The sequence below is a fragment of the Tachypleus tridentatus genome, chromosome 10 (assembly GCF_004210375.1).
Source record: "Tachypleus tridentatus isolate NWPU-2018 chromosome 10, ASM421037v1, whole genome shotgun sequence".
Lineage (NCBI taxonomy): Eukaryota > Metazoa > Arthropoda > Merostomata > Xiphosura > Limulidae > Tachypleus > Tachypleus tridentatus.
Genome location: NC_134834.1, coordinates 104,802,173 through 104,865,135, shown reverse-complemented (window position 1 = coordinate 104,865,135; position 62,963 = coordinate 104,802,173). Strand labels below are relative to the sequence as shown.

Here is a 62,963-nt window from a genome sequence, read left to right as displayed (position 1 = left end):
TATATTTGAATGATATAACTAAAAGAAGTGACTTGTTTGACATAATGTTTAGTATGTAAAAATAACATAAAATGTAAGACTATAGAAAAGTAACTAAAGTGCATTATGTTTTGAAAGCAATGTCTAGTATCTAGTCTAAATGGATCTAGAAAAGTATTGATGATTGGTGTGTTTTTTTTTGTAAGTTTGGTAAGCTAACAAGGAATGCAATTATCCAAAAACCTTCTTTTCAAATGACAAGCCTTTTCCAATGAGATAATTAAATTAATGATAAGTGAAAATAATTTTTAGCTTGGAGGAATGTGAAATTTCATTGTGAAGTGAAGGATAATGTTTAGTAATAAACACAAAATGGTTAAAATTATCTTTAAGGCTAACATATTAGTTATTAAAATATTTTGGATCAAAACTATGAATTTTTATGCTTAGATTAAAAAGGGAGATTTAATGCATTATATTAAAATGAGTTTTAATGTGCATGCCAACAAATTACATGGCAACCATAGCCAGTATAAAAATGTAGTTGAACAGAATGTATCATAAGTACATTTTAGCATTTCATATAATTTTATAGGTAGTGAAATGTCACTGAAAACTCATTGCTTTTGGAAGTGTGTATAACAGCTCTTTCAAAAATAAAATATTTGTACTTTTGTAAGCATTATATTTTCCATGTCATAATTTATTTGTTAGATAAAGGTCATATTACTAGAAGGTTTTAATTTAACCTAACAAATAGGTTTAGGTTGAAGAGACAGGCTACTATAGACTGGTTTTGAACATAGATTATAAATATATTCTGTGAAATAAAAAAGTAGTTTATTTAAAAATTAGAAGTGGTAGAAGAGTATCATATAACTTTGTACAAAGGATTGATTATATGTTAATCATACTATTATTGTTAAGGGGGTTTAATGTCATTTGTAAACATATGCCTTCCACAAATTACAGAGTGTAAAATCTATAAAGAAGTGTTAAGAAAAATTATAAACAGACTTTTTCTTCTAAAGTAAACTAGACATTGAATTATTTTAACCAGGTAATTCAAAATAACTAATGTTACAACAATATACTAAGGTCATAAAGGTGAATCTAGATTGTAGATTTAGCATTTCCAAGATTGTGATATCCCTTGTACTTAATAGAATTTGAAAATAAGGGATATACAGGTGAACTTATGAAACCATAACCTTTCGGAAAGAGGTATGCAAAAAGTTATAGCCAAGTCAAGGTAAGTAAAGTGTGGCATCTATTAACAGATGAGAATTTGCAAACGTGAAAATCTGTGGGAAAAGTCATCCATGTTTTCTTGGCAACAGTAATCAACATAATCAAGAAGGATCTCCATCTGTAAAAGTGACACAAGTTACTTTATTGATATATCCAGGAAAGGAAGAAAACTGTATGAACAGTATTTAGCAGGGATAAAAAGACAGCACGTGGTAGCACTTAATAAAATGTCTGTGTACCTTAATAACTGTAATGAGTTTCATGCAATTTTCTTATTGTCAAGGGATTACAATAATTTCAAAAACTAGTGCAAAACATGTTACAAAACATTTTTGAAGTGATTCATGATTATCTCTGGGATCAGAAAAGCTTATAAAAAATGTAAATTCTGCTTGTTACCAAGCCAACGTTTGGGCTCCCTTGTACCATGTAGAAATACCAGCTATGGAGAAAAGTAAGGTTATATCCTATTTCATCAAGATAAGCCTTCCAGTCGTACCTCTAATTCAACCACTCCATACCCAAGAAGCTAGAGAATGAAATCAGTGTTCTTGCTATACTATACAAAGGTATAACAGTTAAGCTACAAGGTGCAGTGACAATGGAATTCTCTACAGTAAGACTTTTGCAGGGAAACTTTTTTCTCATGCACTAGATGGTTTATGGAAAGATAGCAAGGAAGAAAAACCATCAGAGAAAACATGATTGGATATGGAAACATGGATTGTAATGAAATGGTTAGGCTGTAAAATCATTTTAATATAATGTACTCAACCCTCTGTACAGAAAAAGAGTTAAGGACTGTGGCCCTGCGAGATATTTTAAAAGGAGTTTTATGATAACTAAATTACTAAAAAATATTTTAGTTTTTGGATAATATTTTTTGTAAATTTCCAAGTGGTGTTATGGTATAGAAAGATAGCATAGTATTAAGATGAACATTTGGAGTATGGAGATAAAAAACGACTTTAACATTTTTGTGTGAAAAAAAAGCAAATTTAAATATAGCTACCTGATCAGCTGTGGTGAAAAAAGCAAATAGGAACTTTGAATTTAAGACTACTTTTATATATTAGAATTATGTAAGACTAGTTGACTTCTTTGATGTTGCTACAGAAACAAAACCATAATGTTGAATAGGTTAAAGAGACAGACCATTATAGACTGGTTTCAGGGATTTTGAACTAGGAGGAAAGAGATCTAAAGTTTTGAATTTGTTTTCGTTATAGTGCAGACGAATTACAGAAAGTAAAATGCAGTTTAGTATGGATGCTGATGTGATATATGAATATAATACCATGCATTTCTATCATGTAATATTATAGTATTTACTAGCCATGATCTGCAAAACGTTTGCAGTAGTTTTCATGTCTTTTGCTTGAATTTTCCTTATTCTATCATTTTCATGCATGCCATTTAAGCTACACTTTCTTGCAGGCATTGTGTTAGATCAATAAATCCAGGTCTATTGGAAAAACATTTTTCAAAGTTAGACAAACAAACTCACCAAAACAATGAATAAAACCTATAGTAAAGAAAAAGTAGCCCAAAAGTGTTTATAGCAGTCCATGAAATGAACCAAAACTAAATTATTGCAACGTAAAATAAATGTAAATTTGTAATGAAGGCAAACTTAATGTGCAGAAACATCTGAATGTCTATTTACAAAGTGATAAATATGCATTGAGTTTTGAACAAACTGCACATGCATATTTTAGACTTAAATAAGTTAAGAAAGCCCATAGAAATTATATTTAGTGTAATGTTAATTTTTTGAGGAAGTTAAATGTGGGTTAAATATTGTTCCTATGAATTACTTTGCAAATAAAAAACTAAAGTTGAAATTGAGGCCAGTCTTCACATGAGAAGAATGGCATTGTGCTATTGTGCATCATAATCATTGCATTGAAAACTTTGACAAAGCAAAACATTGGCTAGGTGATTCTGAATTATAAAGTCATCATACAGTGTGGGTCCTTTGAATAAAGGCTTTTCTAACATTATGAGATTTGTAGTATGTGAGAAATTTATAAGAACAGTTATACAGACAAACTCAAGTATATTGTTTACATAATTTTGAATTTACCATTGCTTTTATATGTGTGCAAATTTCCCATAACGTGATCAAGGAAACCATTAAGTTAATTTCATTCTAGTTACCTTTATTTCTGTCGTTTTCTCAAGATGATACCTCTTCTTGTCCATGGGTAGTATCCTTAGTGTAAGTAGCGTACAGAGGACATTAAAATGGCAGGAACTTGCAGAAAAAACATCTTTAAGCATAATATAATAAGCATTTTTATAGGGTAAGGGGTGAGATGGTAGAGAAAATAATAGGAACAGTGATTTTATATGCAAGGTAAAAACTATAAGAAGCAAACAGATTTTTGTTTATCTTCATTTAGTTTTTCCTATAACCACTTTTATTATCTCAAGCTAAACATGAAATTCTTATGTGCTAACACTTAAGAGCATATCACAATTTTTTTTACTTTATAGTTCTACAAGTTGTTACATTTATCTGGAATCTGAAATTTTTTCGTTCTTCTAATTCACAGCAAGCAAAATGTGGATCAAATGTATCTTTCTGCAGATGGTAATAGTTTTTATGTCACAGAAAGGGGTCACTTTGGGAGCATAATAGCAGAAAGGCATGGGCTTGAGTCCATCTGCCCACTGTGTGTGCATTGCTGGATAGTAATGTTGTATCATTGCACGTTAGCAAGAATGTTCTTTAGAGGTAGGTTAGGTGACATTTCAAGGTTATGACCTCTCTTATGTTTCAATGGGATTGACCAACTATGACATAGTGTTATAGATATTGGGTATGTATCACTATAATTTCAGAGTTAAATCTCTCTCTCTATCTTTAAGTTCAAGCTATCAATTTTGTAAGTGAAGTATGAGATTTGTAACATTTGAGAAATTTACAAGAACAGTTTAATCTGTAAGTGTAACTTTAACTAGTTGTTATTAAACATCTTTATAAGATGTATAGAATTAACTGCTTAGCAAAGTTCCTGTCTGTGCAAGTATATTTTATTTTGACTGAGTGTTTAAATAAAAATAGACTGTTTTCACTATGTTTTTATTGTTTCCAATTTCTTTCTCAAATTCAGCTAAAATCAAAGAACTTAGAATTACTTTGCAGTAGATATATTCTTGAATATATAGCTATTAGTTGGACCTATCCCAGTTTTCTTAAGTAAATTCAGTTTTACTTGGACATACAACATTGATACCAAGAACTGTACTCAGTTTGAGTTGGTTAATATTTCAGGATATTTGAATTGGTAAAAGAGTAGTCTTAAGTCAAATGACCTTTCACCATCCTACTTATTCCTATATCTTTATATTGAAGAGTGTATGCAAATGAAATAATAGTGCTACTTTTATAACAGTGTTAGAGCTCAATCCATTGTTAATTTGAATACAAAGCTTATATTTTTCATGAAATTCTATAGCTCCATATATACACTTAACTATTTCATAGTTATAACATGACATATATTTTGTTCAATTATAGTGTTAAAAATAAATGAACTACTTTCAGGTTATCTTATGTTTTTTATTATGTTGTGACTGAGAAATACAGTAATATACAATTAATATAAACTAGTAAAGTAGGTAATATTGGTAACAAATATACTGTTTAAAAACATTTTTTGGTACTTTATATTCATTTTATATTTGAATGTATATTTACAGATAGAACAAATTAAATGAAGCGTTAAGTGTGCTATGCATATCTTGAACTGTTACAAAAACAAGATATTGAAAGGGTTGACACTAATCTTTATTTTCAATAACAAAGTTTGATTAACATTTTTATTGATTGCATTATTACACTTTTGTAGATTTTCATATCAGTTAATTTGGGGAGTAACTTATGCGTACTGATGATGTATTGTTTACGATATTGTGAGGAAAATTTTATTATAATTAAGTAGTAAAACACAATATTATAGGATTTTGTATGTTTGTTGGGTTTTCTAGCCAAGAATTGTTACACTTATCATCAACGTTGATGTCTTCAAAGCAAATGAAGAAAAGGGTTATCGATACAGTTGGATTTTAGCCAATAACAGGAAAAGTAGTTTTTTAAAACAGTTTCAAGTAAGTATTTAAACAAGGGTGGAAGTACAAGAAAGTAGCAGTGACTGAAAGTACAAACTGTCAAGTAGAGTGAGTCAACAATGTTTAAAAATTTATTTTAACAGTTGCACTACAAATACAAAATAACTAAACATATCTGATCTAAAAGCAAACACATACTATTGTACAAAAGACACAAACATAAATTTAAGAAATATTCCAAATTAACAAAATGGGCTATATGCAAGAGCCTTCTGTTCCTACTGCCTAAAAAACAAAACTAGATAGTTCCTGTTGAGGCTACTTTGAAATTAAGTACAGTCTGCAGGTACATTTAGAACCAATAATAAGAGGGATTTGTGCAAGCAAGCTTAGGCTTTGAGATCCTTAAAGAAATAGCTTGATATTCATGGATTATAAAACCAAATGAGCAAAATGGGCTGAATGATCTCCTCTTATTTGTGACATTTTTATGTTTCTATTTGGCAGTCTTAATACCCTCCATAATTGACGTTATTCTTGGTCTTTAGGAGTCCACTGAACTGGCTGCATGGTATCTTCTTAGAACTTGATAAAGCTGCTTTTCCCAGACTTCTTACTTGCACTCCTTTAAGTGGTATTTGACAAACTCGTAGAGGACTCTTCTGTAAAGATACTTTTCTCTTGCATCTTTCTGTGTAATTTACATAGCAGGTGCAAACTATATGAAAACATTGTCTAAGAATGTTAGTTTTCCATACTTGCTATCTGTGTAGCCTACAAAAACTGAATCTTTCTTCTTATCACTCCCAGTGGCATTTGTGTTTAACACAATTATTAACGTAACTAATGAAATCAAAATTTTCATCTCATAGAGAACCACAAGTCATACTTACAAAACAAGGAAGTTATTCTTCTATCATCTTATAGATTGTTTTAGTAGATTAATTAATTTTGATGGGTAGGATTGTCTTCATTCACTTTGATTTTTTAGTTGCACTATAATATTATATTTTCCTATTTCTAATTATAAAGATCTGTTTATGTTTCAACATAGTGCAGACTTGAAAACTGCTTGTACAGAAAACCAACCATAAATCATCATGAGGCAAGTAAAACAAAACAATTAACAGTCCAAGAGACAACCTATCTTTCATAGTGCATACTCACAATATGTGGCTTATTACCATGTTGAAAATGTGTTCAGTGTAATAATTGGAGCACTTGTTACAATTTGTTTCTGGCTTATTGGTCAACTCTTTGGGTTAAGTAGTGGGGGGAGATTATTAAGTTTTGGTATGGCTTGTCTGCAGACAGAAATGTACTTATGTCAAACATCTGTGGGTTATTATTTTCAGTTTTGCTGATAGATGGTCAGTTACATTCAGTCAAGAATGTGGAAGATTATAATTTACTGCCTATCCTCACCTTAGGCATTTTCAATTTGCATTTCCCACCCAAAGTTTGTGAGAAAGCTATTTTTGGAGCTACTTATCACATTAAAACTAATTAATCACATGTTGCTTAAGGTCCATGAGAGATAATTTAATTAGAACATTGCTAAAAAATAAACTTTGAGTAGCTAATAAATATTATAAAACACATTTTCAGAAAATAGCATATATATATATATATATAAGCAATCACAATAAAATAGTACCTGTAAAAAATTAAAACTATATGTGTATTTTAGGAAAATATTCATACTTCATCTTTTGTGTAGAACTATTTGTAAAGTCTAGTGGTAGTTTGTCTGTAAATTCAAATAAAATTTCTCTTTGTAGTAAATAATTGATAGGAAAAATATGTTGCACGATACTTCTTTTAGCAGAACATTCCCCTGAAGTGCAGTATCAGTTACCATTTATCAAGTGTTTCTGCACTGAGTTCTTCACAAGTGGAGTGGTTTCAGTTCCAGTTAGTAAGAATCCATTTAACAAGAAGATTTTGTACAAAATATCACAGGTAACTGGAACTGATCTAAATAATGACTAAAAATTTGTTTGTAATTTACTCTGTTTCAGTACAAACATCAAGTGTAAAAAAATTACCTTATTACTGTCAGTTTGTTTCAGACACTGGTTTGTACTGTTACTACGACCACATATATCCAGGGGCAATCTTAGTCATGCTGGAGCTCTGGGCAGAATTTAGTAAATAGGGTTCCATGATGATAGCAAAATTCATAAGTAGATTAAAAGTATCAGGGGCCCTTTCATGCCCAGTTTACCAAATAGGTAAGACAACCTATGCATATATGCATGTCAGAAGTGTTTATGAATTTTTTTTTATAGAGAACACTTGTAGATTTTTGTGTAGTTAGGTGAAATGTAACAAAATATTATTATAAATTAATTTTACAATAATTGACAAATAATTTATTTCAACTATAGGAAGCAGTGTTACTTATACATTCCTGAAATTCATTTTTGGTTTTTTTAAAATTTGTCAGTTGCAAGGAAAAGGTGTATTGTGAATGTAGTTTTGGTACTTTCATAATGTTATTTTCTGTCTTGTAGGAGCCAGGAGATGTTATCATTGTCTAAATCATTTAACCACTACTTTTGTTGAATTTGTGTGAATTATCCTTAGTTTACCTTTAATCATGGTATATTTTCATTTGTCTTTTTACTTAAATTCAGTTTCCATTCAATTACCTCTTATTTTGATAGCTTATTTTCTTCAGTAATGTAAATCACAAAGGGACAGCCCACTAGATAGCTAGTCCTATGTTTAATCATTAATAACATCCTTTATTTTAACTTCAACTCTGAATTTTCTCTCTCTGTTTAACCCACTAAAAATCACTACATATGTTCTTCTACATACTAGAGCCTCAAATATTTAATTATTGTGGAAATTAGATAACTGAATATTCAGTTTATTTTTGAGTTACTTTATTAAAAAACTCGCCAGTGTATTTGAATATCAGAGTAAGTTATATAATTTTTAAATTCACTATTTTCATGCCCTGAGTCAATATAACAAAAGTGTAGTGGGTAAGCAATAACAAATCCTACCTTCATGTAAATATTTATGGCTTATTTGATTTGGTAAGTTATTAGAATACTGTATTGTTTATAGTTAAATAAAGATGTTTTGTTTTTCCATTTTCTACAGGCTAATACTCTACCTGACAGTTTATGTTCAAGTGTGAAGGTGAATTGTTTAACTTGATGAAGACATTCTCTAACTGAGGATAAAAGGCTATACTTTTTTAAGTACAAATTTAAGTAATTATACATGAATGTAAATAGACAAATTGATCTCATTTACTGGTATTTAGTAAGTATATCTGGCTGGTTTACATTATATAGCCTACTTTCAATAAACCTCTTAAAGTAAGCTTTAACACAGTCTTAAATTTATTTTTTTAGTGTTTGTTACATCTGATAAGTCTACATAAAAGTATACTTTATTTCCTGTTCATTGCACAACTTGTTTGAGCTCAAAGGCTATTTATAATTTTAAAGCTATCTTACATTTACGATATTCCTATTGTTTATGCATTTTTAAAACAACTATCAAAACTCAATTTCTGTTAGTTTTGATACTTGAAGGTTAGAATGTATATAATTTTCACTTTAAAATGATACCTTTTATATTTTTGTATAAATAAATGGTATAGTTTTACATTGTTTTGTTATCGTTGTGATGGTCTGTTCATGTATTCATTGATGGCTGCATCTATGATAGAAACGTATTTTCAACTAATTATTTTGTTAGGGCTGTGCAGTGCTGAGTAATCATTTTCATATCATTGGCATAATACAAATAACTGTGAAATTTATTGACACACACATGTTTTGTTTTTATAATTTCAACAAGATTGATGCGATAGTGAAAACAAACATCAATTTAAAATATTTTTATTCATATGTATTGTGTCTACAGTACCTTTGTGTGAAAAATTACTATTTAATTAAATTTTAAGTTTAGTATAACAAATTGAAAAATATAAATATAATATAAAAATTGGTGTCTGAATGAAAGCTGTATTTCCACTATAAATTCTATATGGATCCACAATTTGTACTCACTAAGAAAATATTGGCCATCACTTTGGAGAATTTCAAAATTCTAAATTCAGACAGAGCTGATAAAAAATTTTAAATGAAAAAGACACTGATTATAGAAAGGGTATAATTCCTCTTAGTCAGGCAGCCAACGCCTATAAATTAAAATTGTTTTACTCAGAAATTCTATTCACATCTTTGTGCAACAAATGGTTATTATCTCATGCACTGCCATAAAGATTTTTTGTGCATGCCACAAGCTTTAAATGAAGTTCCCACACCTACATGTGTTAATGTTTATTGCACCATCCTATAATGTAATCATCATTAGGCTATGGCCTAATCCCAATAAACACTAACGTTTGAACAAAGGTTCATTCTTTCCTCAACACTGCTTGTCTTCAGAAGTGTATCTTGTCATAAGAATTGCCAAAATATTTGTGCTTATTATTTTTAACCTTTGCTACTGCTTATCATGTAGTCTTTTTTACCTCAGTTTTCTGAGTTATAAAAAATAAGTATAATTTTAAATTTATCAGTTAGACCTTTCTCTAACTATTTTTAAATAAATTAACACCATAATACCAGTTTCATGAATCAACTAGATTTTGTATTAATGTACTTTTCATTTTTACACTTCATGAGAGTCATTCAATATTGTAGTGGTAACTGGAGACATTGTGACAGTCAGTGATACCACAACCATGCTCCACATAGAAGTTTTTGTTCTTGTTTGGGTTTCTGATTTTCTTACCTTCTTATTCTCTTATTTCAGTCAAATCTGCCCAATTATGTAAGTGTTTCACAGCTGTTTTTTCTATGTCTCTGTTTGCTTCTTGTTCACCTGTTCCTTATGAGGATCAGGTAGAACTACTTTGGTTTTTAACTTCTTGGATTTCACAGGTATTTTTGCTGATCCTCTGACTCCCTTATTTAGTAAACTATTTTTCCTTTTCTTCCTCTTGTCCTTCTACTTGCCTTACTTTTTTATTACCTCTGCCAGCAAAGGTGGATAGAGGTCATGTTTACACCACCCTTGTATGCATACATGTTTTTGTCAGCAAGATTTCCTAAATGGCTGAATGGAGTTAGACAAAAGTTGGTATGCATTTGGACTTCAATCCAAATTAGAAGTAATTAGTTTTTAGAGGGTCAATATTACAAAAATTCTGGTTATTTTTGCTATATAACTCAGTCAAAAGTGATTGGATTTTATTGAAATGTGGAGAACATATGTATAATGCATTTCCTCATTCTTCTACCAGAAATTGTCCTTAGCCTTTCATAATGACAGACGTAGACACATTTTTTATTTTTTGAAAGCCGAATATGATCAATACTGTGTGGTAAAGGGATGTACATTACTGAATGCCCCTCTAGTTCAACTTCTTTGTTTATTTTCTTGCTTCATCTTTCTTTAGAAGCTTTTACATCACAACTCTATCAGTTTTACCAATGTAACTTACATTTACCTGATTTTCACCTTGCTCTTGATGTTTTCCATTTTGCCCCAGTTCTCTTTATCGAATGTTACTTTATCAAGTTGCCTTACTTTCTGACATCACCTCACTTAATATTCTTTCTAGAACCCCTGTCTTCACTCTTTCTTTGTGATGCAGTTCTTTGAGTGCATGATTTATACATTGGCATCTGTAGCTGATGTAACTCATATACACTCACTTCTACTCAATTTAATTTCTTGCTTTTAGGACCAGAAAGTCCTACCAGGATTCTTCTAGTATATGGCCTCTTCCCTGTTCTTTGTCTTCTTGTTGTTATCCACAGCCATTCTTATTTGAGGGCTACCATTGTGGGTCTTAGAAACTATTTGTTTCTGGAACTACCATTCCTGTGGGAACACTTTTTCCCTATTTGTATATTCCTGAACCTCCTTAGCTATAACCTATTGAGCTCTTCAGGGGATTTTCATGTCTCACCAGTTTTAAATGCCAATTTCTTAACCACACTTTGTAGTTTTACTCCTTTTTAATGTTATTTCCGTGATATTAAGAGGTTTACAGTCAATCATTGTTCTGTCACATTTGACTTTGGTTTTCCTCATTTTCTAATGAATGGTTTTCTCCCAGTGTTGGGTGACCTAATTTAAGGTCTCAGACACTTTCTACATATACTGACTTGTCTTGTTGCCTTTCATTTCCTGGAACCCATCCATAGTGGTCAAACATTCAGTTCTTAGCCATTCCCTTCAGGTTGACTCTATCCCTGCCATATTTCTTCAGGTCCAATGGGCCTTAATTTGCTCAAAGTTTAAATAATCAAGGCCTATTCTTCCACTAGTCTATGACCATTTGTCTACTTGTTCCCTATCAACAGGATTTTCTATGTTATGGCTTTCTTTCTCTTTCATGATCATCTTGTTTGGGGTGGCTGGTACACTCTCCAGTTCAGTTTCAACTTCCACCTTATAGCTTTTTAAGCGTGTTTTTTTTTTTTTCATATGTAGAGAAAGCCCAACCATGTATCTTTAAAACATGGCACTTTTGCTACCAAGCCTCTCAAGTCTTTTTTATTTTTAGCATGAGAGGATTTGTTTCTTTGGAGCAAATTTTCTTCTCTTGAGTCTTTTGTTCTTTTTAGAAGTACCCATATGTGTCCCCTTCAGTGGTTTCTAGCTTGTTAAAATACAGGTATACCCATAGATCCACTGTCATCTTTCCTTTTCCTACAGTTGCAATGGCTTATTAAATTTTACACTTTTTTTCCCATGTTATCCAGACTTACATCTGTTTGGAGCTCTCCAGGACTCAAAAGTAAGACTTTGAGCTCTTTTTACTTACATGAGTGGAATTCCGTATCTGGTGTGAATACAATACAAATCATACATTGAGTTACTCTGTTTTTTTTTACAACAAGCAAGCCTTTCCACTGATGTCTTTGTTCAAGTGATGTGTAATTGGAAATATCTGATCCACTTTTGGCATTTGGTCTCCTGAGAAAAGGTTTCTCTATCTCTATTATGCCCTCAAGAAGGTGCTGTTTTAATGGTTTGATATCATATTTTGCCTAATATGTCTCTGGTCTTCTTAGAAATGAAGTAAAAATCTTATAACCAGAGTAATTTCAAAAGGTGGATTTTCTTCTTCAGGGGCAAACCAGGGGTGGTGGTGAAATCGAATGAGTGATATGTATAGTGGGAGTTTAGTGACGTCATGAAGGTTATCCAGTTTTTCAGGAAGTGTTCATTTGTCCATGTACTATTGTAAGCATTTTATTTCTGGTACAATGTAGCCAATGTGTACACAAAAAGGTGTTAGGGATATTTTAATTTAAAAATGTATAAATATACGTATATTTAAAACTATGCTTAGATGTTTCAGTAGAATAAAGGTGACACCTGGAGACTAATTGAAAAATATATGTTTACTAATCAATTTATAAAAACAGGTACGAAAAATTATCTTAAAGAAATAGTAAGTTTTAGGAAATTCAGATTTTATATTACATGAAAAAACCAGCAAGGAATAAAGGTATTTTTCTTTTTCTGACAGAGATGAAACCAATGAATGGAGATCGCTGATTCCAGGATCTATGTTAATTCTGAAAGATTGAACAATGTTTAGAATAGCAATCCAATAAGCTTCTTTTATTTCTCCATCTGCTTTAGTGTTAAATCGTGTTTCAGTGTCAATGAGAGTAACACCATCATCAATAGAATGACCAGGTTGGTTAAAGTGTTGAGCAACAGGAAGATTTTTATTTAGTGTTAACAGAAGATATATGGTTGTTGAAATGTTCTCTAAGAGTTCTTTCTGTATGTCCTACATACACTGCTGGCCAAAACCTTAAGGCCAATGAACATAAAGAAAAAATATGCATTTTGCATTGTTAGAGTCAACCACTTATTTGAGTAGAGCTTCAAAAGATGAAAATAAGAAAAGGGAAAATAAAAATAAAAAACAATAGTGAGTTGCACAGCCATCATTGCAATAACTTCAAACATTTACTTTGGCATGGTTGATATAAGAGTTTGTAGAAGGCTAGCTGGACTGTTATTCCAAGCGGTGAAGATGGTTTCACAAAGATCATGCACTGTTTGAAATTGACATCCATTTCTATAGACTACCCTTGCCATCCACCTCCAAACATTTTCAATGGGGTTCAGTTCGGGCAAACATGCTGGATGGTTCAAAAGAATCACGTTATTTGCCATGAAAAAGTCCTTTGTCCTGTGGGTATTGTGGATTGCAGCATTGTCCTGCTTAAAGATCCAGTCATTTCCACACAAGCGAGGGCCTTCAGTCAATAAGGATGCTTTATCCAACATACCAATGTAGCCAGCTGCTGTTTGACCACTTGTATAACCTGAAGCTCCATTGTTCCATGGAAGGTGAAAGCACCCCAGATCATGATGGAACCTCCTCCACTGAGTTGTGTAGAAAATGTCTCTGGTGGGATATCATTATCGTGCCAGTAATGTTGGAAGACATCTGGACCATCCATGTTAAAAAATTTTTCTCATCAGAAAATAAAACCTTATTCCACTTTTTTACATCCCATGTTTGGTGCTTCTCAGCAAAGTTTAACTGAGCTGTTTTGTTGTGTGGCCTTTGAAGATATTTACAGTTTTTAAAGCCTTTCTCTTGTAGATGCCATCTTATTGTTTTCGAACTGCATTATGCATCCGTAAAAGCCTTAATCTGGTTTGACGATCGGCTGGTGTATGCTTTGGATGGAAATAAATTTAAAAGTATCGTACATGAAAGAAAATGATCTGGGTGCAATGGTTGATTAGCCTCTTAAGTCATCTAAGCACTGTGCTGTTGCTAGTGGTAAGGCAAATAGGATTTTAGGTTGTATCTACAGAAATATTGAATATAAGCCTAAAGATGTTATAACTTCATTGTTGATCATTGGTTAGGTCACATTTGGAGTATTGTGTTCAACCTTGGACTCCTTGGAGTGTTACCGAAATGGGGCTTGGAATGGAGGGGTTGTCATATGATAAAACATTAAGATTCTTAAAATTGTTTTCTTTTTGAAAAAAAAGAATTAGAGAGGATTTTATTGATGTGTTCAAGATTGTAAAAGGAGTTAAATGTTGATGTATCAACATTTTTTATATTTAACAGCAAGAATTATAGAACTAGGACACATAAATAAAGACTTAATCAAGGTGGAATCCATCTGCACCTAAGACAGATTTATATTTCAAATAGAACGGTTGGCCTATGGAAAGAGTTGCATTTAGATGTTGTGGACACAGTAAAATTGAATAAGTGTAAAAGAAAACTTGTAGATATATGAATAATAAGGGCTAACTTTAATTTTTTTTTAATACTTTTAGTTTGGCTTAGAGGATGGGACTGCTGCAATAGATCAACAGGACTTTTGTTGCCCCTAAACATTATATTGTGGAACCACTAACTGGCCAGTATTGCCTCACAAGGAAAATTTATTTTTAAAACATAGTGCTGTGATTTCCTTCCTTTGCTCATGTAAGTAATGGTCTGAATGTTTCATGCTTTCTCTCATCTTCTACTCAGAAGATAGCTCTCTATGGCTTTGTTATAATGAAAAACACAAACATAAAAGTTATCCCTTCAACTTTAATCAGAAGACTCAGAATTACCATGTCAAAGCAATGATGAGTTAGGATCATTGTTAGCATGTAAACTGATTCAATTGTCAACTTCTGCATTCATCTCTGTTGTTGTTAGTGGTGAAACTTTCCTCAGCTTATACAGAAGGTCATAATTTAGCCCCTGTTTGAGGATCCCAACTCCCATCATCAGCCCCTTGGCCCATTGGTACACATAATATATTATGTCCATATCCACAGGATTTCTTTGCTTGGTCATAATGCCACCAGTGGTTTCTAGTCATCACCATCTATCTTTCTCATCGATATCACTTCCCAGATTCTCCAAGGTGCACAAAAGAGTCATCCCACACTCTCTACTGGCATTCTTTAATGAGATTGAAAATGTACAAGTTCAATGTCACCAACTCTTACCACCAAATTTTCATAGCAGTGGCATCAGGTTAGCATTGGTGTCATATTTGTTTGTTCTGCTGAATCATGTCATGTTTTCTCATCAACTCCTTTCCGTAGGCCTGTACACACATTATTCCACAGAAAACTAGTTACTACTGGCACAATACCATCAGTTGCCAGAACATCACACCCAAATTCAACCTTCAAATGCAACCAATGCAGACTTCATTATCACAGCTGAGAATTCTGTTCTCACCCCAACATAATATACTGTCAGTCTTTGGTATCTCTCTTAATAGTTATCTCAGTCATGTTCAGCCAATTCCCATTCAGCTCCAAGAAATGGAACAGGCAGTATGACTTACTCACATTACCTTCTTCCACTGTCTTTATTCAGGATCATTATCTTCAATCTTGAGTAGTGGTTAGATCAAAGCAATACTGTGATAAGTGTTCTTCTGCCACCACCTTGCCCATAGATCCATCTCTTCAGATATCTTTACTTCAGGGATAGGGTGTGTATCACATTGGTCCAGAATTTCATGGTCTATGTATGGACAAGGAGATTTCCCTGCACAATGTTTAAGAACTTCTTGCTGTTCAATATGTGATGTTTCATGGTCCAGGCCTCTTGAGGGGAAAGTTGTCAGGCTTTACTTCAACAATTCAATAATGCTGTTTCACATTCCCCATCAAGGAGGACACTTTATCCATGGCTCTTTGTTTTCAAACTTTGGATATTCATTCTTGGGATCACTCCTATTATACCACTTTACTAGCTTTCCATGTCACAGGGGTGATAAATTCAGTGGAAGATCAATTGTCTTGACCCAAATGAATTTTTCTGACAGAATTGTTACAGCATTGTGAGGTTTCCTGTTAAATTTTCTGTCACTTCACTGATGATTGATGTGTTGGCCACTCATTGGAACAACCAGCTATCACCATTCTGGTGTCTGGCACCTCACACTTTGGCATTGGCAATAAATGCATTCCATCGAGATGGGATAGGACTACACTACTAGGCCTTCCCACTGACTCATATGGTATTCAAGGTTCTAACTATGATTCTTTCCAATCCTTGCTAGGTTTTGTTGATATCACTGGATTAGTGGCTAAAACTGTTGTTTACTTCTGCAGTACTTTCAAGTGCCCACCTCTTCCACTTCCTATTTGGCCATCTCTGTTGAGGCACCCAAGATTCTCCATCATACATCTAGCCATCCTGAAGCTGAAGCTTCAGGTATAAAGGTTATGTAGTCCTTTGCAGGGGATTGAGGTTTAACTTCTAATGTTGACATGTATCTGTCTCAGTCTTTGCTTAATACCATAATGGACATTTATCAACAACATTGGAATGTGTATTGACAATGATGTATCAAAAGTAAGTTAAATCCACTCTAATCTAAAGAGCCAATCATGACTTGTTTTTGACCTGGCACTTTGACAAAGGTTTTGTATGTTCCATAATCTCCTTATATAAGGTGGCATTGTTTACTCCTTTCAGATACTTAAGGCAACAATTATTTAAACCCTCACTGTCCTCTGACCTCATCAAGGCAATTTGGATCTTTCTTCCCAAACAAACTTCTATTACTTAACTGGTATATTAAAATTGATATAACATGCTTTTTCTTTCTCAACACCCATTTGAGACATTAGCCTCATGTAACAGGTAACACCTTTTCCTAAAGATTTAATTTTTATTGCTACTGGTCTGCAGGTGTTACTAATTACAGTTATTTGCTTTTATTGTGCACAGGACATGTTATAATTCTACCTACATTCTCCTATACTCACACAGGTACTTCTTCTCTAAGATACTGGCAGTTAGGGAATGGAATAAATCTTTTTCACTGTTTCATCTGACCACTATTTCTCACTTCTGTGAGTGATTGGGTCTCAGACATTTCTTATGTATAGTGAGGGTCTTGACAATTACTTTTTATTTATTGGGACCTTTAAGTTTCTCAGGATTTCTCTCTGGTGACTTTGTCAGGGAAATATGGAAATTGATCCATATTACTTGTTCTGGACTCTCTTTGGAAGTGAGGAGTCTCTTGTGAATCATGTCTCTTCAGATTCATCACATTTTTATATCCTTAGCGGCTCAGTTGAATTGCCCACTGGAGGAGATTGTGTGGGCTGGTATGTTGTCCTCTTTCAGAACTTTTATTTCGCATTATTTACATGATCTGCCAGCATCTTTTTTTGAACGTTTTTGATTGCTACCAGTATTTATCTTAACCACATCCTCTGGATTATAAGAAGGTGTGAATATCTTCATTACTAATATTGTCTCTTCATTACTTTACAGGGTCTTTTATCTTTTTTTTCATAGTATTTCACTCTGTGACAAGTGCTACTCAGGTACATGTGATTTTATCAAACCAATTCCACACTAACAACCACTAACATAATATTCCTCATCTAGATTACAACAGGGGTTGTAATTTTAGAAATGGGGTGTTTTGTAAGATCACTTGGAGGTACACTGGATGGTATTACTTTACAAATCTGGGTTTCTACTTATGGACTGTCATGAGTAAGGCATAAGGGGATCCTGCTCGTCCCTGCTGATCATTGGATTGAATAAATCAGGGGTCAGTTTACATTTTAAATTTTAGAAAACTTAGTTCACTTATTGCACTGTTTATAGAGCATTGTTCCCTGGGACTCCCCAGCATACATTACTCCCCTCATTTCCTAATAATGGAGCTAGGGATTACTATCCCAGAGGATGGTTTCCAGTCACTGGGTTAATGATCATATGCTATCCCTCCAGAGTGATGAGTGATTGAGTGACTGTCTTCCCCTCATCTATTGACGTGACTCCCTGGATGTTTCTTCCCAGGTGTCAGTAAGAGTGGCACCCACCTACACATGAGCCTGCTTGTAACACTGGTTTCAGATTGAAAGCTTTGCTATCCAGTTTAGTTTAGTGTGGTATTTCTTTTTCATCAGTATCAATTCAGTACATTGTTCATGGAAGAGTGTTTCTAGTTTCCTCATGATTCCAAATGAGGAGCTGTTGAGCACAGTACGTTTCACATCCAACCCCAAAGTTGCAATTGAATTTACCTTGCCCACATGGTTGGATAGTATGAATGAGTGTTCATAATTTGAGACTGGATGAATCTTGTTTCCTTTGGTTGAATAGGGCATACAGGATCACATCATTCCACGTTTGGAGTGTTGCCTTTTGGACTTCTTCAGGTTGAGGAGAGGGTTTCTTCACTTCAGTGTTGCTTATCTTCTTGTCCATTGGCTTGGAATGCATTACTCTATAGCTGCAAGTTGAGGTCCAACCACAGATATATATATATATTTCATTCCAAATTCCCTAGGCACTAATGTCGGACTTGGGAACCATGAACCTATAATTCCAACTCCAAGCAGTAAGACTTCAGCTACCTTGTTGGGGTCTGGCTTATACTGATGATGGATCATGTCATATCTCTCCCAGGTGGCATGATTTATGTTCTAGGTGAAGAACATTCCTGTTCTGGATGTAGTGTGGCTCTACTACTAAAGTACTATGCTTCTATTGTCACACCCATGATATATACTGATGCATTTTGTATAGATAATGCTCTCACAAGCCCCTCCACCTTATGAGTGTGATGTTTTAGTTGTAGTGTGAGCAGAAGTATATGTGTTTTGGAAGTTAACACTTTCTTAAACCAAAAATGTATTTCCAATAATAGTTACCTTTTTTCACACTCTCCTACCCTTTCTCCCCAGTTGTAGCTTATTTTAGAAACTGTGAGTTGAGTCATTCTAGTAAAAGTAGTGATATTATTAGAATAAAGTGTTTATACATAGTACCAGGATAGATGGTACATTGATGTAGACAAAGAGTGTCATGTGACAGATATCATCAAAGGTACTAAAGTGGAGAATAGAAAACTAGAGCAAGCAAGAAAAATTCAGACCAATGCTTAGAGTCAAGTTACAGCTGTACTATCAATAGAGATAAGTATTATTGGAAATACAGTTTGAAATTAAGCAAATGTTAAAGCCCTGTCTTAAGCCCACTGTTGAGGTGCAGTTCTTTATTTCCAGGCTGTTCTAGCCTAGGGGAAAAAAATTAAAAAGAAATAAATGTGTGTCTGCCTGCACATCTGGCTAGCACCTGCTGTCTTTGGTGGTGGTAACCCATTGCACTGTCTATCATTGTGGGAACTAGGTGAGTGTAAGAATTTCTGTATTAATTCCAGCAACTCTCCAGTATTCTCTTCAATGTGAATTCCTTCCATTATCACCAGGAAGATCAAAGGGAGAACATTTCTTTCCCAGTCTCAAGCAGCTGGGGAAGTCAATATGAAGAGTTCCCCATCAGGAAAGTACAACTGATATAAGACATATTATACCCATCCCTTGACTGGAAGTAGGGCTGGGATATTCCTGCTAGTGTAGTAAGGGCCACCAAATTATGTTATGTCAATCACAGTGGTTAGTGCAACAGGATGGATTTTGTATTCTTTTTTGGGAAACAGTTATAGGATATGTCTCCCTGACTTGCTTTTGGTGATAAGTATCTCACGTAAGTATTTCTTCACTATTGTGCTAACTTATAGGTCCTATCGACAATACATACTTGTGCCTGGCTGACCACTTGTGACATAAGGGATTGTTGACCGATGTTACATTCTGTTCATACTCTGGCAACACTTTTAACATCAACAAAAGATTCTTTTGACAATATATTTTGCTTTACCACATCTTTTGGGCAAAGAGTTTTTCCATGCTTTTAGTAGATGCAGCCTTTTGCCAGGAGAAACATTATTAGGTTAATCTCCATAGTGAGTGACATGCTGTATTGACTTTCCCTTTTTTCATGCTGTGTTTTCAGTGAAGAGCTTATATGTGTAATTTCTTTATATGCAACAGCTTCTCACCATATTCAGTGTTTGATTCTAGCTGTTTTTTGTGGAGAAAAAAAGTAAGGAACATTTCTTAAGCCATCTTATTTTCTTACCTAAAATATGTTTCAGATAGGTAGTTACCTCTCTACACAACCTCCAGACCTTCTTAACTATTTATGGTGCATTTAGTTTACCTCATCAAGAATGAGCTTTTGTTCAAACGCTAGTGCTTATGGGTGATTATTGCATATGGAGGATGTGTTGTCTTCCTATTGATAAAGGGCTATAGTCTAATGATAATTACATGCTGGTGATATGTGCGTTAACATAAGCACAGATGAGAGCTTTATGGAAGGGTTTTTGCAAGAATAGAAAATAATTAGGGCAGTGCATAAGATAATAGCTGTTTGTTGTGTTTAAGAGTGAGCATGTATCCAAAATATATTTTATGGTAAGGAAAATTTTAATATTATTAATTTCTCTTTATTTTCCACCTAATTATTAACTTGCTTTTTCCACTGTTATATGTGAATGTACATTAACTCATATTTTTAGATTTTAATATGTTATATTAAACTTAAAACATAATTATTTTTAAAGAAAACTGCTGAAGATGGATTATATTTTAGAACCTGCAGTACCTGTTCTTTGTTAAGGTTTTGAACTGAAAAAAAATGTTGAGTGGATGTATGATAAATAACACAGAAATCCTAACTTTCACACAATTTATCTATATCATGACATATTGTTAGAGTATTCATTATAATGTCACCGAGGGTTTTGTATAAGCTTTAAGAACATAATATGTACATACTTAAAACCTGGTATATATTGTACAATGATGAGGTTGACTTTGTAGGAAGAGGTAACAGAAAACGTAGTGAAGGTAGATGTGCTTTTTGTTACTTGCTTTTAGCACCCAGGTCTTAATGCCCTTTCACAATGATTCGTGTGATTAATTAATTGATGGTCACTGGCTATAGAAGTGTCTTACAGGTAAAAGTAGCACATGGGTATAACTTAAGAAAAGGCTCTCCATGCTAGCCTTATTGAGGCTGTTGGTGTTGAAACTTCAGCTGAGTTTAAGTATTATTATGTCAGTTGTAACCCCTTTTTGATTACATTCCTCAATATAGAGTGGTGCTAGTGAACTCCGAAATAAATAATACATTTGTGAGCCATCATTGTATATTGTGTTGTAGAAAATGTATTTATTTTTTGCAGTAAGAATGTGGTGCCATCTATGAATGTAACTGACGTTAGCTTACATCCAAAACAATAAATGCTCAACAACAGTAATATTGAGTGTGGAGAGAGTGTGCACCTCCATTAACTTGCTTCTTGATATAAACTAACATTTCACAACATAAGGTTTGGTTGAGATTGACCTATGAGCCTAGGAGAAGTTAGATAATGGACGAATGAGACAGGCACACAGATATTTGTGCTTTGTGTATACGAGGTCTGTTAAAAAAATACGTGGACTGACGTCATAAAACAAAATGTACTTTATTTAGAAGTTACAGGTCTGGGACCTCTTCAAAGTACTCTCCTCCCCAACGCACACACTTATCCCAACGGTGTTTCCACTTGTTGAAACAATCCTGGTACGCTTCTTTTGTAATGTCCTCCAGCTCCTTCGTCGCATTTGCCTTAATCTCGGGAATCGTCTCAAATCGTCTTCCTTTCAAGGGTCTTTTGAGTTTGGGGAACAAGAAAAAATCGCAAGGAGCAAGGTCAGGTGAGTAGGGGGGTGGGGAAGAACAGGGATCGAGTGTTTGGCCAAAAACTCACGAGTTCTGAGGGCTGAATTTCGCAGCAACGCGGTGTATCTTCAATTTTTCGGTCAAAATCTCGTAACAAGATCCAACTGATATCTCACACTCTTCAGCAAGCTCCCTGACAATCAGACGTCGATTTGCCCGCACCAGGGTGTCGATTTTGTCGACGTGTGGGTCGTCAGTTGACGTGGAAGGACGTCCAGGACGCTCATCATCTTCAATGGACTGTCGACCATCTTTAAAACGTTCATGCCACTTGAAACATGCCGTACGCTTCATAGCAACATCACCGTAAGCCGTGTTAAGCATAGCAAAAGTTTCAGTCGCAGATTTTCCAAGTTTAACACAAAATTTCACAGCAAGTCGTTGCTCCTTCAGGTCATTCATTCTGAAATCCGCCAAACGAAAAAATCGCACTTCACTTAAAACCGCGTAGCTAATACACAAATGAAGATATCTGCAATCGTGAAATGGCGTCGCAATCAGCTGATCTGTGCGAACCTAGCGACACCAAACGGATTCCCCTGGAACCAACAGGAGCCGCGCAATTCAAACAGTCCGCGTATTTTTTGAACAGACCTCGTATATACAGAAAGAAAAGAATAAAACTGTTTTCCTTTACTGTTTTCTTTATTTTCTTAAATTTTTTGTAGTTTTGCAACTATTCCTATATTCATAAGTACAAAATAAATTTAGAGAATTATGAAAAAAAAATTTACATTTAACAAAATTATGATTTTGTTTGTTTGTTTTTGGAATTTCGCACAAAGCTACTCGAGGGTTATCTGTGCTAGCCGTCCCTAATTTAGCAGTGTAAGACTAGAGGGAAGGCAGCTCGTCATCACCACCCACCGTCAACTCTTGGGCTACTCTTTTACCAACGAATAGTGGGATTGACCGTAACATTATACGCCCCCACGGCTGGGAGGGCGAGCATGTTTAGCGCGAACCCACGACCTTCGGATTAAGAGTCGCACGCCTTACGCGCTTGGCCATGCCAGGCCCCAAATTATGAGAAGAAGTTAGCAATAGGTATTTACACAGTACAATTATAAAACTCTCAGAATAAAAAGTATGTCTTATGATTTATTATTGGATTAATTTCTTAAATTAAAAGTAAGAGCAAGTTTTGAAAATTTTTTATCAAATATATTCAAAACAATTTTATAATAATAATATACAACTTTCCACATTATTTTAGTTTTCTAGTTATTGTTCAACCTTAATATATTAATATTTTCTGCTCAAAATTTGTGAATGTTATGAATAATTGTGTTTCATTGTGGACCACTTTTTCTTTCAAAGTGAAAATTAATCTGTTGTCAACTGTACCTGAAAAGATTGACTTTGAGATACAGTACATACAATTTGAAATTTACTTTCATTTCCTGACTGCAATACTTTGTTTGAAAAATGATGGAAAATTTTTGTAGCTTGAACTTACCATTTATGATGAATTTATAGATTTATCAAGAATAATGTGATTTGCAAAGGCTCTCAAGTGTGTTTTGTTACTTGCCTTGAAACTATGAATTTCAAAATATAATACTTTACTTTTTACAGTGAAGATGTCATCATCATCCCAAGATTTATTGTCAGTTGGTCCTAGATCATGTGAGAGTGAAGATGTTATGATATTAGGACAGAAACTGCAGTTAACTGTTGAGGACTATCAAGGAAGTAAACTTCCAGAAACCTCCACTGAGGGATGTGCCAGAGATTTAGAGAAACCTGACTTTGAACTTATTATATATAGGTAATACATGAAATTAAAATAAATATGTTTGATAATCTCTTGCACGTGTTGCTATTTTATACATTATATTATATGTAATTTTGTTTTTTTTTTGTTTTTTTTTACCTATATGAACACCAAAATAACAAAACAGTTTTACTGTATTTTAAAAGTATTGTTGTTCTTAGTAGTTGGAAACAGTGATTATTTCTTAATTACATATGATATTTTGCTGTTTATAAAAAAAACATATTTTGAACAGATGAAATAAGAATTATGTACTGTAAATTGGGCTGCTTAATTACTTGGAGATACTGATCAAATGTGAAAATAATTTTGAAAATAATTTCTTAAATATTCAATATAGGTATATTTCTTATAAAAAAAGTTGCTGAAAGTAAAAAAAAAATCGGTTGTCTCACAAAGTGTATAAAGGATAAAATATACTCTTCAAAACAAGAAACGCAAAAGAGATATTTTTGTTATTTTAAAGAGAAATATATGTAATAACGTTACAAGCTCAGAGTATGTGATGTTACACGTGTTAAGGCACTGATTGTCAGACCAAAATGACAATAAAAGTTGTGTACTTTGAAAACGGAGGAAAACATCGGATTTTTCGCTAAAACGCATTCGTGTCCAATAAATTTGTTTGAGAGATCTACATGTTCTGCAGTAGTGCAACATGTGCAAAATCCCTATAAAAGTGACGGGTTCTCGGTTTCCATAGCTCAGTGTTAAGCCACCGACACGCAATAGAGTTACGCCAAGACTGACTGAAGCACAATGCAACAACGCCATTGGTTGCTTGGAAGCAGGCGAATCTCGATCAGATGTTGCCAGAGCTGTGAATGTCCACCCAAGCACCATCACAAGGCTATGGAATCGTCACCAACAACATGGATCAACTCGTGACCGTCCACAATCTGGCAGACCTCGTGTGACCACGCCCACACAAGATCGCTACATCCGGTTACGTCACCTTCGGGATAGGACCACCACTGCGACGTCTACTGCCTCAACCATACCAGGGCTGCGTAGGATTTCCGATCAGAACATACGCAACTGTCTATGAGATGCAGGAATCCCACCTCGACGTCCAGTTAAAGGCGTCATCCTCACCCAGCAACATCGTCAAGCACGGCTGCAGTGGACTCGGGCACATCGGGTATGGCCTCATCGACGATGGAGGCATGTTTGGTTCAGCGATGAATCACATTTTATGCTTCGTAGGCAGGATGGAAGGACCCGTGTTTACCGTCGCCTAGGTGAATGTTTTGCAGCAAACTGTGTGCAGGAAATTGACAGATTTGGTGGTGGCAGCGTCATGATGTGGGCTGCCATCGCCTACAGTGCCAGAACAGACCTTTTGCACATTCGAGGGAATCTTACGGCTCAACGATACGTCAACGAGATTCTTAGGCCCCATGTGCAACCCATCATGGTGAACGTCAACAACGTTTTTCAACATGACAACGCCCGTCCTCACACAGCCCGACTCACCACGTTTTTCTTGAGACACCACAACATCAACGTTCTTCCCTGGCCCTCCAGATCACCAGATTTAAACCCCATCGAACATTTTTGGGACGAGTTGGGCCGACGTCTGCGACGGCGACAACCTCAAACGCAGACTCTACCTCAGCTTGCAGCAGCTTTGCAGGCTGAGTGGACAGCCATTCCACAGGATGTGATTCGTCATCTCATCGCTTCCATGGGCAGGAGATGCCAAGCAGTTATTGATGCTCACGGGGGGCATACTCGTTATTGACGTTGAGTGACGTTAAACTTCAACTAGTGAGCGTGGACTTCGCCTTTGCAGACTTTGGATGTTCAGCAGTGAATGTGCAAAGTTTTACACATGTTATACAGAACTACCTGCAATAAACTTGTTAACAATTTGTCTCAAATTTTGCCTTTTGCGTTTCTTTTTTTGAAGAGTATAAATAAAAACATCATAGGTATATGAAGTTTAAATTAACAATTATGATAAAAGACTTAGAAGGTTATAGAACATCAAGAGAGTTTGTCAAATGGGAAGTTAGGAAGTCAAAATCTATATGATAAGTTTTACTTTTTCAGTCAACCTTTAATATCAAAGATTTCTCCAAATTAAGTAAGGATAAATAAAATGTCAGGTTGAATTTGTTTAAAATTAAGCACAAAGCTACACAATGGGCTGTCTTTGCTCTAACCACCATGTGTATTGAAACCTGGTTTCTAGATTTATAAGTCAGCAGAAATTCTGCTGTACCATTGGGGTGCATTTGGATGGGAATAGGGCTTATGAGGGATGATATGGGAGTGCTTATGTCTTATGGTTATGGGATGGCTGGGTTATTCAATTCTACTGTTTTTTCTTCAGTTTTTACAAATTAAAATTAAAGAAACACTCCTCATCCTGAACAGTTGCTTGATGAAAACAAGATAGAACAAAATAATCATATTAATTCTGAACTTGTTAAGAAAAAAAAACTGAAAAATTTAAATAACAATAAAGCTATTGAACCCAATGATATTTATCTACATGTTTTTAAAGAGGTTAAATATTAGATATGTGAGTTACTTGCTTCTATTTTTCTAAGTTCTAGAATAGTGGACAGGTGCCAAAAAATTAGAAGTTGGTCTTTTTTTTTTTTTTTCAAAGGAGGTGATAAAAATTACAACAACAATTATTGGCCTGTTAGTTTTACATCAGTTGTGAGAAACATTTTGAATGTCTGATAAAAGATGCTTTGTATAGTAATTTAAGAAAATTTAAAATTTTGTTTGAAAATTAGAATGGTTTTGCTATGGGAAAATCTTGCCTTACTAATCATTTTGACAATCTTTGAAGAGGTTGCTGTAATGTAGATGAGAGTACATGTGTGTATTTGTTCTATTTGGATTTTCAGAAAACATTTAACAAGGTACAATATAAAATAATCCTTTAAAAAGTTATCTTTGTAGATGTGTTGGAATAACTGGCTCATTGAGTAAGTGGAAGAAAGCCAAGTGTTGTTATAAATTGAGCTCAGTCAAACTGGATTAATGTCATAAGTGGGATATCTATGAACCATTTATCTTTTTTATTTACTTCAGTGACATAGATGAAGGAATGGTCAACAGATTATTTAAATTTGCTGATAGCATTAAAGTTTTTCAGGTGTTGCTGAATATGAGGAGGGTGTTAATGTTTTATAAAATTATTTGAATTATGTGATGAATTAGGTAAATTAATGGCAAATGACTTTTAATTATAACCATTTGAATTATGAGTATAATTTTGATAGGAATAACCTTAACAGTGTTGTGGGAAAAAAAATGTTGGTGTTCTGGTTGATTAGTTTCTCAAACTATTCAAGCAAAGTGCTGTTGCTAGTGGCAAGGCAAGTTGAACTTTAGGTTGAACGTATCTAAATACTGAATACAAGGCTAAAAAGGTTATAATATCATTGTATATATCATTGGTTAGGTCATATTTTGAGCATTATGTTCAGTCTTGGGCTCCCTACTTCAGAAAAACAGTGGTTATTGGAAAAGGATCAGAGGAAGGTTATGAGGATGATGCCTGGAATGGAAAAGTTGTTACAAGAGGATAATTTTTAATATTTTGAACTCCTTTTCTCTTGAAAAGAGTTAGGTTGTAAGTTATTGGTGTGTTAAGGGAAATGATAGTGTTGTCATATCATCTTTCTTCATATTTATCAATGAATATGGTAAGATTAGAGGACAAAACTATAAATGTTGCCAGGTAGTAATCATATTCAGCTAAGACAGCTTTATTTTTCTTAACAGATCATTGGCCCTTGGAATGGGTTACCTTCAGGTATGGTTAATTTATAGGAGTTTAATGGAAAGCTTGATAAACATTTGAATGATAAGACCTGGTTTTAAGTTTTTAACATTTAGTTTAATTTTGTGAATGGAATGGCTATAATGGAACAAAAGGCCCTCCTATTTTCTTTCAATGTTATGTTAAACAGTAAAATTAGGTATTTCTTCAAGGAATCTAAAAGGTAATACAAATCAAAGAATTGTACATTTACTTTAATCAATATATTGCAATATATATATATTCAATCAAAACTGATATTAATTTGTCTGTTAACATTCTACTACACTGTGCTTGCGCTATCACATAGGATGATATAAATGTCATCCTTACTATATTGTTATCATTGTTCTTGAAGGATTGGTATTAACCATCCCTACATTTACTTCCGTTTTTGAAAAACTGTTCACTTTGTTTTATTAATGCAGCATTTCAATAATAGAACATATTACACTTGGAACCTCACTGTACTTAGGACTAAGTTATAAGTACAACATTTCTATGTCTTAAGTACTGGGTGAAACAGGAATTAAGTTTTTGAAAGAAACACCAAGTTTTGTAAGAAACCTAACTTCAAGGAGCAATGATAGCATTGCCTGCACTAAAATTACAATTTTAAAAAAAAATCAAACAACTGGTTATTAATAATACTTAAAATTAGATACTCCATTTTAAATTATATTCACATCAGTCAAATTGGTTGACATTATTACTTCATTTTTGAGTTATTATGTAATAAGAAAAAATCAGAAGAAATAATAAGAATAAGAAATTCAATCTTTTTGTTATAATTTTTACGGACATTCCCAGAACTGGTGACTCGGTCATTATGTACATATTGTTATAAAAGTAAGCACTGTATAGTATAGTAAAGTTCTTATGATCTATTGAGGATATGTTTAGAATACCATTTCAATGACCAATCTAAACCATGTCTGGTGGCACTGCCTGTTCGATATCAGTGTTAATTTAAATTATGGCTTAGTAAGGTAGATTATCAGTCATAAAGTACCTAATTCACCTAATTCTTTAAATCACAATTTAAAGTTAACTTTAAAAATAATGGAAATATTTGTATACATCAAACGGATTCAAAGTTCAAGATGTTGCTGGCCAGTACAAAATAAAATGAAAACCTTGCATGATAACAATACATGTACATTAATTCATCAGTTGGATATATACACTTACTGTAGAAAATACCTTCAGGTGGAAATCTATTAATATCTCATAATGATCAAACAGGAAGTTTAGGTTAGCCTAATAGTTTAACAGTATACAATAAAGTTGTAAGTGACAAAAATAAGAATAGTAGTATCAAAAATTATTTTAAACATAACTAATAATATTAAAACTAAAATATAATATGTCTTTACGTACAAACATACAAGAATCAGTTGTTTGATCCTATGATCTGTTGCTGGCTCCCTAAAAAATGAGATGACCTCCTTTACACAAAATAGAAGCGACCAGCAAAAACTAATTCTTGACCTTGGTGATGTGGCTTAATTAATTCGATGAGTCAAAGATAAATGTAAATGGGTTTCAGTACAGATTACTATTTAGTTAAAAGTTGATAATAAAATATATTTTGGGTCAGTAGTTAACGTATTGGTCCATGTTGGCTGTTCCATCCTCTAAACTAAACTAAAACTATTAATAAATAAATTTTAAAAAACCTTAAAGCCACCCCTTACCATTCGTATACTTAATAAGCTTTCTCTTAAACTTACTTAAATTTACTGCTTCTACAACATCTGAAGGCAATCCACTTCCAAAGGCCAACCACCCTCTTAGAAAAATAAAACTGTCTTAGCTGAAGATGATGTTTACTCTGTCCAAATTTATATTTGTTTCTCCTACTCCTACTATTCTCCTTGTTAAATATGAAAAAAGATGATGCATCAACACTGTCAGTTCCCTTTAAAATCTTAAACACCTCAATCAGATCTTCCTTTACTTTCTTTTTTCAAGAAGAAATATTACAATCTCTTCTCATATGACAACCCCTCCATCCCAGGCACCATCCATTCTAGTAACCCTTCTCTGAACTCTTTTCAACAATTCAATGTCTTTCCTAAGGTAATGAACACATCCTAATGTTTTGTTTACCCTTAACATATTTAAAGAAATCCTTACATTCTCAGCAAGCCTTCTCTTATACATCTTTTTTCATAATCTAATGTTTTATTTATCCTTAACGTATTTAAAGAAATCCTTACATTCTCAGCAAGCCTTCTCTTATACATCTTTTTTCATAATCTAATGTTTTGTTTACCCTTGACATATTTAAAGAAATCCTTACATTCTCAGCAAGCCTTCTCTTATACATCTTTTTTCATAATCTAATGTTTTGTTTACCCTTAACGTATTTAAAGAAATCCTTACATTCTCAGCAAGCCTTCTCTTATACATCTTTTTTCATAATCTAATGTTTTGTTTACCCTTGACATATTTAAAGAAATCCTTACATTCTCAGCAAGCCTTCTCTTATACATCTTTTTTCATAATCTAATGTTTTGTTTACCCTTAACGTATTTAAAGAAATCCTTACATTCTCAGCAAGCCTTCTCTTATACATCTTTTTTCATAATCTAATGTTTTGTTTACCCTTGGCATATTTAAAGAAATCCTTACATTCTCAGCAAGCCTTCTCTTATACATCTTTTTCATAATCTAATGTTTTGTTTACCCTTAACGTATTTAAAGAAATCCTTACATTCTCAGCAAGCCTTCTCTTATACATCTTTTTTCATAATCTAATGTTTTGTTTACCCTTGGCATATTTAAAGAAATCCTTACATTCTCAGCAAGCCTTCTCTTATACATCTTTTTTCATAATCTAATGTTTTGTTTACCCTTAACGTATTTAAAGAAATCCTTACGTTCTCAGCAAGCCTTCTCTTATACATCTTTTTTCATAATCTAATGTTTTGTTTACCCTTGACATATTTAAAGAAATCCTTACATTCTCAGCAAGCCTTCTCTTATACATCTTTTTTCATAATCTAATGTTTTGTTTACCCTTAACGTATTTAAAGAAATCCTTACATTCTCAGCAAGCCTTCTCTTATACATCTTTTTTCATAATCTAATGTTTTGTTTCACCAACTTTCTTGATCTGTCACCTTTTAAATCTCCTCTCATACCAGTCAATTTAAATTTATTTTACTTTAGTTATATCTCATATGCTATTTGTGAGCTAACCTGCTTTTTTAATTACAGCCATCCTTCTTTTTCTATAAGAAATATGTTTACCTTGAATATTAAAAAAAATTATCTATAAAACGTTTTCACGCCTGATCAGTGTCTCTAATTAACTAAGCTGCTTAATACACAACAGATAAAATTGTCCCATTCTTGAAAATTTGCTTCCTTTTTTTTGAAATTTGTAACCAAAATATCATTATTCATTATATCCATTTGCAGAAAACCATTGAACCTAATAGAGCATTGATCACTTGCACCCAGCTTTTCCCCAGTTTTCATGCTTTTGTTTATTTCTATATTTGAATGGAATGCTTCAAATAAACAGAATGGATTGTTAGTGTCAGATATAATTTATTTCAAAAGTTGATTTATGCACAAAAGTATTAAATAAGAATAAGGATATGAGTTCAACACTTTTTGAAATGCCTTTTATTTTTCACAGTAATTTTCTTGCAGTAACAGTATTTCTTTGTAAGCTTTTCTATTGGAATTAAATTCATTTTTGGAATCTTTCTAAAATTATGAATCTGTGTTTGAAATATTCTTTCTGCATTAACCTTTTGTGGATCATTGGTACTATTAGCTGAGTTCACATAACTAAAAGTTTTGTGTTCATTTTGGTAGTGGCATGTTTGATTCTTGTTTTGTTCAATAAGACACTAGTTTTAGTTAGTGCATTGTCTTGATTATATTGTTCATTATAAATACTGTATATTGCAGTCCATCCCCACTTGATGAGCTTAGGGGGTTTCAGGAACTTCAGGAGTGTCCTCCTCCTCTTGTAGACTGGAGCATTTGTTTTGAACAAATGACTAATGGTTGCAACGTACTTGATGCAAATGTGGAACTCAAAAGCGGTAATGGATATAATCCAGGTAAACTTGATGAAAACCATACATTTTATACTGAACAAAAATGTCTATCTTCACCAGTTCCTAAAGATAATACCTGTACAGGAAATTCTGTTCATGAAAATGCATATTTTGCAACAAATGTTGCAGGAAGTAAAGTGAATAAGAACCTGTTTCCTTATGAACAAACCATTGTAACAATGGGTGATTGTAAATATGATTATGACTGTAATGAATCTGACAACGATTATAGCAACCATGTAAAAGAGACCATACAAGAAGTGCCAGCTATTCTAAAATATGCATATTCTGAGTTTTGTGAAGGAAGTGTGCTTCATGAATGTGATGGAGTAGCATCTCTTTACAGAAGGAATGAAAGTAAACTGACAGACCAGTCATCAGATACAGAAACTGGAAAATCTAGGCATCAGACAGTGCTGGATGGTGTTAAAGGTCTGGAAAAAAATATGGATAATAACAGTTGCAACAAGAAAATTAGTTACATGAGTTCACTGCTTCGTAACTGTGATGACTCATCAAGTGTTTCAAATCGCCATCAATACAATGATGTGAATGTTAGCAACAAAATGACACTGAACCATGAATTAGATTTTACAACTGACAGTTGTAAGAGTAATTCTCTTTTAGATAATTCCACACAAATGAGTTACTGGTCAGAAACTAACAGTGATACTGGAAATTCAAATACAATTAGTTTTTCACAAAAAGAAAACTGTGACTATATAGACAACAACTTCCAGAGAAAAAAATTAGTAAATGTAAATGAGAAAGATGGTGAAAGAAACTTCCAAACCACAGTAAACAATTCTCAAGGGGATAAAAATGATACATCCATTACATTATTAGAAAAGATGAATAACACTATGGATGTCATTGTAGCCAAAAGAACAGAAAGAAGTAAACTGCATCATTGTGAGCTGCCTGAAACCAACAGTAACGTTACTCTTTCAGTTCAAAAGAAGTGTTTATTTTTTAGAAATAATGAGATTGAAGAAAGAAATAGTAATATCCAGCTGTCTAAAAATGCTAGTTTGATTTCCAAAAGATTTCTATTTACTTCTTCTCAAGATAATCAAATTCCTGTGAAAAAGATTAAGACAGAAGAAAACAGAGAAAAAGCTATTAAAATAAGAGATCAATATGACTGGGATATAGACAGCAGTTCTATTAGTGGTGATGTAAAAACACAAAATCTGCTATTAAACAAACAATTTCAAGATGGTGAGGTTCGTAAAACAACTCTTGAAGTTCAGATTATTGATGGAAAGGACTTGTGTATGTATGATTGTCAAAACATTTTTCAAGTTCAAACTACTGATGAAACTAAGAATGCTGTTGTAAATTTATCTCAAAAAAACTTTCAGGATGAAATTATAGACACTGATAATATGCAAGAATGTAATGCAGAAATCCCAGTAATAAATTTTGAAACCCAAACTACCAATGAATGTAAGAATGCTATTGTAAATTTATGTCAAAGAAACTCTCAGGATCAGATTATAGAAACTGATATGCAAGAATGTAATGCAGAAATCCCAGTAATAAATCTTGAAACCCAAACTACCAATGAATGTAAGAATGCTATTGTAAATTTATGTCAAAGAAACTCTCAGGATCAGATTATAGAAACTGATATGCAAGAATGTAATGCAAAAATCCCAGTAATAAATTTTGAAACCAAAACTACTGATGAAACTAAGAACGCTATTGTAAATTTATGTCAAAGAAACTCTCAGGATCAGATTATAGAAACTGATATGCAAGAATGTAATGCAGAAATCCCAGTAATAAATCTTGAAACCCAAACTACCAATGAATGTAAGAATGCTATTGTAAATTTATGTCAAAGAAACTCTCAGGATCAGATTATAGAAACTGATATGCAAGAATGTAATGCAAAAATCCCAGTAATAAATTTTGAAACCAAAACTACTGATGAAACTAAGAATGCTATTGTAAATTTATGTCAAAGAAACTCTAAGGATCAGATTATAGAAACTGATATGCAAGAATGTAATGCAGAAATCCCAGTAATAAATTTTGAAACCCAAACTACTGATGAAACTAAGAATGCTGTTGTAAATTTATCTCAAAAAAACTCTCAGGATGAAATTATTGACACTGATATGCAAGAATGTAATGCAGAAATCCCAGTAATAAATTTTGAAACCCAAACTACTGATGAAACTAAGAATGCTATTGTAAATTTATGTCAAAAAGATTATCAGGATCAAATTGTAGAGACTGATATGCAAGAATGTAATGCAGAAATCCCAGTAATAAATTTTGAAACCCAAACTACCAATGAATGTAAGAATGCTATTGTAAATTTATGTCAAAGAAACTCTCAGGATCAGATTATAGAAACTGATATGCAAGAATGTAATGCAGAAATCCCAGTAATAAATTTTGAAACCCAAACTACTGATGAAACTAAGAATGCTATTGTAAATTTATGTCAAAGAAACTCTCAGGATCAGATTATAGAAACTGATATGCAAGAATGTAATGCAGAAATCCCAGTAATAAATTTTGAAACCCAAACTACTGATGAAACTAAGAATGCTGTTGTAAATTTATCTCAAAAGAACTCTCAGGATGAAATTATTGACACTGATATGCAAGAATGTAATGCAGAAATCCCAGTAATAAATTTTGAAACCCAAACTACTGATGAAACTAAGAATGCTATTGTAAATTTATGTCAAAAAGATTATCAGGATCAAATTGTAGAGACTGATATGCAAGAATGTAATGCAGAAATCCCAGTAATAAATTTTGAAACCCAAACTACCAATGAATGTAAGAATGCTATTGTAAATTTATGTCAAAGAAACTCTCAGGATCAGATTATAGAAACTGATATGCATGAATGTAATGCAGAAATCCCAGTAATAAATTTTGAAACCCAAACTACTGATGAAACTAAGAATGCTATTGTAAATTTATGTCAAAGAAACTCTCAGGATCAGATTATAGAAACTGATATGCAAGAATGTAATGCAGAAATCCCAGTAATAAATTTTGAAACCCAAACTACTGATGAAACTAAGAATGCTATTGTAAATTTATGTCAAAGAAACTCTCAGGATCAGATTATAGAAACTGATATGCAAGAATGTAATGCAGAAATCCCAGTAATAAATTTTGAAACCCAAACTACTGATGAAACTAAGAATGCTTTTGTAAATTTATGTCAAAAAAACTCTCAGGATCAGATTATAGAAACTGATATGCAAGAATGTAATGCAGAAATCCCAGTAATAAATTTTGAAACCCAAACTACTGAGGAAACTAAGAATGCGATTGTAAATTTATCTAAAAAAAACTCTCAGGATGAAATTATAGACACTGATATGCAAGAATGTAATGCAGAAATCCCAGTAATAAATTTTGAAACCCAAACTACCAATGAATGTAAGAATGCTATTGTAAATTTATGTCAAAGAAACTCTCAGGATCAGATTATAGAAACTGATATGCAAGAATGTAATGCAGAAATCCCAGTAATAAATTTTGAAACCCAAACTACTGATGAAACTAAGAACGCTATTGTAAATTTATGTCAAAAAAACTCTCAGGATCAGATTATAGAAACTGATATGCAAAAATGTAATGAAGAAATCCCAGTAATAAATTTTGAAACCAAATATTGTGATCAGACCAACAACTGTAAGAAATTGAAATATAGTATAGATGTTTCTCACACATGTCACCCAGTACAGTTTATGTACCACACCAAAGATTATAATGGTTGTGATGACAATACACATAAGACAATACTTCAAAATCAGAGTACTGACCAGAAAAATGAACTCGAATGTGATGTAGTCATTTCAAAAAAAGATCTTTTGACTCAGCTTACTGATGAAACAAATTATTCTAGAGTACAAGATAATGATGATGTCTTAACATTTCACAATGAATCAATTAACTTGATAAAAACCACCAACAATAATAATTGCACTGTAGAAGGCTCTGAGAAGACAATACCCCAGTGTCAACATAATGGCCAGAATATAAACATTTTTACACAAGAATGTGTTGTGGGTTTCTTTCAATCTCAGCTCATGCAACAAATTGAAGAACAAGAATATAAGAAAGGGAATTCATACGCATTCACTGATGAGACAAATGTGTGTGATAAACAGCCATGTTACTTACACGCCACACAAAACATGTTTAATATCCAATCCTTTGATCATGGTATGTTGAAAGGTGGTGTAGAAGTTTCACACTCCCAATTTTGTGATCAAATAAAAAATTCCAATACACTGACATATTGTGGGAGAACTTGTCAAACATCTTCTCAAACTCAACTGGGTAACCAGCAAAACAGTTCTGATACAATGGGATTTATTGTAGATGGTTCTCAGACAACTCTCCAGAGCCAACTGACTGATGAGTCAACTAATTCCATTACCTTAGAATGTGTTACTGAACCTAATGCCAGTGGCATTGGTGTTTTTCATGCATTTAACAAAACCCAAATAAATGACCAAATATATAGGTATAATACTCAGAAAAGTGACGTAGACATTCGTCAAACTGTTCAAAAACCACAGATGAATGATCAGTCTTATAAGTCTAATGCTCTAAAAAGTGACGATATTTGTCTGACAGTTCTCCAAAGCCACTTGATTGACCAGCCACACATTTCTGATACATATGAATGTGATGTAGAAAAATATGAAACAGCTCTCAAAAACCAACTGAACTGCCAGCCAAATAAGTCTGGTACACTGAAGTGTGCTATTAATGTTTTCAAAACCCAGATGACTGAAAAGCAAGATAATTTTGACACCTCAAAATATGATATTGAAGTCTGCCAAACAAAACACCAATATCAATTGACTGACCAACAAAATAAACCTCATACAATAGAAAGTAATGTTGGTGATTGTCAGATATTTCTTAAAACCCAGTTAACTAATGAGCAAACTGATGCTGATATATTAGGATGTGATCTAGATGTTTGTCAGACAACTTGGAGAACTGATTTGACTGATCATGTCTCCAATTCTGATTTATGGGATTTGAAGCAGACACAACCTGAAGTTCATGAAAAGGAATATGACACACATGTTTGTAAAATGAATTGCCTTACACTAATTACTAATCAGTTTACAAACAGTGATCAAAAGAAATTTAGTGTAGGTATATATCAAAATGTGCAGTCTAATAATGAAAAAGAGAACCTTGAAATACAGACTTACCAGACAAGTATTTCCACTGATCACAAAAGTACAAAACTTGGTAACACTAAAGACTGGGACGAGCCTGCAAACTCTGACACAGATTATCCTAAGAAGGCTTTGTATGACTTTCATACAGTTGACCAGCCCTCATTATTTATGCCATATAAAAAATCCCTGACAGACAAGAATATTCAAACTGTTCTTCATGGTTTTCATTTTATGGACAGTGGTCAGCTGTCCACTGCTTATGACCAGTTAGTCCCACAATCAGAAGAATATGCTCAAAAGTCTGATGATGACCTATCTAAAACTTTATATGAAAAGGGTAAGAATCAAACATTGTTAATACATATATTTTATGACATACTTTTATTTTATAACTGCATTAAATTGATCACCTAGGTGATATGTTACAAACATTAAACTATTCAAGATGATCTGTTTTAGTTCCTTTTATAAAAATCAACTTGAAATACATAGAGTAAAAATAGATTTTTTTATTTTATGATGCTTATTGGGTGGTTGGTACGTTATATTGTAACATTAAACTATCTAGAAGGATTAAATTGCAGTATTTCATAGAATTTATACTTTGACATTAAAATCTTAAAGTTTTTGTTTCATCTGTTATTTTTACTTCACTGTGAAAGGGCATGATGAACAGAGTTGTCATACCAATATCACTAGCTATGATGCTAATAAGGAAAAGCAAAAGAATTATTACTAGAAATGATGAAACAGTTTTTGTAGTGAGGATTCTGAAAACCATTAAACAAACTCAAAACCCCTGTCTATGATTGGAACTGTACAAGTCAGCATCTTTCTGATGTCAGTCTTGGTACTTGTACCACAATTGGCTAAAGATAGTGAATTGTAACTGTACTCAGGTATTAGAGGTTTAGGCATCAGGATCATATTTTAATATCTTTGTGAAAGTCTTCCATTTATTTTCATCTGCATTGATAAATTCTGATGAATAGGGTATCCCAAGATCATATTTATGCTATTATATACAACACTTATATACCTTTTCAGATTTTTTTGCAATTCATATAATTTTTTTTATATTAAAATTTGTGTGTTGAGATTATTTTTATCACTGGTTTGAGGTGCACCAGCTGATAGTATTTTACATTTGTTAAGGGCAAAAATGTAAAAATAATCATATTATTTACTATATGGTCCAAACTTTCTAACTTTAATAAATATAGCACACACCAACAGTCTTAACAATTTGAAATGGCTGTGTCATTAAAATAAAAATTGAGTTTACGTGAATGATAAAGATTTAAAATAGATTGGCAAGTCTTTAAACATAAAAATTATGAATTTAAAATAAAATGTAAGCTTTAATAATCACATGCAAGTCTTGTAGTTTGTATCTCAGAACAGCTGGTATGGGTATTAACACTTATTGATAAGGAGAGAACAATGTTTCGACCTTTCTAGGTCATCTTCAGGTTAGTTTGTACTTCAGAAATATAACCTTAGGTTTTGTGAAAAATGTTCCATTGTTTAAGTTAGGTTCTTAATTAGAGTACTAAAGAAGTATGATGTTTGTTGATAATCCCTTTATTGTGAGCATTTTTGTAATAAATTGTGAAATGCTTTCTCATTTGAATGGCCTTGTTGGTACAAGTATGGTTACAAAATATACACTAGCTGATCACTTTGCATTTGGTTTGCTTCTTTTTGAAATAATGTCAGATCCTACTTAATGGCTTAGGTATTATTGCAATTTTTCTCACTTCTTCAGTGAGACACAATAAAACAATCCAGGATTAAAAGACAACCCTGGAACTGTGATCTTTGTAACAGAATGTACCACTTCTGTACCAAGTATACTTTGTAGTGAGGGTGCTGAGAAACCATTAAACAAAGTCGAAACCCTTGGATATTATTGGAAATGTGCAAGCACAGTACATTCCTTATGCCAGTCCAGGTACCATGGTCACAGTTGGCTAAAGACAGTGAATTGTAACTGTAGTCAGGTATTGTGGGTTTAAGCATTAGGATCTCATCTTAATATACAATAAAACAATCCAGGATTTAAAAAAACAACAACTCCAGAACTGTTATCGTTGTAGTTGATGTTCATACATGGGAGAATGTACCACTTCTTTGCTAAATCTGGAAAGAGGTGTCACATACATGGCCAGTAAAAGGAGGGTGAACAACCAACTTTAAGAGAATAATTGTTGGATTGGAATCCAAACCACAGTATATCATAATCTTAATCCTGTTGAAGAAACATTTACAGACAATAATGCAGAGAAGAGCTAAAATGGATATGTTACACAGTGTAAAGTAGCTAGAACATCAAGGACTGTCCATGGCAAGTCAGTTCCAGTCCAAAACCAGTCAGTATTGGGAATATAACTTTGATACATGATAGGAGGGTCCATATTGTCTTCATCTCAAGTTCAGTAGAACAGATTTATTTACTGTGCAAACTGATCTATGAAATAGGCACATGCACAACATCCTCAACTAACCATACATCCGAGAATTCAACATCTGAATAATGTCAGTAAAAGATGTGTCCATATGGCCAGTCACATCAAACCTAATCAGACTTGGCACTCCACTATGCAACATCATTTTTGGGTCATGAAACTCTTTGAGATGGAGTGCAAAAGTGATAACCATTACCTCATTCAACATTATCATATAGACAGAACTGTACAGAAGTCAGATTGCAATGTCATCTTCTGAGCCCCACTGCACTGGCCTTCAATGAAAAATGTAACCACCCCACTTCCAGGTTAGAACTGCATAGAAATTGGGTACAATGTCAGCCTCTAGGACACATTGCATGGAGTTGGTGACCCTGAGGCAAATTGAGTATGGAAGAGGAAACACAAACAACATGTGTGAGGACTTATACTGATTGGTTCTATTCTAAATCCAAAACAAGTCACAATAAACCAGCATGTGATGGTAGGATGAGGGATCCCAACTGAAGGGGTGAAGTGAAATGTGATGGATCAACTCTAAAGCAACATCATCCTATAGATAGGACCACACAAAGGTTAGAGTGCCATAACAACCTCCATTGTCCACCACACAAAAGGGAATTGGATCCATAAATTATAAGCAACCCCACCCTCCAGATAGAACTGTACAGAAGATGTATACAACCTCAACCTCTGGGACCTACTGCACAGAGGTGCAGCATTTTTCTTAGCAGACATGTGCAACATCTTCTTAGAGAGGACCATACAGATTTGAAGCACAATGCAAACTTCTGGGTCCCACTTTACAGAGGAGAATTGCCTTAACCAGTTATATGTAACTGCACTCTCCAAATAGAACCTTACAGCAGCTAGGCCCAACATCAATCCTTGGAGTTCAATGTACAGAGATGGAGCACACAATTTGAAAACCTCATGCCATCTATATCAATGGGACATCATCAATACTACTCTTTATCAAATAGATGTTTTTTGTTTATTATTGTGTGATCACTTTCAGAAGGATACCTCCATGGCCTACTACTTCAGCAGCTCAGAACTGGAAAGTGGCAAGGACTTCCATACTCTACTAGAAGAACAAGGAGGGATAAACATGGTAGAGAGTCTGAAGGAAGACCAACACTGAAGATATAGCAGTGGGTAACCACAAAAACCCTATTTTGAAAAGTAGACTGCCTCTGATTTATTCAAATGAATGGCAAGGATGGGTAGCTATTTCCTTTTGCTTTACCCATGTAAGTTCATAGATTAGTATAGTCCAAAATGAGCATACAAATGAAGCAAATATATCATAAAGAAAATATACTAGTGATTTTGTGGAACATCCTTCTCAGTAATGTGCTTTTCTGACCATGCATATGTTGTATGATTTTATTATGGCCATGGAGTGCAGATTTGAGATATGTTAAATGTGTTTGGAACAAAGCTACACAAAGACTACTTGTGCTAGGTCTTTCCTAATTTAGTAATAAAATACTATAAGGAAGGCAACTACTAATCACCACTTATTGCCAACTCTTGAGCTAATCTTTCACCAACAATAGTGAGATTGACTGTCACATTATAATACCTCCATGGCTAAAAGGATGAGCATATTTGATGGGATGGAGAATTGAACCCTCAACCCTTAGATTGTGAATCAAGTGACCTAAACCCCTGACCATGCAGGGCCTATATGTTAAGTATACCTAAACAGGTAATGCTTACAACAGAGCAGGGTCCTTAATGAAAAAAGGGACATGCTACTGAAAAAAATGAAAATGTATATAAAAAAGATAACACTGCACAACAAGTTTTTTGAAAAGTTTTGCTTCCTGAAAAGTTTTTGCTGATTGTGACAGGTACCTGGTGGGTATGCACAAATATAGTTTTGATTTTGATTCATCACATAGCAACTCTGAGAAATAGGCAGTTAACTGTTTACTGGCAATAACGTATTTAATTGCATTTATGTTTCTAATATGCTATTAAGCTCAACATAATTAAAAGTGTTTTGCTCTTGATTTTCATTTGTATTCAATGTCTGGTGCATCACGTTTACAGTATCCAACAGTAGTCAGCAAGCATTGATGGATTCCAGTTGCCCTGATATCATTTTTCCATTGGAGCAAAACTGAATAATGTCAGTAAAAGATGTGCCCACATGGCCAGTCATGTCAAACCTAATCAGACTTGGCACTCCACTATGCAACATCATTCTCGGATCATGAAAAGTAGATGTGAAACGGTACGTGATGGGTAAATTTGGATGTGATTTTCGTGATCAGCAGCCAAAAATCTATAAGCAACACCCAACAGTGTTCTAGAAGCAAACACTGTGTTGTGCAGTGTAATTTATCCACTAAAGTTTGAAAGATGGCTACACATGGAAGACTGTACCTAAACAAGGAAGAGAGAGTTACCTAATAAAGATAGTGGGAGATGAATGTAGGTGTAGTCTGCATGCCCAACTGAAGAGCTTTTTCCAATGGATGATGGAGATGAAACACCATGGTGAAGTAAGGTGCTTGATGTGATGTACTAACACCTGAATAGAGTTTGAAAAGTAGGAGACATGAATTAAAAGCCAAACTCAATTGGTAAGGTGGAAGGAGAAAAGTCACAAACAGATAAAAATATCGCCAAGGGATGAAAAGGTGAGAACGAGAACCCCAAAAAGAAGTTGTGTAAGCAATGAAACAATGTGTATGGGACCATAGACGTCTGTCTGGATCAGACTGGGAAGAAAGGTGGGAGTTGGCAGAATCGAAATCAACATGAAAGAAAAATTTCTCTTAGAAGCTGCCTAAATTTTAGGGAGGAAAGATCTATCTATATAAAGTAGAATGTAAGTGGAATGGTCCAGAGTACATGAAATATCAATGCCAAATATATTAGTCTGATGACACTCAAAGGCTAACAGAAATAGGAAAGAAGTCATAAGAGAGCTAGTAAAACAAAGAACAGAATCACAAAGGTTCAATCATATGTAGAGTGAAGAACTATATTGACATTCCAGTCTGGAAGGACTACCCAAAAAAGAGGTCCATAAATCCAGAAGGAATACAACTGAAGGTATATGGGAGGGAAGTTAACCACTAACTGATACCAGGAGAAAGAGAAGGTGTAGGATATGGCTGCTTCATATCCATAAATGAATTAGACCAAAGTCCTATGCTCGAACAGCCATGTGAGGAAATTCTTTATAAGAGGAACAGAGGGCTGAGAAAGGAACAAACCCTGACTTAAAGACCAATAGCAGAAGACATTCTATTTACATTGATTCACTCCCATTGAGGAAGGGCAAATGGAATGTACTGAGAGGAAGAGATACACAGAGGCAATTCATATCTCCTCACCAAGGACATGATAAATGACAGGTGTGAAGATAGAGGATGGAAAGGGCAGGATGTATTACCATGGCTGAAGTTAACATAGAAGGAATCAAGTAAGAGAGAGGCAGTTTGGAGCCAAACTACATGAGAAAATCATGCTTGTGTTGGCCAGTAAAAATACAATCAGAAGAACTTGACATGGAGTGGTATGGATAACTGAAATCACTCAAGGATAAGGTTGGATGATAGAATAAACATAAAGGTACAATACGTTCCAATTCTGGCTGAGCACATGACAGTTAGGGCATGTTAAATGAGGAACCAGGGACAAAAAATGTAACTTGGTATTGAGGAAAGCTCATAAATACCTCACTGGGAGCATAGCCATGGGAAAACTTAATGATTGAGATATCACTCTGTGAGAGAGATTTTATCCAGTCTGGAAAAGCAATCTACCACAAGGTTGAAAGCATCTGGAACATGACATGCAAAGAGATGTATCCAAAGTGTGTGTACCCAAAAGAGATCCAGGATTTGCCGTCAAAAGCAACGAGAATGGGTGCACCATTGGTAATTGATATAAGCCAGCATAAAATTGTCAGAATGAATCATGACAATATGATTATTTACAAGAGGAAGAAAATGATCCAAGTCATGATGTACTACCAAAGGCTTTAAGATGTTGAGATGGTAAGACCTCTCAGCTATAGACCTTTGCCCAGAAGCCTTCTGTTGATCGACCATGAAGGGAAGCATCTATGAAGAAATGAAAATATAAGTGACTAGGAGAAGCTGTAAAGCTGCCAGTGTACAAGTCTTGCTCTACTACCAATGCAGATCATCAGTGAAGGAAGGAATAAGGGTAATGAGAGAATCAAAGGAATCTCAAACATGATCCCATTGGTTGTGCAGACTTCACAGAAAAGATTGCATATGTGTTTAACCCAAGGGTTTAAATGCTTGCTGTAGAAGCAGTAGAACCTCATGAGCAGGAAAAGGTGAACAGCAAAGGCATGAAGAACAGAAAGTCTTATTGAAATGGAGCCGAAGAGCGGAAGGTTGGGCCTGACTGGGGGAGGGAAATGTTGATAAAACACTCCAGTGAGAAAGATACTGGGTAGGTAACAGGAAAGACTTCTTCAACTTGATAACCCAACTTACTCAAACAGCTTCAGTCAGAAGCAGATGAGTGTGTTATGAAAGACTCCAGTTTGGAATAATTTAACAGAAGCCAGTCATCCATGTATAGGTACAAGCACAATCCCTGAGCATGCATAAGTCAGGAAACTGCTTGACCACCCAACAAAAAGATGTACAGAGCTGAAGCAAGCCCAGAGGGCAAGGCACAAAACTGATACAGAACCCCTTGATGGACAAACTGAAAATAGCATTTTGACTGATGAGCAATAGGAATATAGAGATAAGCATTCGAGGCATATACTTTGATCATCCACAGCCCTGTAGATAAAGCCCACCTTAGTGTGAGAAAGGACTACATGGTAAAACAAGGAAAATTCCAAAAATTGATAAGGCAGAACACTTTGATCACAAGATGTTAGACCCCAGATATTTTGGGAACGACAAATATCCTGGAGTAAAAGTTGGGTAATGATTTTTGGCAGGCTTGATAGTACTCTATGACAGAAGAGGTCATGATTTTGGACATATGTTGACTGATAATACGATCCTGGGATAATGAAAAGAATATGAGTACTGAATACAAAGGGGGAGAGAGAATAAACTGGATAAAAAAAAATCCTTCAGACAAAACCTAGATAACTCTGTGATTGGTAGCAAATCCCTTCCATAGGATAACAAATTGGTCAAACAAGTTCCTAATGAACTAGAACTCACAGGATTGTCACATGTACTGCTGGCACTAGTGAAACCTATGTCAAAAAATGCAGTGAATGGTGAAACCCTTAGTGGTAAAAATAGGTAAAGTACAGGGAATTGCGAGATTTTGAAATGAGACAAATGAGCAATCAAAGATGAAAAAAATTTAACGTTGCCTCACAAACTCCACATGATTCTAGTTTCTCAGGAATATCCCCAAAGTAGACAAATTGAAAAAGGGAGCCATCCACAAGTTTTGAAGATGATAAATGAACCTGTGATGAGACAGCATCCATCCCAGAAGTTCCCAATAGTAAATAAACCACATGTAAATGGAGAGAGCCAAAGAAAATGATCATGCCAATGTGAAGGTTATGAGGAGATTGGTGTAGTGCCTCAGAATGAGGCATATAGTGGAGAATTACCATAGGAGAGTCATAAGTGTAAGAAAAAGGAAAAAACTGGATTGTTAGGGTCAGCCTCATACAGGGAAAAGTTATTCTGATGGCTGATAATCATGACTTGTCCTAAACTAGGACATTTATTGAAAAACAAGTGACACCTTACCTATCAGATTATCACAGATATCTCACTCCTTCAACTCTGTCTAATAATAGGACAGCAACAAAAATGAAGTTGTAATACCTGAAACTATAAGCAATAGCTCCACCTTTTAAAACTTTTTTACACTTTTCTAATTTTGTTTTTATCAAAAGTTGGACTTTTTCAAAATTAGTTTTATTTGTCGAAGTAAATTAAAGTTTTGTGTAGATATTTATTTCAGATTATAATGATAATAAGATTCAAAATACTGATGTTTCAGTTGTGCTGTTTGACCAATATTGCAAATTGTACTCTAAGAATCCTAAACTGAAGTTATTTAATTTGTGTAGCATTCTTTATTAATCACATTTCATTATCCATGGTTAGGTAATTAGGTTGCTTGACTCATAATCTGAAGGTAATTGGTTCGAATTCCTATGACACCAAAGATGTCATCCTTTCAGCCATGAGCATGTTATTATATAACAATCAGTCCCACTGCTCATTAGTAAAAGAGTATCCCAAGAGTTGGCAATGGGTGGTGATGACTAGCTGTCTTCCCTTTAGTCTAACACTACTAAGTTAGGGACAACTAGCCCAGATAACTCTTAGGTAGCTTTACACAAAATTCAAAACAAACAAATTTTTAATAGCCCAATGGCACGGTTTAAGGGGTTCTTATCATTTAAGTATTCCATGTGCTAACACGTAGTATAACGTATTATTATATATATATATGTATCATTAGTGTTGAAGTAGTAAAATGTAAAGATCTGAACTTGTACTTCTTTATTGAGTGACTTGGAACATTAGGCAAACAGTAACATATATTTATTTAAAATGCATTTTATGAGTTAATGAATAGCATTGTCACATGGAAAAACCAGTTTCAAAATTGTGGCTTGAACAACATTTAAAAAAAGTGAAGTAACTTTAATCTGACCGTTTGTTCTTGTAACAGTAAAATAATGAAATATGTAAGTCTATTTTGTGCATCAATACCTTTTTTTAATCCTACTTTCCCTAGTTTTTAAAAAAATGAACAAACCTATTTTGGTTTTCTTTTTACTTAAATTATACTTGATAGTCACAAAAAGGGACAATTAATTTGCATGTACAATGACAGTCTTAAGACATCTATTTTCTGTATTTTGCAGCTTAATATCTTAGTTTCAACTACAATAAAAAATCAAAATTGAGATTTTACATAAAATTGAAAAACTGTTTATACAAATAAAACCAGAGCTAAATGAAATAAAAAGGAAACACCTATTTTGGTTTCCCACAAAAACGTTTCTGGGTTGCATCTCTAATATGTCTTTGGCATTTATCAGTATTTCATGTTTTTCATTTGTGTCACATAACACTTACGATTATAATTTGTGTCTGTTACAGCATTTAATTGGAGTTCCAGCTCATCTGTTTCTCAGTCACTCGCCAACAAGTCAGAGTCAGAAGAAGTTCATAGCAGACCTTTAAGGATTGGTTTGTCACGAAGGCAAAAAGTCAAATCTCTTCATCCATATCTTTTTGACAAAGCTTCTTAATACAAGTATTAAGAGAAGCCAAAGTTCTAGCCATGTATACCTTCTTTATAAACTGTAGTGAAGTCAAAACTTAACATTCATATGTTATCTGAGATTTGTTATTTTTGTGCCTAATATATGCAAACTATATGTAGTTCCTACATATTTAGTGTTTTGATATTTATGTTTACTTAAATAAGATATATAATAATAAAAAATGTATGCATACTTGTAGTTAAATCAGCATAATTTTGTATTTTTCTCATTTCATTTAACATGAATGAATTTCACTTTGTTTTATAAAATATTATCCTAGCTTTTGATGAATTATCTTTATCTATAAATTTAGATGATAACTTTCTTAATTTCACTATTTTAACTCATGAACAGTGAATCGTACTCGATTTTGTAAACATGTTTGAAACTACATTAAAAGTCAGTGCTTCTTACACTCTGAAGAATATTTTGTGATGTTTGTACACCACTTGGTTTGGTAGACATGTTTGAAACTACATTAAAAGTCAGTGTTTCTTATACTCTCAAGAATATTCTATAGTGTTTGTACACCACTTGGTTTGGTAGACATGTTTGAAACTACATTAAAAGTCAGTGCTTCTTACACCCTCAAGAATATTCTGTAGTGTTTGTACACCATTTGGTTTGTTAGACATCTTTGAAACTACATTAAAAGTCAGTGCTTCTTACACTCTGAAGAATATTCTGTCGTGTTTGTACACCATTTGGTTTGTTAGACATCTTTGAAACTACATTAAAAGTCAGTGCTTCTTATACTCTCAAGAATATTCTGTAGTGTTTGTACACCATTTGGTTTGTTAGACATCTTTGAAACTACATTAAAAGTCAGTGCTTCTTACACTCTGAAGAATATTCTGTCGTGTTTGTACACCATTTGGTTTGTTAGACATCTTTGAAACTACATTAAAAGTCAGTGCTTCTTACACTCTGAAGAATATTCTGTAGTGTTTGTACATCACTTGGTTTGACAGACATGTTTGAAACTACATTAAAAGTCAGTGCTTCTTACACTCTGAAGAATATTCTGTAGTGTTTGTACACCATTTGGTTTGATAGACATGTTTGAAACCACATTAAAAGTCAGTGCTTCTTGCACTCTGAAGAAAATTCTGTAGTGTTTATGCACAACTTATACAAATTGGAACAATACAGTATGATACCTTTGGCAACCTACAGTAAAGCTTTGCATAATCTAATTATACATTTTCCAAGTTATCAAACGGTTCTGAATTCAAGTTGTTAGCTGCAAATATTATGAACACTTACATTTTAGCCAAATAGAAGAAAAGTGGGTATTTTCCATTACATATTGTCAAATGCCTTGTTAATTTTATTAAATGGGACACATAACATCAGGAATGACTCTGTGTGTGAATGTTATCAGATTTTAACCCTTGAGTTACTGACTGGTTTGATACGGACCACTTGGAATTTTTAACATTTTTGCAAAATATTTGTGCACTAAATTGGTTACGAGTCCATATCCTTATTCATTACAGGATTTCTAATAACTAGTAAGTCATACAAGAAAATCTAAGAAATACCAACAATACTGCAAATAATCCCATTAATTAATACTAGTGTTCATCATAGATTATGTTTAATTGTTATCAACCGTAAATCCTCACATGTTATCTGTGTTCTGACCACCACAGGTACCAAACTGAATTTGTGGCATTATAAATGTTCAGTAGTAAGTCTGTGGAACATTTTCAATGAATTTCAGATAAAAAATAAGTGATTTCACCAAATTAATTTTTGGTCATTTCTTTTCACTGAGCGTAGTGACAAACAAAAACATAATATTATTCCACATGATACAACATATGGACCCCACTGGTGGTGAATGGTATCTAAACAAGTCAGTAACTTGAGGGGATAAATGATGTGCTACAGTTTTTGTTTTATAGTTTTTGATATTTATAAGGTTTACCACACAAGCAAATGTACAGTATAAGTTGTATGTTGTAAGTTACAAATGCTGAACAGCCATCATATTTATGTTTATAAAAAATACAGTAGTAACTGTGCAACAGTTATAAAACTTATCACGAAGAAGAACTTGGTTAAAATAAACACATTATATTATCTTGCATGAAAGAAAAATATGATAGCATTTACAATATTAATTGCTCTACAAAATACCAAATATTTAGTCATATTTTTTAGCTTGTTTATCATCTATATTTTACAGGTTCCAGCATAACTTGTTTTTATAACTAAATACAAATATTCTGTGGAAGAAAACAACAAGAAACTTTAGAAACCACTGTGAACAATTCTATATTCCAAAAGAACATGACTTCCCTGTTTAAACATTTTTGTGTGTAAAAGTAAGTCAAACTTAATGAAATTCATAGCCATAACAGTAAGAAAAGGATCGGTAAGTTAGGACACTATGCAGTTTCATATTCAAGTAGAATAAAGAAACTCCAAGACTACTTAAACTTGTTACCTTAATAATATATTTGAAAGTTTTCTTATGTGTGTGTCACTTTTTTCTTTTGACACAAATTACTTGAAATATTTTTGTTTTGCATTCATATTCATTTGTTCCAATCAGAAATGCTGTCTGTTTGTATAAACAGTTGAAAATGGACAGAAAGCTAACAGAAATTTCAAAACATTTTGGTTGGAAAACTTCATTTAAAAGAACAAAAATATCAGTATATATCTACTTGGATTTTCTTTTATATATATGCATTTTAAATTATAATTTAGAAATTGGCAAAAAAATCCAAAAATTGAAATGAAAATATAAGCACTCTAAAATTGTTACATATTTCTTGTATGAAAGAGACATGACAAAAATAGTGTACAATATATGTTACTTTGATTTAGCCTGTTAAACAAAAAGATAAACCTGTTTATTTTGTCACCTAATAATTTGGTACATATTCAATAAAAAGATCTGTAAATGCAAATATACCTGTTCATCTCAGTAGTTAGTGAACACCCAATTATTTACAATGTGAACAGTACATTAACAATACATTAGAATAAATTCATTTTGACACCATTTGTTTCTTGCCTTTTCACAAGGTGACTTAATACAGCAGCTATAAATTGTCATACAAATAATAATAAAAACAAAAACAATATAGCTCAAGCAAAGAGTTAGTTTAAAACATCAAGAAGTTTACTGTAAGACTTATTTTTTATACATACTTAGGTATATGACATTAAAAATATATTACGTTTTAGATGTAGAATAATTTAGATAAAATTAATTCATTATACACCTGAATTATAGCTACATTTAGTGACTAATTTACTTGATTAGTTTCCAGATAAAGTAATTAGCTCTGAGTCATGACTGGTACAAAGGAATGGATTGTTTTCATGCAATTACCTGATATGAGACATTTATATGTATAGGTGTATAGTGCATTTAGGATATTCCATAGTCATATACAAAAAGGTCATGTTTTTCAGTTTTATTGGACACAGAGAGATAGAATATAAAACACTTTTATATGACACTATAACCTAGTGTTTTATTAAATTATCCAATCAACTTAGAACAAAATAAGTTGTTACAATATTTTATTCTTCAGATGGCTGAGAAAACAAAAACAAATAGTAATATAAACATATAAGATGATGCTGATCTTTATGTGCTGATGGATTATAAATTACAGAACAAATACGTACAGTTTGGATAAAATAATGGATACAATTCACCTCCATAACATTCTATAAATATTTGAAACAAACTCTTTGATTATGCCTATAGAATCTGCTTTAGAAAATTATTTCACGAATTTATGATCTTCCAACTTATTTATTTATAATGGTTAATTATGTATATTTGGTGGTAGTCTCTTCTGAGCCCCATAGAATACAAGTGTAATGGCCTTTTTGTTTCTTTACTTGTTGTCCTGTTGCTGAGGGAGCTTTTTTCTGGGTAGGTGGTCAAGTAAATGTGCTGGCAGCTCTATCCTTAATGATCCTTTGCAAATAGTCTCAACAGGAACCCTGGTTTTCTCAGCTTGCACTCTCTCCATTGGTGTTACTCAGTTGGCCATTTTTCACCAGGCCCATATGCAGAATATTTGAGAGGATGGCTCTATTTTATGGTATCAAAAACCAACATTTATTGTGTCATGTGCTATGGAGGTCTGGGGGTATGTGACTACTTAAAACCAAAAAATGCTAATGCTTCATCAGAAGGGTGTAGACTGTGTAGAAACTGTTAAGTATCATAATAAGATGTACCATAACTACAGTCATATGAAAAAATTAGGACACGCTATGAAAGCCTGTGTATATATGTAACAATTTTGGATAAATGGATATTTAATCTCAATTGTAACAATACTGAGAGATTAAAGTAATATAACTAAACAATTAAAACTGAAGAAAAGACTTTTCAAGATCTTTTGTAAAATGTAATTCGACAAAAATGCATATTCGAACTGAGGAAAAGTTAAAACATCCTACCCCCTAATAGCTAGTGTTACCCCCTTTGGCTGAAATAACTGCAGTGAGACACATCTTGTAGCCATCTATCAATCTCTGACATCGGTCTGAAGAAAGTTTGCCCCACTCCTCAATGCAGAATTCTGTCAGCTGTGAGATGTTTGAGGGGTTTCTTGCATGTACAGCCCGTTTCAAGTCACCTCATAGCATCTCAATGGGATTAAGATATGGGCTTTGACTCAGCCATTCCAGGACTCTCCATTTCTTAGTTTTCAGCCAGTCCTTGCTGGATTTACTGGTATGTTTTGGGTCATTCTTGTGTTGCAGGGTTCAGTTCCACTTCAGCTTTAATTTTCATACAGATGGTCTTGCATGATTCTCAAGTGCCCTCTGATACACAGTAGAATTCATGATGGATTCTATGATTGTGAGCTATCCAGGTCCTGCCACAGCAAAGCAGCACCAAACCATGACACTTCCACCTCCATGCTTCACAGTTGCTATGAGGTTCTTTTCCTGGAATGCTGTATTTGGTTTATGCCAAACATATCCTCTGTTCTGGTGACCAAATAATTCAATTTTGGACTCATCTGTCCAAAGAACATTATTCCAGAAGTCCTGGTCTTTGTCTACATTCTCTCTGGCAAACTTCAATCTGGCCTTGATGTTTCTCTTAGAGAGCAAAGGTTTCCTTCTTGCACACCACCCATGGAAGTTAAACTTGTGCAGTATCTTTCTAATTGTAGAGGCATGCACTTTCACATCAACAGTAGCCAGAGCCTGCTGTAGGTCCTGTGATGACATTTTTAGGGTTTTTGGAGACCTCTTTTAGCATCTTGCAGTCTGCTCTCGGGGTGAACTTGCTTAGATGACCATACCTGGGCATGTTGACAGTTGTTTTGAAAGCCCTCCACTTGTTGACTATTTTCTGGACAGTGGAATGGCTGATTTCAAAATCTTTTTCACATCTTTTTAAATCCCTTACTAGACTCATGAGCTGCTACAATTTTCTTTCTGAAGGCCTCAGACAGCTCATTTGCTCTCACCATGGTGCTCACTCTCACTTCAACAGTCAGAAGCACACCAAACTAAATGTCTGAGGTTTAAATAGGGCAAGCCGCATTCAAAATGCTGAGTAACGATCTTCTAATCATGTGCACCTGGTGTGATACATCTGTGTGTGAGTTGAACCATTTTAAGTGGGAATAAATGTGGGAGTGTCCTAACGTTTTCCTCAATTAGAATATGAATTTTTGTCGAATTACATTTTACAGAAGATCTTGAAAAGTCTTTTCTTCAGTTTTAATTGTTTAGTTATATTACTTTAATCTCTCAGTATTGTTACAATTGAGATTAAATATCCATTTATCCAAAATTGTTACATATATACACAGGTTTTCACAGGGTGCCCTAATTTTTTCACATGACTGTATATAATTGTTTTACATCAAAGAAATAAGAGGTTTGTCTGAACACCCTTGAATCTTTCCTCTGCATATGTGCATGTTTCACCAACATACTTTCAAAAATTATTATAATGGATGACCTTTAACCTGTCTTGCCTATCTTTCTGGATTATGCAAACCAAAATATTGATTATTTTCAGTGCAATGTATGGGTCTTTATAACAGCAACTTAACCTCAGTTTGTTTTCTCTTATGATGAGAACTGTTTTACCATGCTATATCACTTTGATGAAATAAATTTTATAATCATGTGAAAGGGTGTGGGCAAACAGAGTGACATTCAATGTGGTATTGTGTATTTGATGAAAGAATTATCATCTATTAATTATACCCCAAACTCCTGATTTCAGCAGGAATCCAGAATAAAGAAGAGTAAATACTAGTTACAATATACACAGGTACTGTAAAAAACTATTGATATCTATTTTGGAGGTTCTACAGGTTATTCAATATGCAAACTATACAATGGACAAAAGTACTTTCCTTATTCACATAAACACCACCATATACTACAACCTGTCAGAATCCGAGTCAGGCTGATGTTGGCAGTTCACAATAATCAGTAATACTGATTTTTTGTGTACGTATTACCAAATGCTTATGACACTTCTTATAGATACACACAGTAAATTTGAAAGTAAAGTCTTCATTCCTTCTCCAATATGGAGTTTATTCAACGAATCAGCCTTGTGCACATTCCATTAATTTATGGAGGCAATTTCCCTCCTTTCATTAACAAATTGAGTCAAACCATTGTAGCTTTAGAACCAATGTAGAACAACATTCTGCAAATCTTCCCATGAACAAACAGGTGGACAGTTTTCTCAATAAATGAATTTATTTTCTCACTGAAGTGGATGGAGTGTACCCAGTTGAACTTAGCTTCATATGTTCAGCTGGTTTCTGTCTTCTTCTTTTTTTTTTTTTAATCCATTTATCTCCTTGTTGTTTCTTTGATTTTACTGGGTTCAAAGGCGCATCTTGATGTATATTCAAAGTTCTATTTTACTTTCACCAAAGGAATTCCACTCTCGGCAACAGTGTTGTAACGCTTTTTTTGTTGTTGTTGTTAGGGTGTGCTTTTAAATTATCAGCTTCAAATAATTCAACACCCACTCCATATAATGATAAATTAATTATTTCAATATTTACACAAACTCAAACAATGTGGTAAAATGTAAGCAATGCTTACAACCACACTAACTATACCACAGTAATGTACAAAATAAACACCTCTACAAATTTACGGCTGATCGCTCAAATAACTAAAAACAAAATACTGACTGATTTATTATATAGTGACTAGAAACAAATCTATCTCTTTTTTTAATGCCTCACTGAACATTGTAATCATAATCTACACCTTGAATTTACAAAAAAACATTAATGTCAAAATTTTCAAAGCTTTCTAGGGTAAAATTATTAAAAGTTTCGACCTTAATGAGTCTGTTAGCTAACATCTAATTTACGGAATAAAAATATAGCTTATGTAATACAGGTGTAAAACATTAGAAACTAGAACATCAAAAAATAAGGAAACAAGGTAGGAATGGGCGGTTAACATTACAACACTTGATGGGTTTTGACATGGTTCAACCTCAAATGGCTCGGCATAGCCAGGTGGGTTAAGGCGTTCGACTCATAATCTAAGGATCGCGGGTTCGAATCCCCGTCGCACCAAACATGCTCGCCATTTCAGCCGTGGGGGCGTTATAATGTGACGGTCAATCCCGATATTCGTTGGTAAAAGTGTAACCCAAGAGTTGGCGGTGGGTGGTAATGACTAGCTGCCTTCCCTCTAGTCTTACACTGTTAAATTAGGGACGGCTAGCGCAGATAACCGTCGTGTAGCTTTGCGCAAAATTCACAAATAAACAAACCCTCTAGTGTGTGACTTCCAAATTAGGGACAACTATTTACTCGTTAAATTTCTTTCTTGAAACATAAAACTTGCTGCATGACACTAGTTTAATTCCCAGATCATTCATTAAAGTGGCAATGAGAGTCGTATGCGCATTCTATATTTTTCGGGAAAGTCTTGTTTTTTATGAGTAAAATTCGAATGTAAAATAATAGTATCGCATTTAATTAAAAAAAATAACGTTTACCATCACTTGAACACAGACACGTCTGACAAATTCATAATACGTACACAGACAGTATTATTCAAAGGTAAGGAGAATAACAGCATAACCTTTTCAATTTATCCACTAGAACGTAGCTATTGTAAGGGCAACTTTACTAATGTAATTTCATAAGTTGCATTTCTTCTCGTTTTCCAGCAGACAAATAATAAGTTACGATCGTAGAACGCAAATATCCAGAGTTCGAGTCCCCACTATGAATAAAGCGCATATACCCTATTGTGTAGCTTTGAGTCTAGAAAACAACACGTCGTTTCATTAGATATGTTATAAAGAAATGAATATTAAATTAATTTTGGTGAAAGCATTCTAGTTATTATTTCACGCTATTAATTATGACATTGCAATATTAGAATATTGTCTGTAAATGTCAATAAATAACGCTTGTTTATTGTCTTACCCTAATTTGTTAATTTCCTACCTTAAAAATGATTGTGTGTGTTTATGTGGGTTCCAAGTGTCACAGCGATATTTGTGGACTTCGAGCGCTAGAAATCGAGTTTCGATATCCGTTGTGTTGCTTTGTGCCTAACTTCAAACAATTAACTTTGTGTATTTGAACTTTAATTCGTGAGTTATTTCTTGAAAATTACTAGATAACCTCACTCTTGTGGATGTGATTTTGAAAAGTAAATTTTATCTTTTTATACTGAGTTCATAAATCATGTATGGTTGTTTTTGTTGTTCCAACATCAACAGGAAGTAGTACTGAGTGGCAGGAAGGAATGCCGGATACAATATAAAAATACCGTGAGGGTGAATCATTCTTATTGGTTACTTTGTACAGTTCAGAGTTGTTCATTATTTTGATCATTACCCAGTACGTTGTATGATTAGGTTTAAGTCCTTATTAAAATAACAACAACAAAAAACTACAGAAGTGCAGGTTATAGGAGATGTATATTCACTCCAGCGGCTCATCGGTTAGTTTGAAGGCTTATAAGACTAACCTGGGTTTCGATACCCGTTTAGTCTTATAAGCCTTCAAACTTCGTAGTGGGTTATAAAAAGAATGAGAAAAAACATGAGAAATCAAAGTATAATTTCATATAAACTAATAACACAAAAATAAATAAAAATAATTTTATGCTACGAAATTATTATATTTAAATTAATATAAAATTAATATAATTACAAAAAGTAATATTTATATATGTTTTTTGATGACGAGAAACCCGCTTGAAATAAAAATGTATCTCAGAACAGCTGATATGCATTTATAATTTTATTTTTCATAACGCCCCAGTGGCACAGTAGTATGTTGATGGAGTTGTTATACCGGAAATCACGTTTTGATACTCGTGGGGAGCAGAAGACAGTTAGCCCTCTGTATAACTTTGTTCTTAATAGCAACAACATCATTTTCATAAATATTATTCAAATATCTAAATGTCATAATTAATTGTTTTAATTTTCTTATTTGTTACTATGTTTTAAGTAGAAAGATTACTTTGCATTGTTAGCTTACAATTTGTATTTAGGACTAATCTAAATACCCTAACGTGACCGAAACTCGTGAAAATTTTAACAGTGAGAGAACTTAACCGATAAAATAACACATAATGATCTTTTTTTAGTATTATATATATATATATATATGCAATAAATTATATTTAATTAGGTAGACTGACAATCAGGTTCATTTCCACTTTCAATTTCGCTCTAAGTCCATAACTTGCACTCGTTGGAATTTATTATAAGATATAAACGCGCGGAATTACACCTCCCCCAAACGTGCTCTGTTTGTGTTCTTAGCGCTGCTAAATCGCGCGTACAGTACAACTTTAGAAATAATTCTTTGTCTTTACAAGTGAAATATGATCCTTTCTCCCAGGTTGGGGGCGCTAAGAGTCAACCCCTTGCATAGTCAATATATTCGTATTGTTTTGCATGCATGAGTTAGAGTCTTATGTGTTCTGATGCAGCATAGATAACAAAGGAGTATAATGAATTTCGCTCTTTTTATTTCCATTTAGTTTAACCACGTGGTTTTATTAATTGATAAGTCTCACACTTATACATTAAGAAAAAATAGTCTTCCCGATATAGCCAGCCATACTCCACTCATACCAAAAATGACATGACTAAGTGTTCAAGCAGCCAGCACAGCATTCCTATTATTCTTTAAGACTTGATCGAATATATCCAATCCTCCACTAAACCTTCCGGCATATTTTGACATTATCAAATAGAGGGTGCACTATTACTCATCGTATGATATCACATTATTTTTATTATCATGCTCTTGAATGGTGAACCTACCGGACACCAGTAGACAACGAGTAATGACCTAGATTGCGTCTTATATCATTCCGAAATTTCAGCTTTCTAAGTAACACTGCACAACAAAGTTTTTACTTCTTGAACACTGTTGAGTGTTCCTTGTAGATTTTTGGCTCCTGATTACGAAAATCGCATCCACATTTGCCAATCACGTACCGTTTCATCGAAATCTTCAGTTTCACCAGGACGTTGCTACAATGGAAAAACGATATCAGAGCAACTGGAATCCGTCAATGCTTGCTGACTACTGTTGGACACTGCAACGTGATGCACCGGACATTGAATACAAACGAAAATCAGGAGCAAAACACGTTTAATTATGTTGAACTTAATAGCGTATTAGAAACATAAACGCAATTAAATACGTTATTGCCGGTAAACAGTTAACTGTCTATTTCTCAGAGTTCTTACGTGATGAAGCAAAACCAAAACTATATTTGTGCATACTCATCAGGAACCTGTCACAATCAGCAAAAACTTTTCAAAAAAATTGTTGTGCAGTGTAATTAATGTCATATCCTGATTACGAATCTAAGACTTGAAAAGTGTGGGTGAAATTCTTGCGAAATATTTCTGGTAATAGGATATATTCATAATGCTTATATCTTTTGTTTTAAAACTAAATTGGAGTTGATATTTTCTAATATTGCACGGGAGAGTTTAGATAATACATCTACCTGTGAGGTCAGCGTGGATTGAACCTCGGTTAAAATTCAAAATTAAATGTAACGTGTCTTTGTTTTGAATTTCGCACAAAGCTACTTGAGAGTTATCTGCGCTAGCCGTCCCTAATTTAGCATTGTAAAACTGGAGGGAAGGCAGCTAGTCATCACCACCCATCGCCAACTCTTGGGCTACTCTTTTACCAACGAATAGTGGGATTGGCCACACATTATAACGCCCCCACGGCTGAAAGGTCGAGCATGTTTGGCGCGACGAGGATGCGAACCCGCGACCCTCAGATTACAAGTCGCACGCCTTCACACGCTTGGCCATGCCGGGCCTGTAACCTGTTATTTGACGCACATGGAAAAGGTACACAGTATGTAAGGCTGACCATTGTGTGCTTACTGATGTCTGAATAAAGCGACCAGATATTCTGGAGTCCAGTGCAAGACCCCTAACTCACTTTGAGCACTAATATATGAAAATAAAGGATACATACACGAGAACAGGACAATCTTATGTGCAGCCATAGAGCGATAGTGAATACTGGCAAAAATTTTGATAATGCGGAACGTTTAAGTTCATTATCTCCCAAAGCGGGGCGTTTTCGCGCTCCTTAAATTTCTAGGGGACAGCAGGACGAAAAGTTCGAAATCGGAACGTCAATTCACGTGACGTTTTGACTTCAAGTAATACTCATCCTGGGTACACAGAAAAAAAATTACACATTAAAATGTGTGGTGGGGGATAATTTGTCTTTTCTCAAATCAAAAATAAAATAAAAAGATTTTGAAAGTTGTTCATTTTTAGAAAAATATAGATATGTTAACATATCTCATTTTTCAGTTTTTATATACGTTTGTTTTGTTTGTTTGTTTTTTGAATTTCGCACAAAGCTACTCGAGGGCTATCTGTGCTAGCCGTCCCTAATTTAGCAGTATAAGACTAGAGGGAAGGCAGCTAGTCATCACCACCCACCGCCAACTCTTGGGCAATTCTTTTACCAACGAATAGTGGGATTGACCGTCACATTATAACGCCCCCACGGCTGAAATGGCGAGCATGTTTGGTGCGACGGGAATGCGAACCCGCGACTCTCGGATTACGAATCGCACGCCTCAACACGTCTTGGCCATGCCGGGTCTTTTATATACAATATACCAGTTTTGTATTATTTAATACAAACTTCTCTAAACACTGTTACATTTGACTTGTTTTGATGACCATTTTATTAAATTTTTAATCAATTTTAGTTTTTTCTTTATAGGCTTACCCTTAAAACGTTTTGTTCCCCGAGTTGAAAACCTGGTTACATCACTGTGGCTTCCAGAATCGTGATATTCGGACGTTAAGCTTAGCAAAATAATATATTTTTTTAAATACATTTATTTCATACATCTGATTAAGGTTCTTTCTTTCTCTTTTATAGTCACACAAACGCTGTCTCCCGCTGGTACAACGGTAAGCCTAGGGATTTACAATGCTAAAATCAGGCGTTCGATTCCCCTCGGTGGACTCAGCAGATAGCCCGATGTAGCTTTGTTATAAGAGAACACGCACAAAGCCACATTTGCGCTAGCTCACCGTAATTTTGGAAAGGCAACTATTCAACAACACCCACCGCCAATTTTTGGTCTACTTTAACTACATTGGAGCGTCACTCTGATGAAACATCTATGGCCTCAACATTCAGAGCGAAATCGTGTGGCAACAACAGGACGCGAATCATCAGAACGTATAGTAATAAAAGTACAACAACATTGTTTTTCTGGCAAAAATTTGAAAAACGGATTGTTGAATTCGATATACTATAAACGTGTAGGCGCAGATAACCTAGTTGCTTTGCGCCATGAAACACCAAACAAACCAACCAATAAACGTGTCTACAAAGGATTTGTTTGTATTTGTTTGTTTGTTTTTAGGCCAAAGCCACACAGAGACTATCAGTTCTGTTCTCCGGTGGGAATCGAACCCCAGATTTTAGTATTGGGCAGATATATATATACTATTTCCTAAAATATGATTACCATCTTTATTATCGTTGAACATATAAGAGTTATGTTTTTGGAAGCTGTCTTTCAAATGTTTTTTTACTTTCAATTTGTGTTTAATTCCCCCTATTTGTTTTTTGTCGCTTTATATGAATCGCTAAGTTCATAAAACAAATTATAGAAAGATTTATATTGTTAATATTTAAAGTATTACCTTTCCTTTGTTTTCCTACCCCACGTGTGTTAATAACATGTCGTCCCTTAGCATGTGCCAGTCACGTGACGGGATATATTTGGCATGCAGTTAGTCAAGTCAGCTGCTTTGCTCTTGATGTGATGAGGCCACGTGGGTGAGGATATCTACATGACTTGCTTTTCTATATTTATGTCTCTCTTCTTTTTTTTTTAGACCCCTTAGGAGCATATTTAAAAACGTTTTGTGTTACCCAAAGATACATTTCTAAACAAAGAAAGAACAAAACGTGAAAGTCTGGTTGTCAAGGTTTCAGCCAACAATTACCACACAAATAAACATAATTCAATAAATATACAATAGGAATTGTTTAATTGAATTTCGCGCAAAGCTACACGAGGGCTATCTGCGCTAGCCGTCCCTAATTTAGCAGTGTAATACTCGAGGGAAGGCAGCTAGTCATCACCATCTACTGCCAACCTTTGACCGTCACAATATAAAGCCCCCACGGCTGAAAGGGCGAGCATTTTTGGTGCGACAGGGATTCGAACCCGCGAACCTCAGATTACGAGTTAAACGCCTTAACCCACCTGGCCATGACGGGGCCTGTGTGCATTAGGAATAGACAGCTGGTATCCAAACAAGTACTGCTCATCGAAAGTGCTCGAGATTTTGGTTATTCTGTAGACTTTTATAATCGCTTTGTTGAAATTTAAGACACTGTCTTATTTCAGAGGAAAGGTCCCTCTAAGTCTATTACTTCAAAAATTAGGAACGACTAGCATACATAGCCTTCGAGTAGCTCTGCGCGAAATTCAAGCAAACAAAAAAAAACACACATTAGTTAAAGGCAGACAATATTTACTGTTGCAGTGAAATATTTTTCACTGTCACTCAGAGATATTCTTAATTTTTCTGGAAGGAAAGAAAGAGAGACTGGTGTTTGGTCAGCTCATTCTTAATTTGGTTATCCGCACGGATGGTCAGTTCTTGTGAGAATCAAGATGGAAATAAATTCCAAATATATTTGATCATTAGGAAGACGTTCGACTCGTAATCCGAGGGTCGCGGGTTCGAATTCCGGTCGCACCAAACATGCTCGCCCGTTTATCCGTGGGGGCGTTATAATGTGACGGTCAATCCCACTATTCGTTGGTAAAAGAGTAGCCCAAGAGTTGGCGGTGGGTGGTGATGACTAGCTGCCTTCCCTCTAGTCTTACACTGCTAAATTAGGGACGGCTAGCACAGATAGCCCTCGAGTAGCTTTGTGCGAAATTCCAAAAACAACAACAACAACTCTGCCTCTAATATATTACTAGAAAGTGTTCCGTAAACAAACCAGCGATAAATCATCGCTTCTAAAAATACTAAATTTAACATTCGTGCTTTATAACTACCCAAGTCATAACTCTTTTATTGAATTTTAATCAAACAATCGTATTTATTTAACAAAAATAACTTTACACTTCTGTTGTCATGCTTTTATTCTTGAACCAGTGAAAATAGTTAATATACTCTTATTAATTATTGTATTGCAATAGTAATCAATGTAAATACAATAAATATGCATTGTTTGTTTGTTTGTTTTGAAACTCGCACAAAGCTACTCGAGGGCTATCTGTGCTAGCCGTCCCTAATTTAGCAGTGTAAGACTAGAGGGAAGGCAGCTAGTCATCACCACCCACCGCCAACTCTTGGGCTACTCTTTAACCAACGAATAGTGGGATTGACCGTCACATTATACACCCCCACGGCTGGGAGGGCGAGCATGTTTAGCGCGACGCGGGCGCGAACCCGCGACCCTCGGATTACGAGTCGCACGCCTTACGCGCTTGGCCATGCCAGGCCCAATATGCATTGATCATCACAATTTTCATTCTTTTCAACCATAGGTTTCAACAAGTTTTTCGCAACGCCCAGAAATGAGGATAATCAAAATAATATTCGCCCGGCATGGCCAAGCGTGTTAAGGCGTGCGACTCGTAATCTGAGGGTCGCGGGTTCGCATCCCCGTCGCGCCAAACATGCTTGCCCTTTCAACCGTGGGGGCGTTATAATGTAACGGTCAATCCCACTATTCGTTGGTAAAAGAGTAGCCCAAGAGTTGGCAATGGGTGGTGATGACTAGCTGCCTTCCCTCTAGTCTTACACTGCTAAATTAGGGACGGCTAGCACAGATAGCCCTGGAGTAGCTTTGTGCGAAATTAAAAACAAACAAACAAACAAAATGATATTCAAATAGGGGGATTTTACCTCAGTTACTGAACCATTTTTATTGTACAGTTTTACAAAGAATATAATTAACACGTTTGGTGCATTTGTCTTAAATGATCTGATCACAATTTGGATGTAAAACCTTTTCATTTTGATCGTGAAAAATGGATTTCGTCGACTCCATAAAATCTTAAAATTTACTATGATGTACGAAATGGGAGAATCCGTTTTGCCTATATCTGTTACCATTACTGTCACAAGGTTTATGGCTGTAAGACGTTCTTGGATTATTTCAGCTACACCACTACTTCATCAAGTTAAAGAATGCGACATGTCGGTCCAATAACATTACCCGATCAATAAACCAAGAAACTATGATGGAAGGTTACAATGGAAGGGAAGGGGTATCACACGCACTGCCCAATAGATTAAATAATGTGGAAATATCAACTATCCATGATACAACACGAAATGCATGTATCACAACTACGTTTTGACATATTTTGGCATGTAAAGTGCTGTGAGAAATTGATTGTTTTTGGGAGGGCATGTAACATCCCTTTCAGATGCAAGATATTCAGAAACTAACATTTTAAAGATGTGTTCAGATTCATTACTTATAATTTCCAAGACAATAAAAACCCTTGTATTAAATGAAGTACAAAGAATGTGGATCAGCCTGAGCACAAATATTAACCAGAAAAAGACTTACAACGAATCATACTCTTAACTGTGGTTAACAGAACACAGCGTCTTATAACACGTAAACATTCACGTGCACGAAGGTCAGTGGAAAAACAAATTTCATATTTTTTGTTAAAAATTAGAACACGGAACTTTTCATTTCTTTTAATATAGTTTATAAGTCACGAGGCTCATAGCGCTAAAAAACCGGTCTTTTATGTGGTCATCACAGCACGGATAGTCTATTGTGTAGCTTTGTGCATAAACATAACACTGTTTATTTATTTTATACACTTATTTATCATTTTAACTATTTTTGTAAATTAACTTTACTATGATTTATAAAAATTGTACACTCTTTGTTTAAAAATATCGAAATGTTCTGATGATTTTCGTTACCGGGTTTTACCTCATTCA

The 62,963-nt window shown here is 34.1% G+C and overlaps 1 protein-coding gene across 1 annotated transcript; it reads left to right on the top strand.

Moving 5' to 3' along the window:
* The first annotated feature begins 21,630 nt into the window (after positions 1–21,630).
* Positions 21,631–46,905, top strand: LOC143230026 (uncharacterized). Its single transcript, XM_076462974.1, has 4 exons — positions 21,631–21,885; positions 23,489–23,681; positions 31,405–37,079; positions 46,317–46,905. The coding sequence occupies exons 1-4, from the start codon at positions 21,768–21,770 to the stop codon at positions 46,466–46,468; spliced, it is 6,138 nt and encodes a 2,045-aa protein (XP_076319089.1). The 5' UTR covers positions 21,631–21,767; the 3' UTR covers positions 46,469–46,905.
* Positions 46,906–62,963: the final 16,058 nt, after the last annotated feature.

Bases quoted from the DNA above. Each gene is read 5' to 3' on its own strand.
- LOC143230026 (XM_076462974.1), top strand. From the start codon at position 21,768: ATGTCCTCCAGCTCCTTCGTCGCATTTGCCTTAATCTCGGGAATCGTC. The intron at 23,682-31,404 runs GTAATACATGAA...TGTATATTGCAG, and splicing joins TTTGAACTTATTATATATAG to TCCATCCCCACTTGATGAGC. The intron at 37,080-46,316 runs GTAAGAATCAAA...TGTCTGTTACAG, and splicing joins TAAAACTTTATATGAAAAGG to CATTTAATTGGAGTTCCAGC.